Source organism: Carlito syrichta, unplaced genomic scaffold, assembly GCF_000164805.1.
Source record: "Carlito syrichta isolate Samal-C Ts95f unplaced genomic scaffold, Tarsius_syrichta-2.0.1 Scaffold304320, whole genome shotgun sequence".
NCBI lineage: Eukaryota > Metazoa > Chordata > Mammalia > Primates > Tarsiidae > Carlito > Carlito syrichta.
The window spans coordinates 117,739-189,827 of record NW_007248416.1 but is presented as its reverse complement, the minus strand read 5'-3'; the positions used below and the strand labels follow the sequence as shown (position 1 = coordinate 189,827).

Here is a 72,089-nt window from a genome sequence, read left to right as displayed (position 1 = left end):
ATAACTTTTAACTTTCTTATTTTATTTGTTCTAACTGATTTGTAGCAAATTCCTTAGAATTTTGTATATACAAGATTATTTCAGCTGACAATAGAGTTTTATTTATTAGTTTCTTATCTGGATGCCATTTTTTTTTCTTTTTCTTACTGAATTGCTCTGCTTAGAACTCCCAGTACAATACTGAATAGAAGCAACAAGAGACTTTCTTGATCATGTTTCTTACCTTATGGGGGAAAATCTAGTCTTTAACATTATTATTTTAGCTATTTTTTATTATTTCCTTCATCAGATTAAAGAATTTTATTTATATTTCTAGGTTGTTAAGTGTGTGTGTGTGTGTGTGTGTGTGTGTGTGTGTGTGTATCATGAAAAGGTGTTGGAATTGTCAAATGCTTTTATTATGTGTAATGAGATTTTTTTCCCCTTTATTTTATTGGCATGATATTTCACTTGAATTGTTATTAGAATGTTAAAACAACACTGCCTTCCTGGAATAAATTTCACTTGGTAATGATGTTTAATTTTTTTAACGTTTGCTGGATTTGGTTTGTCGTATTTTTTGAGGATTTTCACCTTTATATTCATAAGAAAATTGATCTGTAGTTTTTATTTCCTGTGATGTCTTTGTCTTTATCAAAGTCATACTGGTCTCAGAATAACTCAGGAAACATTATGTTTTTCAAAGAGTTTGAGAATTAATGTTAATTCTTCTTTTAAAAATTAAGTATATCCTACCATTATGGCAATGTGGTTGATGGCTTTATTTGGTAAAAGTTTTAAAATTATTAATTCAATCTCTTTAATTGTTATAAGTCTATTCAGATTATCTACTTACTTTTGAGAAAGGTGGTAGATTATGTTGTTCTTGGGAATTTTCCTGTCATCCGAGTTTCTAATTGTTCACATTCAGTTGTTTGCAGTATTCTTTTATAATCCTTTTTATACATATGAAGTTGGTAATGATGTTCCCTTACATCACTTATTTTAGTAACTTGAGTGTTTATTTCTTTTTGGGTAAATTTAGTTAAAGTTTGTCAGTTTTGTTGATATTTTCAAAGAAATAGTCTTTATTTTCATTAATTTTATTTATTAATTCTCTTTTCTATTTTATTTATATATATTTTAATCTATATTATTTTACTATTTCTGTTTGCTTTGGATTATTATATTTGCTTTTCTTTCAAAATGGGAGATTTGCAATAAAAATGCCAAGAAAATAATGAAAATCCCAGGGGAAAATAGTTTTTTCATCTCTTCTACTCTCTAAATAAGAGTGACTCTCAACATTTAATCCCAAAACTAGAAATTTAATCCAGAAACTGGGTTCATTCTTCATAGAGTTTTCAGTGGGAAGGGTAGAGTAAACTACAATAATATACTATTTTTCACCATAGTTTTGCTCTATTTTCAGAACTAAAATTAGAACAATTGTGGTTTTATATCAAATTAGAAAATTTTTCTGAGTTTTTGTGTCAGCAAAACACATTTTAAAAGCAAAGCCTTATTATATAAAACTCCATCCACCCCTCACATGAACCTCTTCCTTTGCAGTGTTCTGTGGAAGGCACCCCTCACCTGAGCATTCCTCAGGCTGTAGATGAGAGGATTCAGCATTGGGTTAAAAAGACTATGAAACAGAGATAGCATTTTCTCCTGCTCCTCTTGTTGATTAGACTCTGGGACCATATAAACCACCATGGCTATGCCAAAGAAGAGCTGGATCACACAGAAGTGGGAGGAGCAGGTAGAGAAGGACTTTATGAGGCCCTCTTTTGACTGGATCTTGAGGATGGCCCAGAGAATGTGCATGTAGGAGAACAGCATCAAGCAAAGGGGCCTAACTAAGACAAAAACACAGGCGGCAAAGATAACCATTTGGTTAATCCAGGTGTCAGCACAGGCCAACTTGAGGACAGACAGAATTTCACAGAAGAGGTGGATCACTACATGGGGCCCACAGAAAGGCAACCTTAGAAGGAGAATTGCATATACCAGGAACAAGGCAAATCCACATGACCAGGAAGTGACAGCCAGGATAACACACACTCTCCAGCTCATGATGACAGTATAATGTAGGGGATGGCAGATGGCCACATAACTATCACAAGACATCACCACCAAGATCAAGCACTCAGTAGCAGCAAAAGCCAAATACAAAAATATCTGTATTATGCATGGAACAAAGAAATTCTTTTCTGGTTCACTAGGTTTGCCAGCATCTTGGGAACATTGCTGGAAGAATAGGACATGTCAATGATAGCCACATGTGAGAGGAAGAAGTACATGGGGGTGTGTAATTTGTGGTCCAGACAGATGAGTCCCAAAATTATGCCATTTGCCAGTAGACTGAAGATATATAGGAGAGTGAAGATTCAGAAAAGGAGCACTTCCATCTCTGCACTGAGCTGGAATCCCACCAGGATGAATTCTGTGACCCATGATTGGTTGCTCCCCATTTCTCAATGACAGTCTGTTAAGGGCTGAAACGTAGAACGGTCTGTACTGGAGAATCAATGAAAATTGCCATTATCTATTTGAAAATGAGCTTAGAGAAGGACTGTATGCTTGTTCCTATTAGACAGCCTCAGTTTCCTAACTTCCCAAGATTTTTACCTTTCTGTTATTTTATTACTAAATAAATTTAAACTTACAGAAAAATGTCAACAATTTTGCAAATAATTCCCATATGCTTTTACTCACATTCAGCAGATGCTAACACTTTTTTTCCTTTTTTGTCCTATTCTCTTTCTCTTTATATACTTTTAAAAATTATTTGAGCCGAAAATGTAGCCATGATACCCATTTACTCCTAAATTTCTCATTCTTTGCTAAAAAAAAGTTCATTAACATGACCACAGTATAATTATTCAAATAAGTAAATTTAATATGACCTGTTTCTTTCTTCTAATATGCAATATTCTCCCTTTATACTCGCTCACTGAGGACTGAACCCCAATTATACATTATATTGTTTTCTTTAATCTTTAGTCTGCTTGCATCGATATTTTCTTAACCTTTTAGTACCTCAATATTTTGAATTCTATGCCACAGTTCTTTAGTAGAATGTCCCTCAAATTGAAAATGTACAATATTCTTCATGTTTTGAATCATATTTTTCACTTTCTGCTGGGAAAATAGTGTCCTTCTTAGTGCATTATGAGTAGATGTCGTGCTCTTCATTAAAAAAAACCCAAAAAACTAGTCACCAGTTTCTCTCAGTCACTGGTTTTGATATTCATTGATTAGTTTATCTGACTTAGTTATTAGTAATGATGATTGAAAGTGTGTTGTTCTAATTCTATCATTGCTTTAACATTTATGAGTTGATAAATTTAGTATAAAGAAATTTTCATCTATTTATCTATCTAATCATTATCATCTATCTATTCATTTGTCAGTATAGACATATAGATTTTTTTTTTACTTCAGTGGCTTATACTTCATTGTTATCATTTTATATGCTTAATTTCCCTACATTCAGGTCTCAGAGCTTGCCCCTCTGACTTTTTAACATGTTTCCATCATGTTTGAGCACTTACTGTCTCTACCTTATCCACAAAACAGCCAGTTCTCCAAAAAGGTCTAATTACTTTTAATGAAGAATTATATTTATAAAAGGATATTTGGACTTTGTGGAATTTTAAATAATTTATATTTTAGTATAATAATATTTTATTATTTTTATCATAGGATTCCATAAATTTCTGATATCCTCTTTTAAAAGTAACATCATGTAATTTGTGAAAGTATATATATCATTAATTTAAAAATTATATGAAGCAATGTTGTTTAACTAGTTCTACCATTTATCATGAACCATTTTCCATGTCAAAGTATTCTCTGTGACATACTTTGACAGCTGTCTATTAATTTATTTAAATATAAATATTATAATTTATTTAATATATTATCTCATCATTAGATTGTGTGCATCATGATGCTTCAGTAAGTAAATTATATGTTATTTTTGTTTTCTCATGAAATTTGAATACAGTAAATTCTGACACTTAGAAGTATTCAATCAACCAATTTATCTATATATGTATGTATGTTTAGGTATCTGTCCATCTCTAGTCACCTAAAACTCAAGCAAGCAAAAATCCCAGATTAAGGCTTATTACTGTAAAAAACCACCCAGTGGAAGATGTCCAGTTTAGCAATCAGAATTCTATAATGTCAAGTTCACTTTTTTCTACTCTCTAGGTTCCATGTGAAAGAACCATGTTAGCATTACTCTTCATATTTTTTATCTAGAGATTTTTCTACCTATATTATTAAGAATAAGTGATACAGATTTTTAAAATGTTGTATCTAATCTCATATTTCCTTCTCTTATTTTATGGGTAAATGACACCTGGAATGATTTGACTTTTCATTAAACAATATACATTAAACAGAAGGAAATGGCTTCATCAATACAGAAATTACAAGTCAAATAATATTTTTAAATAATCAATATCATACCACTTAAAAATGTCATATAAATATAATGTCATTTTATCACACATAGTTTATAGTAAGGTTTCCATAGAGAAGGTGGTACATTTCCAGATAGTTATGTTATATCTCTTAATAGCATGAATCTAATCTTAGTTTATACTTATGACTTCATTTTTTAATACATAAGAATGTAAGATGAATTCAGTAATAACAAATTTTGCACATTCCTTTGGGGTAAATGAGGCACAGGTAAATGTGAATACTCAGACAATAATGTGAATGCATTGAATTAGAAAAGTCATGTGGGTCTCTCAAAAATACTAGTGTCCATTACACACTCAGCATTTCCACTAACGTCATTGCATTAGCCTGCAAGGGGTCACAGTGGGGTTATAGGCTTCTTCTTTAAAGGATTTTCTTGCATGTTTACAACGAGTGTTACTATAAAGAGATAGGATACAGCCTACTTGATCTTGTCTAGACCCTATGAAAAGTCAACTTGATAGGTGGCCTATGAGGAGGATCTTTTCTATTCTAGCAAATTACAGTAGATTCATGAGGGCAGGCTCTTTAAGCGACTTTTAATGTGTAGGTTTGTCAATAATCATAGTTAAAAGAGTCAACCTCACTATGAAGATATAAACAATCCTCAAGATAAAAGAGGAAGAGGTATTAATACCAAATGTCATTTATTTGAGTGAAGATGACCCTTCACGAGATAATGAATGGCAATATCTCTTGTACTTCTTTGTGTCTCTAGTATTGTTATCGATAAAATAGACACTCATAAAGTATTTATTAATTGGATAAATGACATTTTAGTTATAGATTTAGTCATTTATGTAAATGAATATTAAGAAAATATAATATACTATATATACCTATACCTTGCAATATATATTTATTCAATGTATATCATATATACTTTTATCTATTGACCAAGACATGGCTTATACTTTCTTAAAAAGTTGCAGTTAAAATTTGATTATTTGGAAATTGAAACTAATTAAAAACAATGTTTGTAAAGTTAAATTTAAATAAGCACAATAGAATATATTGCATCTGTAAGTAACATGGCCACAATAAATGTATTATATCTGCAGTGGAATGAATGGTAACCCCAAAAAGATATGTTCCCATCCCAATTTTCATCACCTATAAATACTGCCTTATTTGGAAAGAGTGTCTTTGAAGATGTGATTAATTTAAGAATCTTGAAGTGAGATAGCCTTCAATTTTCTGGGTGAGCCCTAATTCCAGTGACAAGTGTCAGGAGATTTGAAACAAACTAGAGAAGGCACACAGAGTAAGGCGATACAAAGATGGCCAGAAACTAAGGAATGCTGACACTTGGCATAAGTTAGAAGAGGCAAGAAAGAGACATGTTCTCCCTTAGAGTTCTCAGAGGGAGCATAATCCTACTAGACTTCAGACAGCCAGGAGACTCCAGAACTGTAAAAGAATACATTTCTATTGTTTTAAGTCACCACATCTGTAGTAATTTGTTATACCAGCTGTGAAAAACAAATACAGTATCTTATACCTGCTTGGAATTGATGCTGTTAGGACTATTTAAGAGTGATACTTTTTTTGGAGAAACTACTCAATATGAAGGTAGAATAACTTTGAAGATACGAGCATCAACATGATGAACTTTTTACAAATGGTAAGTCTATCCATTTTGTGATAGAAAAAATATTTATGCAAAATATAGTGATTGCAAGCCTGATACTTATTATGATAGAGAGATAGCCTGTGATAGTTGCACAGAGAAATAATTATATGACAAACTTACCTCTTGCACTGATTCAGTAAGAAAAGGATTTATTGTAACTGTTGCTAGAATTTTGTTTTCCATTGAGAGAGGTTTTCCTGGCCATCATTATCTTTTTTAGGTTATGTACTACATAAAGCTTTTTCAATAAATTGGCTATTTCAGAACCTTATTTAGAGTTAACACCTGAGCCTCTTCTCACTAAGACAATGATACTAGCTTTGACCACCACCGTCAGGGCACATTGAAATATGATGGAAGAGAGATGCTAAGTTAGCGCAGAACTAGGACTAGCCCTGTCCACAGCATAGCGGGAAGAAGGTCCGTGGAGGAGAGGAGGGACATAGGTGCCTGTTCCAACTACTATACTTGCAATATACAGTTTTAAAAAATGTGACACGGGAGTTTTTGGAAATAAGCAGCCAAAGATATGGACAAACCTATGTATTTCTTTGCTAAGTTTGAGGAAGAAGTGGATAGTTGGGGAGGAATATTATTGTTGGATAAAAAGGGTATAATCCTATGGAATAAACTGAGAGGAACCTAGGAGGGAAATCCTATTTGTTCAGACCCTTCCATATCCCTGTATCTTCAGACATAAGGATATTCTTTTCCTCCAGGTATGGGGGGGCACCACTTGAATGAAAACAACAGGTACTACTTCACTCACTCACTTTATGATCTACTTTAGAGGAAGGACAGATCATTCTTTTATGATATGTTTCAGGAGAGAAGGGTGGGAGAATGTCAGAGAGTGACCCTCCAGCCTATGATGTCACCTGAAATGCCAAGGTGCCATACTCTGGAACAGTATGTCCTGAATTCCATCAAATGAATGAATGAATTTGCATCCCTTAGCCTGGTGTTGTTCACACAGTAGACCCTTGAAAAGCTCATGTTGGTTGATTCCTCAGCATTCATCCTTTGCCTGTTCCAATTGACAACAGCTCAAATTCCAGTTTAAACCAGTGATTCCCAAATTTTGGCATGCATTAGAATAAATCTGAATGATTTATTATACGCAGATTTCTGGGCCACACACTCTAGGGCTTCTAATTAAGTATGTCAAGATAGGGCCCAAGAATTTGTATTTGACACAAGTTCTCAAGTGATGCCACACATTGAGAATCATAGTTAAGGCAATGTCTAACCCGTTGTCAGTGATTAATTCAGAAATTCAGGAATAAGCTACTGAGTACATCATAATTGGCTATGCAATACACACTTTGATTCAGCAGAAAAGATCATCAGGAATGTCATTCCTCTGTCATAGTCATGGTTTCTGCTGTCGTATGCTCCAATTTCAACTCCCTGTATTGGAAACTACTCCCAACACAAATAAATCACTTCTACATAAGGAGATATTCGCAGCAGATATTCTCTCAGGAAAGCACTTTGACTAAAATAAACCCTACAGAGATGAGAAACATACCTCTAAAATGGTCATGGAATTCTAGTAGCCTTCATAGTATTAAATCCCAGATATGGACCTATTCACTGGACTGGCTGACATTTCTTCAAGGAATCCAGGAACATGACTTTTATTTTAGAATGAAATGAATAAAAAAACATTCTTGAGTTTCCATTGAGAATTCAAATTCCCAGGAGGATCATAAGATATCACACCATTTATGTTCTAAGGAGTTGGGGAGGGGAGAGATCTAATCTTCTCTCTGGAGGAGGGTAAAAGTTGTTTCTGATTACCCTTGGAGAAAAAAATTCTAGAGAATGGAAAGGACAGTTATTGGCATTACACTGTTTCAGTGCAAAATTTCATGTAGCTCAAGAGTCATCAATCTGAGGCAGATATCACAAATTACAATATCCAAACTTTTAAAATTATTATAGTTTTATGACTTTATACTTTGCTACAATGTCCCTGAAGAGACTGACATTTACATGGTTGAGGGATGGTTCCCATGGAAGCTGGTATGGCAACCATTAGGAGGAATAGCTCTCTCAATGCCAAGGTATATCTCTATCTGCAATAGGAGGTGATGGATACAATGAAGAAGAACTAAAATAGCCATAAGCAGTAATTATTGAGCCCTTAATATATTTCAGATAATAGGTCAAATGCTTTATATGAGCTATATATCAGGGGTACCAAAAAACGTATACACCTTTTAAGCAACAGCAAGAGATATTTGCCGTAATCAGAAGCGTCTGGATTCTGATAGTAACCACTAGAGTAACTCTTATAATTGCAAAAGTCAAATATGACTTACTTGTATTCACCTTATTGAGCATTACAATTTTAATTGGGTTTTTTCTTTCTTAAAATTTGTATACTTTTTTGGCACCCTTGATATTTTTATCTAATCAATGTCTTCATTCTGCAGGTATGAAGACTGAAGTTTGAATTTGCTATTTTTAAGTGTGGTTCAAGAATGCTAAGAATTGCTAAGAAGTGATCAAAAAGTCTGTGGGATAAAAATATTTTCACAATATTTAGAGAATTTTTACCTTTTTCTAACCCTCATTCTCATGAGTGCACATTGAGTTTTTCCAGGGTCTACCTGATACATAATATTGCAACAGAGAGAATGCAGAAGAGATATAAAATGAAGTTGTCTTCTATTAAACCAAATATTTTTAAAATTGCAAAAAATGTAAAATATAACTACTTTTAATTTTATTTTTATAGAAGATATCTTCATAAAACATGATTTATATTAACCTATAATGGATGCTTTTTAAAATTAGTTAAAAATAAATATATATTTTTAGTTTTATTTTTAAAATATCAATAAATGTGCCTATATACAAAATATCTTAGTTTTTCAGTAACTTTTAAGAGTTTAAAGGTGTCTTGAGATAAAAAAAGTTAGAGTTTCACTGCATTAAATGATCGATAACCAGTCGAACAGGAACCAGAACTAGAAAAAATGATCTTTAATGTCAAATGTGTATTTGCCTTTTATTAATGCTGTAACAAGTTAACAAAAAACTGCTAAGTCTCTTCATAGTGGAACCCAGATTAGTGTTGAATAACAAAATAGAGTTGACTGAATAACAGAAATCTTCAGAGACCATCTAGAGGATTCGATCTGCCCCACAAAGCCTTTTATCTTAACCACTGAGCAGTACTTTCATTTTTTAGATCCCATGTTTTTTCCCTCAAAAAGGCGAAGCGTCCTGTCAATGTTATCTGTATTATTGACCTCATGCTGCTCTGGATTTCCTGCCCTAAATAAGAGTCCCTGTATTCAAATCCAGAAGGAAAAAATTTCCATTTCTGTGTCTTACTTTAAATTATATTATTTAGAATGTTTAAATTTATTTTAATTCCACATTTATATGAATGTAACTGAGTTAACTGTTTCTTGTGCAGTCCACTCACATGGCCCTTGGCCTAGGCTCTTTCACAACAAAATAATCATACTTTCCTGGGCATCTATATTTAGAAGAACATTTATATAACTGATACAGCGATAGTATTGATATAAATCTGCCTAATATTTGGAAGAATCAGTATGGGGTAGGGATAGACCCAAGGAAAAAGCTAATTCATCCTATAAAGTCATGACATGTATTTTTATACTTTTACACTAATCTGATTACCTGCTTCCCTCCTTTATTTGTGCCCTGTAATTACCTTATGTGGAACAATTTAGCCTAGAAATTAGCACTAAATCAAGTTCTTTCACAGGCCAGTTCCAGTGGTATCAGAGGAAGGCTTGACTCAATCTCACAATAATTTAATCTGTTTCGATATTATCATGTGACTTATTTGCACAACATAGCTGCATATTGCCAACAATGCCAATGTTACACCATACTGCAGTGTGATCATGGTACAGTTTCATTACAGGACAAATCAGTAAGAATTATAAAATTATTTTCCATGCCTTTGTAATGATGGACAAGTATCATTACAATTAGCCTTGATTTGATTATTTCTGGGTTCCAAAACCTTTGGAGTTATAGAGAGTCATTCTAGCTTGGTTTGAAGGTTTTCTATTCAAAATAGTTTATATTTTGTGCTGTTTTATAGTAGGGCCTACCTTCGTCCTATGGTTATTCAGAACAGTGTCCATAACGCCTAATTGTACTACAGGTTATATTTTATTCAGGTCTATAGGTGTTAAGGCAGTCATAGTGCATCAATAAAAATTATCAGTGTCACTTGAGAACTTTGATAGGTTACAAAGCTGCGGCTATCATTAGAAATGAACAAATCTGGTGTTTCCAAGCCTGCTTTCCTCCTTGCATAACTGTTTACACAGCTGCTTCAATAGAGAGCAATTGATTATCTTCATGTCTTGAGTCCTGGGAAGGGGGAGAGCTACCAACAAGATAAATGGACATATTTTCTCTTAAACAGTAGGCCTAAGGTCACACATATCTCTTTAATGGCATTCTGAAGTCTGATCTGCCAAAGGGGAAGGGTGTGAGTTGCTCTAATCTTCAGGGATTCCACCACCCGCATTCCTTCCTCCTAAAACTGCCTCTACAGTGGCTTACTGTCCAAGGAGCAGTGGCTGATAGTTGTGGGACTCTCTTTACAGATAGCATCTATTATATGTTGTTTGAGATGTTTTTCAGTCTTTGCACTTTGATGGACCTGAGGCCCTGCCCAGACCCAGGACACAACAAGAAGCTGACTCCTCTGGTCTTGTGATCTCTTCCCAGAAACTGGCTCTGTGACACTCCTTTCTCCCATGATTTCATTGCTAACCAGTCAGCAGTGCCCGTTCCCTATCCCTAAGCTCACAAAATAATTTCTTAAAAACCTCTAGCTTAATATTCTTGGGAAGGAATGTTTGAGGAATTTCTCCCATCCTTCTCACTCAGCTGCTTTGCCATATTAAATGCTTTCGCTTTGTCAACGATTGCCATGAGTGGATTGGTTTTTTTAGGATGGTAGATATAAGAACCCAGTCAGGCTGTAACACTGTGTAAGGTCTTCATATCTTGATGAAGGCTCCTGTGCCACGTAAACTTTGTATTAAATAAATGTGTATACTTTTCTCTAGTTGATCTATTTTATGCCAGTTTATTTCTCAGACCTAGTCAAAAGGAAATGCTAAAAGGGAAGAGGTGAAATTCTGCTTCATTCCTTCACAGGACAGTAGCATTCTTCTTTCCAAGTGGTGTCTTGCTTTAAGAGCAGGCTCTCAGCTGGGTGGGGGGCAGTCGTATCAGGTCTTTTTGACTTGCCTATTACGGAGTGGGGCCACGACATTATAAAGCAGGACAAGTGCCCCAGTATCTTAATGGCACTATGGCCAAGGTAGAACGTCTTCCTCATGAGTGAGGTTGGGAAAAGGAATCCCTTCCCTCCCTTCCTTACTCACTCAGAACTTAGCCTCAGCAATAGATAGTGGAGAGTGGGGTTTGGGGGTCAGTAGGAGAAATGCTATTGTATTTCATAAGAATGAGAAATTCTGATGTCCTGACACTCCTAAGAGATAGAGCCCTCTGACTGGGAGCTAGGGGAAAAGGGAATCCTGGGGTCAACCTTGTGGTCTCAGCTGTAGTTTTCTTCTCAATGAGTTGAGAGATGGGAGGGAAGAAGCTGATCTTGGTTCAAATATCACAGGTTCTTCTTATTCTTATGGCATTTTAGTAGATTTTCTTGCATAAATGTTTCTTCATTTGCTGCATGCCCCTAGGACCTTCACTTCAAAGACTAAGTGGTTGTAAATTTTCACTAGTTTCATGAAGGCACATGTCTACAGAGTTCCTCATGCTGCTATGCCAGAGTGAAATTCTCCATTAGTGTGTATGTATTTTTTTTAACACAACTTATTATAAGGACATTCAAAATTATTTGCTCCTATTCATCAGTCTTTTCAACCAATTCTATACTTTACCTTCACAAAATATTGCATGTAACACTCAAGACAACGACAATTTGAAATTGTCAATAATGACATTAATTTCATTAATGATAGTAAGCCACTGTAGAGGTAGTTTTAGGAAGATGGTATGCAGGAGGTAGAATCCCTGAAGATTGGAATGGCTCACACCCTTCTCCTTTGGCAGATAGGACTTCAGAATGCCATTAAGGAGGTATGTGTGACTGTAAGCCTACTGTTTAAGAGAAAATATGTCTATTCACCTTGTAGGTAGCTCTCCCCCTTCCCAGGAGTCAAGACATGAAGATAATCAATCACTCTGTATTGAAGTGACTGTATAAACAGTCATGCAAGGAGAAAAGCAGGCTTAGAAACAACAGATTTGTTCATTTCTAATTAACAAAGTACTCAAAGTTCTCAAGTGGCACTGATAATGTTTATTGATACATGGCTAAGGAAGGACCTGAACATTTTCTGCAGCAACTTGTGATGTAAATTTTGTAACTTCTTATTCCAAACTGTTGTGGCCCAGTGGTTTTTTTCACACCCGTCCTCCATGACAAGTTTTATACATCTTCAAAACTCATGATCTTTGGTGTACCTTGGAGACCCTGGCAGTGGGCCTGCAGGCTCTACATCCACCCATCAGCAGGGTTGGCAGTGTCTCATGTACCCTTCTTTTTCAGTGATTTTGTAAAAAGCCCCATTCATGTTTTTATCTTAATTAATAACAATTTAATAATGGAAAAACATTTTTCAATCTTTTTGTCCCCAAAGAAGAAGTATATTTTAAAAATTTGCTTTGCTATTTGAAGGTATTAACTAGTTTATTAGTGGGTGTCTGAAAACCCTCTTGAGAAGCCAAAATTATAAAATTGATTTACTTTTGTTTTATTTTGCTTTTAGACATTAGGGATTCATCATTTCATGAGCTTGAAGTTTAAAGTTGGAAATTGTTCTTTCATTATATTTTCTTAAAATATATATTTTAAACAAGACCAATGGTAGCCAGTTATGTTCCAATGTTCGTGTGAAAATATGGCAAAAAGATTTCAAATCAGATGTCACAGATACATTTATCAGTGAAATAGTATCAGAAATTGTAAACAAGAATCCTGCTTTAAAACATTTTTTATCACCCACTCCTTTTTTTAGATTAGAAATATAGTTTACTTAAAATGCAAACGAGAGAGAGAGAGAGAGAGAGAGAGAGAGAGAGAGAGAGAGAGAGAGAGAGAGAGAGAGAGAGAGGAGATTCACCTCCTCAAGGTAGGAGAGGGCCCAAAGCTTAGGAAAACATGGTTCAGCCATGTGGCTGGGCCAGGGCTTAACAAAAGTATGGCCCCAACCATTTTAAAGAAAACCTTTTTCTCTTTCTCCTTTCTTATTCCTTCCTACTACTTCCTTTGTATCCTCCCTTGTGCTATGACCTTGTGAATAAATCCCTGCTTATCTGATTACTTGCTTGCTTAAGAATTCCAGAAGCTAATCTTGAAACAGATCAGGAATAGAATCCTGAATGCAGAACCCTCTAGCTTAGGGGGAGTCATGAGACAGTTAATCCATAACCTGAGTGCAGCCAAGATAACAACTAGATCCTCAAGAGGATCATCACTCAAGCCATCAGAACCCTGTGCCATCCCCCCATGTTTCCCATACTAAGTTTCCCTTAAAAAAAAGCAACTCCCACCGGGCTCGGTGGTGCAGCCTATAATCCCGCGCCTTTGGGAGGCTGAGGTGAGTGGATTGCCTGAGCCCGAGGGTTCGAGACCCACCTGGGCAGCAAGATCTCATCTCTACAATAAATCAAAAAATCAGCCGGGCGTGGTAGCGCATGCCTGTAATTCCGGCTACTCGGAAGACTGAGGCGGAAGGATCGCCGGAGCCCATCAGGTCGAGGCTGCGGTGACCGGGAGCAACAACAAAACCCTTCTAGTCAACCTGAAAACTCAAAGTGGTCTTTGTGACTTTTAGTCTGTCATCTCAGCCTGCTGACTCTTGAATAAAACCTGTTTTCCTACCAATTCTCATCTCTCAAGTTTGGGTGATGAGTGGATAGACCTGGGTCCAGCTAGAGGATGGTAAACACTGACAGAAATTCGACATGAAGGTTAGAAATTGGCAATTTGATTTTAAAATTAGCCAAGGAGTATTAAGAAAAAAAGAAGGAAACAATAACATATACTAATATACAACACTTTATATTTCAGGAATAAAAAAGAAGCCAAGATGGATTTAAATGTCCTGAGATGATTGAAAGCATCTGAATATTGAAAGCATTCTCATCTCTGAATACATAATTAAAACTATAACATTTTCAATATAAAGATATAAAGTGCTTCTGACAAAATGATTGCAAAATTTAAAAGAAAACAACTAAAAGTATCAGATCCTGGTTAATCCCCCATATATATTTTTTAGATTGGAAAATATAGTTTATTTAAAAAGTAAATTAGAGAGAGAGAGATTCATCTCCCCAGGGTAGGGGAGGGGGCCAAACTTGGTAAATCCACTATTAATAAATTAATCTGTGCTTAAACAGATTTCTCCGAGCTTGTTTTCATTGGATTGCTGTGATCTAATTCCAATATTTAGTTGCGAGTTTTTATTCTAAGGTCTGAAGTTCAGATTAGTGATGGATAGTATAAGGAGCCTGATCTGCATGTGGTGAAGCATTCATGGATATTTATAGTCCATTGGCTAACTCATGGCATATTTTAGAAGTTGTCAAAGGAGAAAAAGACTCACCTCTAGAGTGACCACAAAGTGATTACAGGGTTGTGTCCCTAAAACACATCAAATCCCATGTTTCCTGAGGCCCCACTCAGTATAGGTCTAACTTTGAATCAGCTGGAACGATACTAGCTTCTAGACCTAGTGTCTTTAGACCCCATTCGAGCAGTCACTTGTTTTATAAAGTTGTATTGGACCACAGCCATCCCCATTTGTGTGCACATTGTCTATGGCCACTTTTACCAAATTTGAGTTGTTATGACAAAGAAGATAGCTCTCAAAATCTTAAGCATTTACCTGTGGATCTTTACAGGAGTTACTAACTGTTGATCTAGAGAATGTGAACTCTGCTCTTATTAACGCAGTCTGATTTGGCTAATGTAGGCAAACTCTGCTAACATTGACCATTTCCCAATTACTAGAAAGAAATTTAATAATTCCAATGATGAATAAGCCAACACCAATTTTTGACATTTTAGTGAGTATAAAACAATATCTAATGCTGGTTTTGATTTACAATTTCTTGCTTACTAATCATGGCAAGCAGGATTTTGTATGTTTATCAATCACTTGCATTTTCTATAAAAGTACGTTTATGTGTTTTGTCAATTTCATACAGTTTGGTTGTTTGTATTTCTGATTATTGAGGTGAAGGAGTTCTTTTCATGTACCATTAACAGTTCCATGTCTGGGTACATGCAGTTTGAAAATGATCATGTGGTCTGTGGCTTGCATTTCAAGCTTTTTAATGGTGATTTTGATGAGCGGAGTGATTAATTTTAAACAAGAACAAATATTTACCAAACTTTAAAATTTTGCATCTAGTGCTATTTACGTCTTCTTTATGAATATATTCTTGTCCAAGATCATAAAGGCATTTACTTATTTTTTCCAAAGGTTTTATGACTTTAGTTCATATGCATAAGTTTATAGTATCCCATTTTAAGTTAAGATTTATTCTGGAAGAGGACCAAAAAAATGTCATCTTCCATTTTCACAGGGAGCAGAATCCTCTCCCCATGTTGCCCTTTGAGATTTCTCACTTCAGTCTCTCTTTCCTCAGCACCCTCCTCAGGGCACCCTTGACCTCTACGTTCCTCAGGCTGTAGATGAGGGGGTTCAGCATAGGGTTGAAAAGGCTATAAAACAGGGAAAGGACCTTCTGCTGCTCCTCAGGATGGCGGGACTTGGGGGCCATGTACATGATGATGGCGCTGCCAAAGAAGAGCCCCACCACACAGAGGTGGGAGGAGCAGGTGGAGAAGCCCTTTCTGCGGCCCTCCCCAGATGGGATCCTCAGGATGGCCACCAGGATGCGGGAGTAGGAGACCAGCACCAAGCACAGGGGACCCACTAAGACAAACACAGGCTGCAAAGATGACGACTTGGTTGAGCCAGGTGTCAGCACAAGCCAGTGTGAGGACAGATAGGATTTCACAGAAGAAATGGTTGATTTCATGAGGCCCACAGAAGGGTAGCCTCAGGATGAGAACTAAATGGATCAGAGCCAGGAGGAAGCTAAACACCCAGGAAACGACAGCCAGGACAATGCACACTCTCCAGCTCATGATGACAGTGTAATGTAGGGGATGGCAGATGGCCAAATACCGATCATAGGATATCATCACCAAAATCAGGCACTCCTGTGTTTGCAAAAGCCAAATACAAGAATGTCTGTATTACACATAGAACAAAGGAGATGGTCCTGTTCTGGTCTATGAGATTCATGAGCATCTTGGGGACATTACTGGAAGCATAAGACATGTCAACAATGGCTAGGTGTGAGAGGAAGAAGTACATGGGGATGTGCGGTCTAGAGTCCAGGTAGATAATCCCCAGGATGATCCCGTTTCCGAGCAGGGTGAGTGTATAGAAGAGAGAGAAAAGTCCAAAGAGGAAAATCTCCAGTGCTGGATCCACCTGGAATCCCAGTAGGGTGACTTCTGTGATCCATGTCTGGTTGCCTCCCATGCTCCTCTGGCAGAGTAAGCCAATCCTCATCTGTGACAGGAGGTCAGAGCTGTGGAGCAATCAAAGATGCAGAATATTTACTAAATTTTTCAAAGGGCATATTTAGAAATGCACTAGTTTGTATAGATTTTCTAGAATGTATTTCAGATATGTTGCCAAAACTGACTTGATCTTTTTTTCATAAAAATTAGAAAAAAGAGCCGGGCTCGATGGCTCAGCCTGTAATCCCGCGGCTTTGGGAGGCTGAGGTGAGTGGATTGCCTGAGCCCCCGTGTTCGAGACCCGCCTGGGCAGCAAGACCTCATCTCTACAATAAATCAAAAAATTAGCCAGGCGTGGTAGTGCACGCCTGTAGTTCCAGCTACTTGGAAGGCTAAGGCGGAAGGATCGCCGGAGCCCAGCAAAGGATCGCCGGAGCCCAGCAGGTCGAGGCTGTGGTGGCTGGGAGCGGCCACTGCACTCCAGTCTGGGCAAGAGTGAAACTCCAACTCAAAAAAAAAAAAAAAAGAAAAAAAAAAGCTCATCGTATTAATGGAATAATAAGAAAAAGATACAAATTCTATATGTAATAAAATATAATAACATGAGTATCTATTATAATATACCCTATGTAAGAGCATATACATGCATGCACATATGTGTTGTTTAGTATAATTCAAGTATTCTGGCCTTCCTTCCAGTGTGGGAGTCTTGATTATGAATGTCATTTGAGGAGAGATATCCAAGACAAAATGCCATACTAAGAGGTAGTTTTATCATCTAGTCTTGCTTGCCTTCTCCATACAAGATGTAAGGTGACTAGGGCCCTCTGCTCTTTCTTTCCTGGCTCACCATTCACTCACCTTCTCACATGCTTTTCTGCATACTTATTACAGATTTGAAATCGCTTCTCAATCTTTTAGTTTCTTTAAAACCTCCTAAAGTAAGACACACCCATTCAGCCACTGTCCAATACTCCCTGGAAGTTCCTTTTCTATCTCCATTACCTCTTTCAAATGATACCCATTTCCAACGCTAGTGTTTGTAGTTTAACTTTGAGAGTTTTACTTACTTCTTCATCTGTGTATGTTACTCTACATTAGGCACGAGTGAAGGAACTCTTTGACTACATGCAATGTACACATGCATATTCTAAATACAATTAAGCATGATGACATTTTTGAGGCACTTGAAAGAAATTTGAAAGGAAAATCTTTTTACATTAATAGTGGCTACGTTGAAAGATGATAGCTATATTGTAATTGTATTTTGTTTGGCTCTTTATTACAGTTTAATATAGTGACAAATCTTAGAACTCATCTTGTTTTCTAGAGTGACAGAATCTTTTGTTGTTAATATTTTCCCAGCTGTGGCAACTCAGATTGCTGTCAGATCCTCTAATGGCATTCTTCCTTATCATCTGTTATAATGCCAGCAGACTACTGCTGTTGGAATGGATTCTGAGTAGGTTACAGGGATGGGATCAGGTGGAGCACCAGTTGGTGAGCTCTTTCTAGGGAGCTCTTCCTGGAAGGCTCGAGGTGAGGCTAGCCAGCAGAGGAAGACAGAGCCATGAAAGTGAGGAATGACACTATCGCTTAGAGAAACCATGTGACCCAGTGCTGTTTATTTTCATTTTCTTCACTTTTTAAAAAAGTGTATTTTTAATTTTTAAATCAGGCTAAAGATTCTAATTTCACAGGAAAATTTTAATAACTCCATTTTAAAACTTTTAGTCAATACATGTACCCTCAAATTTATATATTAAAAAATGAGATTATATTATATAGAGTATTTTTGAAGTACAATTTTCATTTAATAAAATGAATATTTTTCATGTATCAAAACTGTATTTAATAGACATTGTTCAAAATCATCATAATATTCTATCATAATTTGTTGAATTTCTTAATGTTGGAATTTTGTGTTCCTACTTTTCTTGCTTTCAGTAGCATTCAGATTAACACTCTTACAAACTTAAGGTTTGCTTATATTCATGGTTATTAGTTTGCAACATATTCTAAAACTGAAATTGCAGATGCTAAAGATATAGACTTTTCAAAGGTTTTACATCTATTTTAGCTTACCTTTAGAATATTTGACCAATTTCAGTTCCCATGGACAGTGTGTGCGAATCATGCTTTTTTGCCACATGGTCAGTACTAAGCATTGCCAGTTACAATCTTTGCTAATTCAGTAAGAGAACAATATTACAGAGTTTAAGTTTGTATTTCATCCATCCCTTAACAAAAGATCGTTGAACTCGTGGCTTGCTCTAGCCACTTTCTTGAGCTCTGGATGAGACAGGTGAGTGGAACCTAAATGAGGGAGGTGAGTCAACCCTGAGCAGAGCCAAAGGAGGACCATTTCCTCCACGGAGTACAGTGAGGGAACAGTAAAGGACAAGTCCTGGGCAAGAAGCCCTTGGTGATTTCTGGGAAGAGAAAGATGTCCAATGTGCCTGAACCACAGTTGGCAAGAGGTTGTACATATTCTTTGTAATCTTATGTATATTTTTAAAAATTTGGAATTGACATAAAAGTTTACCAGTTGGGGTTGAAATGAAACACATTTTACTATTTTATAGTGCAGAATACTATGCAATCATTATAAAGTATAATATAATTTTTATATAATAAAATATAACTATCCACATGTAGTTAATGTATGTGTATATAATATGATCTCATTTATATTTAAAATATAAACATATTTATACACATACAAAAGTCCAGTCCCTCCTCATTCATGAAGGATGCTTCTCAAGACTACCAGTGAATGCCTGAAACTACAAATGGTACTGAACCCTATAGAGACTAAGTTTTTTCCTACAAATATTTTAATAAAATTTAATTTATAAATACAATAATAACTAATAATAAAATAAAATTATAATAATATACTGTAATAAAAAATATGTAACTGACTTCTCTTTCTCTCTCTCAAAATATCTTAGTATTTTCAGAACTTGGCTGCTGACAACTAACTAAAAGTGTGGAAAGTAAAATCGTGGATGAGGGGAAACTACTACATGTCTTTTAATGCCTATTTACACATATATAGAAAACTCTGTAAGTTAAACATGAAACTGTTTACACTAATTATCTCTACAGAGTAAGATTATGCATAGCTAACCTTTTGAATAAATTGTTTGATCCTTTGTTTTCTAATGAACTTTATGTAGTATTAAGGGGAGAACAAGATATTTCTGTTTTGGAAAAATTTGTAACATAATAGATAACTAAACTCACACATTATTCTTACTTATTTTGTGAGTAATACTCACCAAATTTTAACAGGCAACTCCCAGGTGAAAACATTTCCTTGGAGTGTCAAATGGAAGAAATAAGTCACTACGCTATGAAATATAGTTAAACCTTAAAAAGGAATAGAAAATTGAAAACTTTAATATCTTTTTTTAAAATAAAGTTGTTTTTTTTCCGGGTTATTCTGCTATAGAAAATGATCAAGATCTTTGATTAACTCAAAGTAGAAAAGAATTTTAAATCAGGTGGAAAATTATTGCGACATTCACTAAATTGTGAATGAGATCACAGGTGGCGTTGTGAGGTTGCACAGGTGAAAAAAACATGAACTTTGTCATACATAGGGGTTATATTTTAATATTTTTGAATGATCTATAATGTATCCTCTGGGAATATCAATCTAGAAATCAAGAGAATAAAAACAACAATAAAAAGAGTAACTTGAGATGCAGGATCTGGAGAGATAAGAATCTAGCTGTTATCTAGTCTAGGAATCTATTTTCTTAGAAGTCTTTCAGAATCAGCCTGCTTGTCAGTGAGAATCGTGTATTCCAGGTCTGCTCAGGATGGCTTCTTCTTTCCTGGATACTCCTCAAGTAACCTATTCCAAAGTTTGCCTCTGTGTATTATTCCTTTTCTTTATGTACCTATGCTTAAACAATGTACATATTAGTATACACATTTTATCAGAACACCAAGAAATAGCAAATTAGAGGAATATTTGCTCTCTTTACCGTGAACTTACATGACTATGTCTACATAAATTTGGTATTTCTCTTAAATGGAGGCAATCACCTTAAACTAAATTCCAAAGTCTTGGTTCTATACTTCACTGGAGCTTTCAAGAAATTGCAACTATATGTGGTCATTAAAATGTTTTGTAAAGTCACTCAAATATAACGGAATTGATTTTCTTTGAGCTGGCAGATATGCTTTTGACTTCATTTAAATTAATTTACTTTTAGATACATGCAGAGTACAGATAAAAGATATATTGAACTTCCAATTGGCAGATATTTGAAATGAGAAACTGTCCATTTTTCTGAACAATACAAGTTTGAATAACAGAATAGTATTTGACAACTTTTGGTCACACCAAATGTTGTATTAATGTGACACTGAATCAAGCAGAAAAAGAAACTTTAACCCCTGAAACTTCCAAGGACATGGATATTTTGCATATTTTTAGGTCTGCATGGCTCCCATCTGGGATGTACACATCTATGCTCTTATTGCTTCAAGATCAGTAATCTAGGGTAGTAGGTATTTGGATGCTTCAGGAGTCAGAAAAATCAGTCATTATTTTCCAAGTGAATCCAATTGTTTGGTCAGTCTAAGTTCACAACTAAACCAATCTGGACTTGTAGTTTTATATGTGACTTTTTAAAAAGTCTGAATTTCTGAAAGAAACCAGTAGCCTAGAATAAACTATTTCTAAAGGGCAAGAATAAATAAAAGGACAAATAGAATTCTTAGTGAAAATCTAATTTCATCAGGTGTGACCTACATCCAAACCATGTGTAACTCTGGATGTCAATTGTAATTGTACTTTTAACAATTTTATAGTAGAGGCCCCAAGGAGAAAAGTCTATAATTTGATGACTATCTACACACACAAATTGTTAATCAGCTCAGTTGTGAAACTAAGGAAGATTAAAAAATACAGTGTAAGATGAAAATAGCTTTTTCCTTTCCATTATTGGCATGGTTCTGTATTATTGGCAGGTTTCACAATTCAAGCTATTAGTTTTTTTCCCCCATTTTAGAAAATGCCTGGGGAAGATGCAATAAAAAGACAAATACCTGAAATGAAGATTTATTTAAGTGTCTTTTCAAAGTACACATTAAAGAACAATCTTCGGTGGGCAGACTAAGGAAAAATACTTTATGGGTACATTTTTCTGTTCTTACAGAGCAATGCAAATTTTGCAGTGACTGAAAAACCCATGATCGCTGAACAAGAATTAAAGTAGCATGAGTAAGTGTTTGTTCCAGTCTTGACTCTGAACAGTGAATATTATGAACTTGAGTCACTTATTTTAAGTCTCATTGTTTTCATTTGTAAAATGATGACAACAGATATGGAAAGGGCTTATGTGAAGAAGACGTACCACTGGTACATATTAGGAGTTTAGTAAGTGTTAGCTCTTACTAATAGTACTAATGAGGTCACAAAATTGAAATAATTTAAAACATTGGGATCTGAAATCCAACACAATCGTCATGGCATAACAAACACTTTCACATTTACCTTGTTCTTCTTTTTGGCTATGTTTGAGTTTAAATAAAAAACACACATTTTGCTTTCATTTCCTAATAGAAATGTTTCTGTGTTTTGATTTTTAAAATTAAAATTACAAAGCAATGTAAAGAAATGGAAGAATCTTATAAAGCTTCCTCACTCAGTATTGAAGAGGGAAAAAAAAAACAAACAGACTTAAACTACAGGGCAATTTTGTCATGCCAAATATGCCAATGACAGAGAAAGAGAGAGAATTAATGCTTTGCAAAGAAAAAGGGGATATAATTAAGATATTTAGCACTGATCCAAAACAAAAGTTTCTATTGATTATTGTCTCAGAATGGGAACCCTGGACCATCAAAGATGGGGTTCTGGGCGATACAGATTAGTCAAATCTTTGAACTTACTCAGAAATTACCTACCACCTCCAATGATTTACTTTGGCACTGAGCTTAATCTTAGTGAATAGCATAATTTTAAAAACAAACAAACAAACATGGAGCCCTACTGCCTGGGTACAGATCCTGGCTTTGATACATAATAACTTTATGACCTCTCTGTGCCTCTCCATGTTTCAGTTCCCTCATCTGCAAACTACTGTGGGTAATAAATCCTACCTAAGTGCTTAGCTGTGAGGATTAAGATATCCTAAGATATATTATTAGGAATTTGAGAACCATGACTGAAGAGTAATTTGTGGATACAATAATCATAAAGAAAAATGTTATGTGCTCAACAATTCCTCTGTAAAATAAGACACAAAAAGAATGTTTACCCCAACAGGCACTAGGGTAAAGGGTTTTCCCTGTGTGACAATGGCATCTGTCTCATGGACAACTGAAAAGACAACTGAGTTCAAATCAGAAGACAACGTTTCTGAGATTGTGCAGGACTGGGCAATTAGGAGAAAGGAAGGAAGATCAGTGAGCAAACAACTTAATTCTGACTTCAGTTTTTTTTTGTTTGTTTTTAAATTGGCAAGAAAAGCCACAAAGGCACGGAATCCAATTTTATTGAGTCACAGAGCCTCTGACAGTATTTGTTGCCCTTTAGCTAGATAATATTCTACTGGGATGGTTATCTGATCCTCTTGTCTGGCACAGCCATGACAAAGCCAAGAGCTGGATGCCACAGGATAGAGAGAGGGATGTAGATGGAGGAGCCAAGAGGGTCAGAGGAACTATGGCCACATCATGAGATGGGTAGTGGGCTCCAGAGCTCTGCTCAGGACCCTACCTGTAACCACAGGCTTAGTGTTGAAAGGAGACCCCACGGGGAGGACATTTCATCACAAGTACCTGGAGCTAGTGATTTCTTTCATTGTTCCCTTCTCATTTCCCATTTTCAACCCCTTCTCATGGCAAATGAACCACTTTTACTTACAGTGGCAGATAATATGTGGTCTCTTCAAATATAGCCTTGGACTTTAAAGAAACTGCAGAGAGAAGAAAGGGAGAGTATTTAGTCTGGAATTGATTCTTCTCTTTAAAGGGACTTTATTGAGAGGTGAAGCCCTGACATAGAGCTCTCCTAAACTTTGTGATAGATTTGTTTGTACAAGCCAAGGCCTTTTCTATCATGATTTAAGATGAGAAATCTGGAGTGGTTTGGACGACAACTCACTCCCCACAGACGAGAAATAATGATTCAGGGAACAGAACCCTGGGGTAACACATCTAATCACATTCTCCCTAGAGAGAATTAAACAATTTACTGCTTTTCTATCTGCAGACAAATCAATGAACGTATTTCCACAGGATATGTTATGTATATTTGCTTACGATCAGATGGGGACCAGATTTCTGTTAAAGAGGCAAGAGTTTGCACAGAAAATTTAAAAATCAAGATCATACCATAAGTTATCTTAATACTTACTTAATTCTACCAATCTTAAAATTGTTCCACTCTCCAATTTCTCCTGCTTGACTACAGAGGAGAGGCCATGACTTGATCTCTCTAACTTAAACATCCCGTCGAAGCTGATAAGGCGTTGTCTCAGAAAATTAGATCTCTCCTGGTGAATAAAGTGTTATTGCAAAATAACCACTCCAAATTTCTAACTTTATTGGCTTGGCAGTTTAGGAACATTTTTTCTTAAATGTTTTCATTGTTTCCTTCATCTTAAACATCACCAGTTTCCTTAGCCATATATTTATTTCCTCAACTTGGGTTAGAGCTTACAGATAAAATGACCATCTTTTTCTCTTTCTGTCTTTCAATTTTTTTTTTTTTTTTGAGTTGACGTCTCACTCTATTGTCCAGGCTGAAATGCAGTAAGTATCAGGATCATGGTTCACTGTAACCCTAACTTCCTGGGCTCAGGCGATCAGTTTCAGTCTCCTGCGTAGCTGGGACTATAGGCATGTTGCCATCACACTAGGGTAATTTTTTGTTTTTTTATTTTTTGTAGAGCTGAGGTCTTGCTATGTTGCCTATGTTGGTCTCGAACTCCTGGGTTCAACCTCCCCTCTCAACCTCCCAAAGTGCTGAGTTACAGGTATAAGCCACCATGACCAGCTCTTTCTTTCTCTTTCTCTTTCACTCTCTCTCCCTCTCTGTAATAATATTTGATGATTGCAAAATCCTTCCGGTTCTTACTCCTTAAGTGTTTAATCCTATCTAGCTCTCTACAGAGCCTTAGTTGTTAAACTGTGGTAGAAAGAACACTTCAAAATAAAAATAATATATTTAATCTATTTTAGAACAAGAAAAAATATTTAAGAGGAAGTAAAATGGCATTATTTCTTTTAAAAAACAATCTAAGTGGCCAATAGAACTTCACTTCATTTACTCTCTTATTCTTTCTCCAACACACATTCTATTTCATTCAAGCACTGCTCCTCAGTAGCTTCCAATCTGTCATTCTTTTTCTTTGTTTCAAGTCAATTTTTCAAAGAACAATCCCAAGCCAAATCTGTCTGCCTTCTCTGATTGACTAAAGCATTTACTATTAGCATACTTCAAGGTAGTACTAAAATAACTTTTTGCATTTAGTATTTTACTGTTCATCTTTCATACGAGGATATTACAGAAACATAAATTTGATTCACTGGCACCCAGATAAACTAAAGATAATGATTTGGTGCAATTTTGTTCAGGCATGCATAATTAACTCAATTTTATGTCCTCTGTTGAGGACAGTATAACGTATAACACTGGATATAGTGCTCTGTGCATAGGAAGAAGTGTCATGACATGCCACTCTTTTTGGCTTTTATCTTTGAGTAGACTAGATAAAAATATTTCCTGTGGAAAATTGTAGACATTTTTGTGAGCATTACTACTATTTATGCTGTTTAATATTTTATATTTTGGCAAAAATAAATATGACCAAGCACACTTGGCTCCATCAGTAGTGATGAACCTTTGTCAACAAAAGTTAATTTGAAATAGAAACGTTTGTCAATTACCATTAAATACAATACCTACATTTTTTTGCTATCTTTATGAAAGAAATATCTTCTCCACATGACTTATCTTTTATTTCTTATTTGTAAAATGCCACTTATTACATAGAATTTCAACGAGGTATTTGACAAGCATAAAACAATATAAGCAATAAAAGGATGAAGAAATTTTGACAGTTGTTTTCATCATAACATGTGTCACTGTAATTTTAAACCTTATGAAACTATTATAAGATGTGCTCCATCAGAACAAAGGAGTAAACAAAAGAGTAAAAGAAGAGGATGGCATAAGGCTAATGAACTAGGAAGTCTGACCCCAAATAAAGGCAGATGTACTTCCTAGGATGTAATCAGTCCAGATAAAAGGAAAACAAAAGTCTCCTGAGGGATGTCTGCAAGCAAAAGTTGAAATGGCTGTAGTTGAAGAGGAGAGGAGGAGAGAATTAAAAGTTATGGAAAGACTTAGCAATGGACAAAAAGAAACCAAATGGGATGGGGGAAGACAAGCAATTAACATTAGCTTTATGACTTGTAGCTACAAGCATTCTGATTTATACACACATTCTGACTGACACATACTTCCTGTTTATAAAGCCAAGTACAAGAAAATATTGGCCAAAAAATAAAGAGTTTTTTTTTCTAACTCATTTTCACCGCTGATGTGCTGTGAATGAGGGCATCAAAGTGTGTGTGTGTGTGTTTTGGGGGGAGTGGTGTGTTGCTTTTCTTCTTACGGCATCAGACTTCTCCAGCAACTGCCTTCCATAATTGGGCATTAATAGGACCACAACATGACACTGCACTATGTTCATCAGTTGGATGGTTGGTGCTGGTCACTAGTATTGTTCTTATCTATCTATCTATTTATTTATTTATTTGCCTTGAGGGCGTAAAAGAAGCAGAGAGATTTTATTTTTTAAATGTATATTTTGTGGCTTAAATTTCCTTTTCATTTTTTGAAAACTACTTTATTGAGGTATGATTGAAATGCAAAAAGCTGTACATATTTAGTGTTTATTTTGATGAGTTTGGCAATACGTATACACCCATGAAAACATCACCACCTTCAGGGTCACAGACATATTCAGCATCTTCCAAAGTTCCCTTTCTACCTCTCTTTGATAATTAATTTTTTGTGTGTGAAAAGAACACAACATATGAATTCCTTTCTTAGGCACTATGCTGTATAGTAGATTTGAGTACTTATTTATATCACATAACTGCAAATTTTATATCTCCACACTGCCAGTTCCTGGCAACCAACATTCTACTCTATGCTTTTATAATTCTCACTACTTTAAATTCCACATACAGCATTTTCCTTTCTGTGTCTGGCTAATTTAAAAAAGAATATGTTCCCCAGATTCATCCATATTGTCAGAAATAGCAGAATTTAATTCTTTTTTTCATGATCGAGTAATATTCCATTGTATATATGCCACATTTTTTTATGCTTTATTTCAATGATGAACACATAAGTTTTAATGTCTTAGCTATTGGGAATAATATTGCCATGGGCATAAGGAATGTGCATATTTTTTAGAGATAGTGATTTTATTATTTTAGATATACACACAGAAATGGAATTGATGGATCATATGGTAGTTCTATTTTTAATATTTTAAAAAACAGTCATACAGTTTTCTTCAATGTCTGTACTAATTCCCCTAACAGTATAAATGGTACCTTTTCTCCACATTGTAACCAATGCTTACTTTTTGACTTTTTAATAATAGTTATTCAAATATTCTGCATGTCTGACTAGCAGAATGGAATGAAGATAATGAAGGTGAAGATTTTAAAAATTATTTATCTAAACATAACAGTAACCAGAATAGAAAGTTAAGAAACTAAAGCTTTTACTGGGTAAGTATAGGTTGAATTATCTTCAACAAATACAATCTTTTTATGTTTAGAGGTTAAATGTGCTTCAGACAGTGCTTATTGTGTCCAACTGTGTCTCACTGTCTCACGAGAATTTTCCAATAGTGATGCTGCTACTCCTCATTTTGCATGCTATAGGCATATGCTTAGATTGTAACAAAAATTAATGTCACAAATTTAATGCATTTTTATACAGAAGTCTCTTAAATGCAACATATTCATAAAAATTAAAGAATCTATAATTTTTGTCTTTGTTTCATTGAGACATTGTTCTCAAAGCAAACTTGTCCATGGGATTGACATTATTTTTAGAATTGGTTGTTTGCAAAAGTTCATAATGCTGTCATGTGTATCTTCAAGGCTACTTAGATTTTTTTACTTTCACATGAGGCAGTTTTTTCAAATATCTAGTACTCTAAACTTGTCTTCTTAGAAGTATCAATTAAAGCATTAAAAAACCCTGAATTTGTTATTTAGTGCTGGTGTAAAAAATTACTAAAATTGTAGTAGCTTAAACAATAGAAATGTATGCTTTCACAGTTCTGGAGTGTGCTGGATGTCTGAAATCTAGCAGAATCATGCCACCTCAGAATGGATCGAAGATGATGATAAAAAAATTATTTATCTAAACACAATAGTAACCAGAATTGAAAGTCAAGCTTTTACTGGGTAACTCTAGGTTGAATTATCTTCAACAATACTATCTGAATATGTCACTTCAACAGAAGAATATGAATCTTATCACTTCAACTTCTAGTCAGTGTCAGCCTTTTTTGGTTTCTGGTGACCTCTCTCTGTTCCACCTTCACATGACTTTTTCCTCTGTGTGCTTTCTCCTGTTTGTTTTAAATGTTCTTCTGCTTTTCTTTCATAAGGACAGTATCTTTGGATTTTGGACCAACTGGGATAATCCAGGACTATTTCCTGACCCTTAAATTAATCATATCAGCAAAGACCCTTTTTCCAAATAAAGTACCATTCATAGGTACTGAGGATTAGGACGTGGACATGCAATTCTGGAGCCATTATTGAACTCATTGAATATATCAATACATTTAAGTATTGATTTTTGTTTCTAGATATAATACAATCCACATCATTATGTTTATTCAAATATCCTCTACAAACCATATTCTTAAAATATATGGATTATTCATACCATTTTTTAAATTATAAAGATGTGAGGTACAATTCAGGGTTAGGTATACAAACGTTGATTATGCAGATACCCTTGTTAATAAGGTATGCCCCTCCCTCCCCTAGCAGTTTCCCTCAACTGCCAATCCCACCCCCCCCAACAGTTTCCCATTACTGCCAATCCCTTTCTTATAGTATAATAATCGTTCAAGATCTGCTTATGAGTGAGAACTTATGGTACTCTGTTCTTTGTTTCTGTGATAGATCACTGAGTATGACCGATTCTAGATCTATTCAAGTTGCTGCGAAGTCCATATGTTTGTCCTTCATTATGGCTGCATAATATTCTATTGTGTATATATACCACATTTTTTTTTATCCAGTCCATCTTTGATGGGCAGCATGGTTGGTTCCATGCTTTTTTGATTGTGAATAGAGCTGCAACAAACATACATGTGCAGGTATCTTTTTTGTAGAACAATCTGAGTTCCTCCAAGTATATTCCCATAGGGGAATTGCTGGGTCATATGGAAGGTCAATTTCTAGTTCTTTCAGAAATTGCCACACTGTCTTCCAAAGAGTTTTCATTCCCATCAGCAGTGTAGAAGCATTCCTTTTTCTCTACATTCTCGTCAGCATCTGTTGTTTGTTTTATTAATGATGGCCATTCTTACTGGGGTTAGGTGGTATCTCAGTGTGGTTTTGATTTACATTTCTCTGATGATGAGTGAGGCTGAGGACTTTTTCATGTGTCTGTTGGCTGCCCATTTATCTTCTTTTGACAGGTGTCTATTCATGTCTTTTGTCTTTTGCCCACTTCTTAATGGGGCTGTTTGTTTTTTTCCTTTCGGTGTGTTTGTGTTCCTTGTAGTTCCTAGATGTTAGGCCTTTGTCAGATATACAGATGGCAGATATTTTTTCCCATTCTGTGGGCTGCCTCCCTGCTCTCTTGATGGTTTCTTTTGCTTTGCAGAAGCTCATTAGTTTGATGAGGTCCCACTTGTCTCTCTTATTTCTTAAGCTATGGGCATTTAGAGTTCTTAATAGGAACTGGTTGCCAGTTCCAATTTCCATAATAGTGTCTCCTGTGTTTTCTAAGATTCTTATAGTTTGAAGTTTTACATTTAGGTCTTTGATCAATTTAGAGTTGGTTTTTGTGTGTGGTGATAGGTAGGGGTCTTGTTTCAATCTTCTGCAAGTGATCAGCCAGTTTTTTCAGTACCATTTACTGAATAAGTTTCCCTCCCGCCAGTGATTTTTGTCAGAGGCTTTGTCAAAGATGAGTTGGTTGAGAAATTGAGGCTTTGTTTCTGAAATCTCTATCCTGTTGCATTGGTCTGTATGCCTGTTCTTGTACCAATACCTGACTATTTTGATTACTGTAACCTTATAGTAAAGTTTGAAGTCTGGAAGTGTGATGCCTCCTGCTTTGTTTCTTTTGCTAAGGATTGTTTTGGTTATTTGTGTTCGTTTATGTTTCCATATGAATTTCTGTATTTGTCATTTCCAGGTCTGAGAAGAAGATGTTGGTAATTTAATTGGTATTGCATTAAATCTGTAGATTGCCTTTGGTAGGATGGACATTTTAGCAATGCTGATTCTTCCTATCCATGAACATGGAATATTTTTCCATTTGTTTGTGTCTTCTTGAATTTCTTCGAGCAGTGTTTTATAGTTCTCAATATAAAGGTCTTTCACTTCTCTGGTTAGGAAGATGCTAAGGTATTTCATTTTTTGTGTGGCTATTGTGAATGGGATTATGCCTTTACGCTGGGTCTCTGCCTGCTTATTGTTGGTGTATAGGAATGCAACTGTCTTTTGCACATTGATTTTGTACCTGAGACTTTGCCAAAGTTCTTTATCAATACAAACAGGCTTTTGACAGATTATCTTGAATTTTCAAGGCATAAGATAATATCATCAGCAAAAAGGGATAACTTGACTTCCTCTTTTCCTATCTGAATACCCTGATTTCCTTCTCCTATCTAATTGCCTGAGATAGGACTTTCAACTCAATGTTGAACAAGAGGGGTGAGAGTGGGCAGTCTTTTCTTGTTCCAGTTTTCAGGGGAAATGTTTCCAGTTTCTGTTCATTTAGCAATATGTTAGCTGTGGGTTTATTGTCGATGACGCTTACTGTTTTGAGGTATGTTCCTTCTGTACCTAGGTGTTTGAGGGTTTTTATCAAGAAGGGATGCTTGATTATATCATAGACTGTATCTAATGATATAATCATGTGGTTCTTGTTTTTACATCTGTTGATGTATTTAATTATATTTATGGTCTTGCAAATGTTGAACCAGACTTGCATCCTGGGGATGAAGCCTACTTGATCATGGTGGATGATTTTTGAGATGTGTTTTCAGATCCGACTTGCTAGAATCTTGTTGAGTATTTTTACATCTTTATTCATAAGGGATATTTGATTGTAGTTCTCTTTTTTTGTTGGATCTTTACCCGCTTTGGGTATCAGTGTGATGTTAGCTTCGTAAAATGATTTGGGGAGAATTCCATCTTTCTCAATTGCCTGGAATGCTTTCAATAGGATTGGTATCAGCTCCTCCTTGTATATTTATAGATTCTGCTGGAAAACCATCTGGTCCGGGTCTTTTTTTTTTTTTTTTTGTAGGTAGTTTTCATATGATAGAGTCAATTTCCTGGGTTGTTATTGATCTATTTAGTTTCTCAATGTCTTCTTGTTTCAACCTGGGGAGGTTTTGTGGTGTCAGAAAGTGTTCCATTTCATGTAATTTATCAAGTTTGTTTCCATATAGGTGTACATAGTAACCTCTGATAATCTTTTGTATTTCTTCAGGGTCAGTTGTGATTTGATGTTTTGTATTTCTGCTTGTGTTTATTTGGGCTTTTTCTTGGTCATTCTGCTAGCAGTTCATCAATCTTGTTAACTCTTCCAAAGAACCAGCATTTTGTTTTGTTTACGTTTTCTAGGATTTTTTTATCTTCTATGTCCCATATTTGGGCTCTTATTTTGGTGATTTGGATTCTTCTGCTAAAGTTGGGATTTTGGTGGTCTTCTCTTTCCAGCTCCCTTAGGTGATTTGTTAGGCTCTCCACTTGTGATCTTTCCATTTTCTGGATATGGACTCGTAGAGATATAAATTCCCCTGTTAGAACTGGTTTCATGCTGGCATCCCAGACATTTTGGTAAGATGTTTCTTAATTTTCATTTGTTTCCAGGAATCTTTCAATTTCTGCTTTGATTTCAGTGTTAACCCAGTGGTTGTTCAGCATCATGCTGTTTCGTGTCCATGTCTTTGTGGGCTTTGGGTAAATGTTGTTGGTGTTGATATTTATGTTTATTCCACTGTGGTCTGAGAATGTGCATGGTAAGATTTCAACCTTATGGAGTTTGTTTATGCTTGATTTATGGCCAAGGATGTGATCAATCTTGGAGTATGTTCCATTGGTAATAAGTAAAGTGTATATTCTGTGCTTATTAGATGGAATAATCTGTAGGTATTTATTAAGTCCATTTGGTCAAGTTTAGGTTCTGGATCTCCATGTTGATTTTTTGCCTTGATTATCTATCTAGGGATGTTAGTGGAGTATTCAAGTCCCCTGCTGTAATAGTGTTAGAGTCATAATCTTTTTTTAGTTTACTTAGTAGTTGCTTTTTAAATGCTGGTGCTCCTGTGTTGCATGCATATATGTTTAGGATGGATATTTCTTTTTGATGGATTGAATCTTTTATCATTATGTAGTATCCTTTTATATCTTTTAAAATTTTTGATAGTTTTGTCTGATATTAAGATTGTAACTCCTGCCTTCTTTTGTGATCTATTTGTCTGGGAACTTGTTTTCCATCCTTTAACTTTGAGTCTGTGTGCATCCCTTGTAGTGAAATGAGCCTCCTGGATGCAGCAAATCACGGGGTCATGGTTTCTTATCCAGTTTGCCATTCTGTGTCTTTTCAGTGGTGCATTTAGTCCACTCACATTCAAGGTGATTATTGAAATGTGGTTGTTTATAACTGTCATGGGGTTCTTAAAAAATTTTTTTTTGTTTGCTTGTTTTCTTTTGGCTTGGGGGTTGATGTATGTATGTGTTTTCAAGTTTCTTGTTATGCTGTACTCTGTTGATTCTGTGCTCTGCTGTTCTCTTGGGAAGTGTGTGGTCATTCTTTTTTTCTTTCTTCTGTGCTTTATATCTTTTTAAATGTTTCCTGTAGAGCTGGCCTGGAGGCTGCATAATCTCTTAGGGATTGGATGTCTGGGAAGGATTTTAATTCTCCATCACTGATGAAGCTGAATTTGACTGGATAGGAAATTCTTGCTTGAAATTGTTTATCTTGAGGACTTTGAATATAGGCCTCTAGACCCCTCTTGCTTGTAGTGTTTCTGCTGATAGGTCTGCTGCTATTCTGATTGATTTTCCCCAGTAGGTAGTCTGACCTTTCTCTCTTGCTGCCTTTAGGATGTTTTCTTTTGTGCTTACTTTGTGTAGGTGAATTACTATGTGTCTAGGGGTTGGTCTTCTCATTTGATGTCTTGTGGGGGTTCTCAGTATCGTTTATGCTTGGCTGGTCACATCTCTGGTGAGTTGGGGAAAGCTTTCTTGGATTATTTTCTGGAATACCTGCTCCAAGTTATTCTTCATTTCCATTTCTTCTTATGGAATACCAATCAAGCATAGTTTCGGCCACTTGATATAATTGCACATGTCTTGAAGGCTTTGTTCTTTCATTCTGAGTCTTCTTTCTATGTTTTTTACAGACTGGGATAATTTCTTTTTCTGATATTCAAGTTCTAAGATTCTTTCTTCAGCTAGATTAAAACAGGAAATGTCAAATAAAAGAAGAAAGAAACAGAAAAAGAAAAGAAAAAAATTGGGAGCAAATGCAGGTCAAACCCTCACATACACATTCATGAGCAAAGGAAAAATATTTAAAAAATAGATGAACTAACAAACAAATAGTCAAATCTAAAAAAAAAAATTAAAAAACACAAAAACCTGCCCTGTTGTGTCAGGCTCTGCAATTGTTCCTCTAATCAAGTCTCTCTTGCAGGGACACCTTTTTCACTCTCTCCTCAGTGTCTGAAGCAGGGAAGGAGGAGGGGCAGTGGAGGTGGGTAGGCCTACAGTCTTTCCCTCCCACTCTTGTATGGTCAGGGAGATCTTCTCCAGTGGGGCAGTACAGGATTGTCTCTTCCCCAGGTAGGTACTCATGGGGGGGTGCCCCAGTCAGGCCTACCCAGAATGGAATTCTCCTATTGTGACTGATGTCCAGGCTCCACCTGGGTTTGTCCCTCTCAGTCATGCCCCAGCTGTGTGGGTTTGATATTCAGAGGATTGCTGGGGAGGAGGGGGTTTGGGTCAGCCCTAGACTCACCACTGATCTCTTTGAAGTCCTTCCTCATCCTTTTCTGGTCACACCATTTGTACCATGGCTGGATCAGGGTATGGGGTAGGATACTTTCAGGATATTCCCTCTGGGTCACCATCAAACCCTGAGTTGTTGATTCACCAGTCACAGAGATCGGGTCTGTTGCTCTCTGGTGAGTGAGTTGGAGCACATTCCTGCCCCACCTTCAAGATGGTGGGGTGTCTCTTTTGTCCTTTTCTGTGGGATTTTGCCTTTGGGCTCCCTCCACAGCCCCTGCTGCCAGTTCATTCCCAGGTGGTGAAGTGATGAGGCAAAGCCAGGAGCTGGCAGCCTCTCTCCTGCTGCAATGGTGAGGGAGAGGCTGGGGCGATGGCTTCTCCCTATTGCTTTTTCACAGAAAAACTTTTGTCTGCTAAAAAAAAAAAATAATGGCACTCAGCTTCTGTGACTGGGAAGAGCCAAAGATGAAGCAGAGAAACTACAGCACCAGCTGTTGCACCAGGGGCCTGGCCACTTGCTCATGAGTCCCCACTCAGACAGCCTTTCCCAGCATATTCTTTCCAGGTGGGGTTTGTTGTTAAAAGAAAGAAAGAAAGAAAGAAAGAAAGAAAGAAAGAAAGAAAGAAAGAAAGAAAGAGAAAATGGTGCCTGGCTTCTGTGTCCCAGGTGTTGCTAGGGTTCAAGCCCAGCAGCGTGGCACTAGCTGCTGCACCAGGAGAGCCCTGGCCACTAGCTCCCTAACCCTCCCTCTGTCAACCACTCACATGCCCACTCATTTGCCAGCACATACAAAAAATTTTCCATACACACACACATTCACATCAGGACTGGCATAGTCCGACTGGCTCGGCCTCCATCTTTCTGACCTCCCTCCCTTCCAGGCATCTTTGAATCTCTGTTTTGATTTCCATGTTGACCCAGGAGTTGTTTAGCATCATGCTGTTTTGTGTCCATGTCTTTATGGGCTTTTGGGGAGGTTTGTTGGTTTTGATATTTATTTCTATTCCACTGTGGTCTGAGAAGGCACATGGTAGGATTTTACCTTTGTGGAATTTGTTTATACTTGATTTGTGGCTGAGGATGTGGTTGATCTTAGAGTACATTCCATGTGGTGATGAGTAGAATGTATATTTCATGGTTGTTGGTTGGAGTGTTTTGTAACTATCAATTAAGTTCATTTGGCCAAGCATCAGGTTGAGGTTCTGGATCTCCTTGTTGATTTTTTTTTTTTGTCTTGATGATCTGTCTGGGGTCATGGGTGAGGTATTTAAGTCCCCAGCTATGATAATGCTTGAGTCAATATCTTTTTTAAGTTTACCTAGAAACTGCTTTATGAAAGTTGGTGCTCCTATGTTGGGTGCATATATGTTTAGGATGGATATTTCTTGTTGATGGATTGAACTTTTTATCATTATGTAGTGACCTTCCATATCTTTTTAAATTTTTGATAGCTTAAAGGGTATTTTGTCTGGTATTAAGATTGCAACTCCTGCTTTCTTTTGTGATTTGCTTGCCTGAAATGCTTCCTATCCTCTTACTTTGAGTCTGTGAGTATCCTTTCTTTTGAGATGAGTCTCTTGGAGACAATATATTGCTGCCTCATGATATTTTATGCAATTTTCCATTCTATGTCTTTTCAGTGATGCATTTAGTTCATTCACATTCAGGCTAATTATTGAAATGTGAGAGTTTATCCCTGTCACGAGGTTCTTATAGAGTTTGTTGTTTTTGTTGCTGTTTGTTTGTTTTCTTTCTTATGATTTTTTGGGTTGATTCATGTATGTTTTCAACCTTTTTCATTCTTATCAAGGGTATTATCATTTTTTTCCTTTCTTCTGTGTTTAATACTTTCTAAGTGTTTCTTGTAGAGCTGGTCTGTAGAAAGCATAAGCTCTTAGGGATTGAATGTCTGGAAAAGATTTTAATTCCCCATCACAGATGAAGCTTAGCTTAGCTGGGTAGGTAATTCGTGGTTAAATTGTTTATCTTTGAGAACTGTGAAGATTGGGTTCCAAGTTCTCCTTGCCTGAAGTATTTCTGTGGATAAGTCCTCTGTTATTCTAATTAGTCTTCTCCTGTAGGTAGTGGTAGTCTGACCTTTTTCTCTTGCTGCCTTTAGGATTTTTTCCTTTATATCTACTTTGTTTAGGCTAATTACTATGTATCTAGGAGTTGGTCTACTCATTTGTCATCTTGGAGGGGTTCTCTGAATCTCTTGTGTTTGAATGGTTGCGTCACTGATGAGATGAGGTATGTTTTCTTGGATAATTTCTTGGAATGTTTGTTCCAGGGTGGTCTCTGTCTCTTTCTGCCTCAGGAAGTCCAATTAATCTTAGGTTCAGTCTGTTGAAATAATCGCTCATCTCTTGAAGGTTTTGCTCCATCTTTTTAAGCTTTTTTCTATGTTTTTGACAGTTTGGGTTAGTTCTATATTTTGGTCCTCAAGCTCTGAGATTTTTCTTCTGCTTGGCTAATTCTGCTTTCCATGCTTATCAGTTTGCTCCTTATTTCATTCACTGAATAGAATGTATTCTCTATTGCTATCATCTCAGTTATCAACTCCTTCATTTTTTCCTCTTGTCTCTCTTTGATTCTATTTATTCTCTCTATTAATGCCTTGATATATGGGTTTGTGGTTTGAGACCAGTCATTTTGGGGTTCTTCATTGTTTGTGTTCTGAAGTCTGTATTCTTGTTGTCTGACCTCCCAGGGTTCTGTGTGAGAACCATATTCTTCTTTTGGTTTTCTTCATTTGTGTAGATTTTTTCCCTCTCCTTTTCTCCCCCCCATTCTTTAATTTTGTTGTTCAGGGATGGAGGGGTAGTTTTTGCTTCTGTTTGCTCAATCTCCTATTCTTCCTTATTGGATCCTCTGGCTTCGTTAAATTCTGAAGCTGGACTGTGGTGAGAGGCTGGACTTTTTGCAGTTTTGAGATTTAATTGAGGGGGGAGCTGTGATTCAGAATCTATCTGCAGATCCCAGTATCCACTGACAGGTGTGTGAGGCCCCTGGGACCCAGTCTCCACTGCCTTACAATCTGTCAAGGCAATGGGAGTATAGGTTTGCTCCCTGAAAGCAAAATGAGCTAAAAAAAAGGAAAAGAATAGGAAAAGGAAGAGGGGTAAGAGGTAGGTGGAGAGAGAGGAGTAAGAGGCAAAACAGACAGATGTACCAACTAGCAAATGAAAAGAGACACAAACAAGGACAGAAAAGAGTAAAAAATGAAAACATACAATCATACAAGTACACAAACTGCCAAAAACCCCCCTATTGATGTACTCTCCTTCAAAAATACTCATGCACAGATAGGAAGTCTAAAAAAAACAATAAAATAACAGTAACAAAGCAAGTATGAAAACATTATCAAAAACTGAAAGAGAGAAAAAAATTAAAACAAAAAACAAACAAAAGTGAGAAAAACAGACACAAAAAATACTAGCTCTGAGAAGGTTCCTATAAGTCCAACTTCTTTTCAGCTCTGATCTCTAGCCCCACCCCTGTGTTCTCAGCATTGGCTGATAGAGTTGCTCTCAGACTGGGTCAGATGCCCCAGGCCTACTGTGTGAGGAGGGTGGATCAGATCTGGATTCACCCAGCTTGCTGCCTGTCAAGTCTCCCACTCAGATCTGATGTGTCTGTGTCTGATCCAGCATGGAGAAAGGGCTTCTGTCTCTCGGAGTTTGATGAGATTACCTTAGGTCCCAAGTTGGAGGCTGGGCAGAGCTGGGTGGAGCAATGAAGGTCTCTGCCTAGTCCGGGACAGAGAAAACGGTCGCAGTCGGTGTTTTCTCACCAGGCGTGGGGCTTCTCTCCAGTTCTTCCAAATCTTCTCTCTCCATGGATTGGATTGGGGGTTTCAGCTGCTTTGCTGTCATAGGTGATGGTGTGAGCCAGGCACCAGGTGATGAGAATCAGCTGCATCAGGCAGACTGTTCTCAGGAGAATCCAAAGAATGGCAGATGATCCTGCATACCAGTGACTCCAATCTCAGGGCAGTGGGGGGTTTCAGTCAGCTCCAGAGAACAACCCCGGGTGCATGCAACCGAGATAACTAATAGTGAAATAAAATAATTATAATATACTGTAGTAAAAGGTATATGATGTTCTCAATATTTCTCACCCTAAAAGTACCTTATTGTTTTGTACTCATTCTTCTTCCTGTGATGAAAGTGAGAAGATAAAATGCCTGTTATAAGATAAAGTGAGGTGAATGACTTAGACATTGTGACAGTGTTAGTCCACTATTAATGCATAACACAGGTTTTTTTTCTTTTGTAATTGACTTTTGCTCACACAAAGTACCTGATTTTGGTGGAGATATCTTACTCTAGGTATGTGGTGGCCTGCACCCTCTCCAGTACACTGACATTGTGAGCTGAAGAATGTGTGCCCTATCTTGGTTGCCACTTCCTGGTCATGTTTGTTTACCCTGTCCCTGGTACATGCAATTATTCTACTTCTAAAGTTGCCCTTCTGTGGGCCCCATGTAGTGAATCACCTCTTCTGTATATTTCTGTCTATTTTCAAGTTAGCCTGTGCTGGATTAACCAAGTGATCAACTTTGCTGCTTGTGTTTTTGTCTTATTTAGGCCCCTTTGCTTGATGTGTGTTGCCTGTATGCACATCCTCTGGGGTCATCTTCAAAATCCTGTCAAAGGTGGGCCACATAAAGGCCTTCTTCACCTACTCTTGTGTGGCTGAACTCTTCTTTGGCATAGCCATGGTGGTTTATATGGTCCTAGACTCTAATCAATGAGAGGAATAAGAGAAAACACTATCTTTGTTTCACAGTCACTTTAACCCAATGCTGAATTCTCTCATCTACAGTCCGAAGAATGCTCAGGGAAAGGGTATCTTCCACAGAGCACCATAGAGGAAAAAATCCATGTGAGGAGTACAGAGACAGTCAGTTGGGTGGGGCTTTCTTTTAAAATGTGGTTTGTGGAAACAACAGATTTGAACAATGTCTCGGTGGAAGTTTGATCTAAAAATGATAATTAACTGAATTCTAGCTCTGAAAATAGGACATAATTCAATTCAAAATCATGTCCTCTAAAATTATGAACTTGGTTGGATGACGGGACAACTAAATGATCAGAATATTTCATTTTTCTTTTAAAAATATTGAAACGTCCTTTTTAAAGTCAGAAATGCAAATAGATGGAAAAACATTATTTTAAATGTAAGAAAATTATATCAATACATTCCTATGTTTTATCCACTTAGACATACGTGACTTATAACCTTATGGTAGCAGTAAATGGTATGGCAAAATTACCATCATAAGAGAGAGCTTACAAAGTGGACCTGAAATTTTAATACAGATAGTATAAGAGTTATATGCATTTGCCTTACCAATTGTGAGGCCAATGAAATAAGTAATTGAAAACTCGAAATTGCCTGATTGAATAATTTAAGAGTAAAAAGGAATAAGTTAGGGAAAGCTTTCATGTGTCCAGCAATTATGTGAAAATGTCTACAATATATAAAAGCTTTACAATTTAATAAAATGGATAAAATCCATTAGCAAATGTTTAAGTGGTTCTGGAGACAATTGTTTTGAGAATTGCTTAAACTTTACACTTATGCTTAGGTTATAACATTTACAAATAGGACAAAATTTAATCTCCTGCTGAAGCTTTTAGAATTTTTTCCACCAATACTTTTAAATGTTTGAGCCAATTTGTCTGAAGATGGTTTCGGATGACACCAAGCAGACTGAGAAAACTTTGGTATAGCCACTATAATTTCTTTTTTATGGTAACAAAAGGCCCTATGGCTTCATTAATCCAGATTGAACCAGATTGAACAACTGTCTTTATGATTCTAATAGCAATAGAATAATAAATGGACCCAGCAATTCCCCTATTAGGAATATACCCAGAGGGACTCAAATCATTCTACAAAAAAGATACCTGCACATGTATGTTTGTTGCAGCTCTATTCACAATAGCAAACACATGAAACCAACCATGCTGCCCATCGAAGCTGGACTGGATAAAAAAAATGAGGTATATATACATACTGGAATATTATACAGCCATAAGGAAGGACAAACATATGAACTTCGATGGATTTAAAGTTGATCATACTCAGTGATCTATCACAGAAACAAAGAAAGAGTACCATATGTTCTCACTCATAAATGGACCTTGAACAATTATAATACTATAAGAAAGGGATTGACAGTAGTGGGAAACTATTGGGGGTGGGGTGGGATTGACAGTTGAGGGAAATTGCTGGGGAAGAAGGGGCACACCTCATCAACAAGGTACCTGCATAATCCACATTGTATACCTAACCCTGAATTGTACCCCACATCTTTATAATAAAAAAAAGTAGTGGAAGTTCTTTGTATAGTTGCTTGCAAAGGCATTTCTTTGAATTTTCCAAAGCATTATCTTTATTTTGGACTTTAATAACTAAAATTCCCCCTTGGATGTACAAATTGTCTCAAGTCATTAAGTTATTTTAAAATTTTTATTAGATTCTCTGACAAAACTAATAAACTCCTTTTTAAAAAATAATATTTTAGGACTTCTGGCAAGATGGAGACAGATCAGCTTGGTCTGTGAGACCCTCCACGAAAGAGAAAACACATAAAGACTGTAGTTCTCTCCTGGGGGCTGCAGTTCCCATCATTGGCAGCCTGCTCTTCACACAGAGCTCAGCCATGGCCACAGCTCAAACATGACGGCTGTCTGGGTTGTTGCTGCAGCATCAAATGCTGCTGCAGCTGCAAACACCACCACCACTGCCACTGCCACCATCGTGGCCATCACCTGGCCTGTGCCTGAGGCAACTCATGACTTCAGACCATGAGGCCCTTGCAAGCAAGATCCACTGAGATCGTTGCTGATACCACTGCCACTTTTATGCCTCGCCTCTCGCCTGGAGCCAGACTCATGGAGCTCATCCTATGGGCCGTGAGGCGGCCGCCGCCACTGCCGTGCCACTCCCATCGCTAGCTCCCTCCCCTCCTGGGTGAGTAACTGCAGATAAAGATCAACTGGAGCAGTGAGATAGCACCACATGCTGGCGATTCAACGTAACAATACTGAAATGGGGAAAACAGATGCTTGATAAATAGACACAAGCCAGATCTGAGTGGTGAACTGGCAGGTAGCCCAGATCTGAACTGCCCTTCACAGTAGGCCAGGGACAACTGACCCTAACTGTGAACAAATTTACCAACCTGCAAAGACAGCTAGAAATCAGAGCTGAAAGGACATCGGACTTAAACAAAAAGTCTCAGAGTGTACTTGGTTGGTTCTGTTAGTTTACTGACTTAATTCTATTCCCTTTGTCTTGTTCTTTTTAAAAAATATTTCTCTGTAAACCCCATGTTTTATAGAGGAATAGCACACCAATAAGAAGGTTGATTAGCTTGTACGTTAGCATCATTGTATGTTTTAGTTTTATCATATGGTTGTTGGTTAACTTGTAGTCATGGTTTATTGCTTTTATCTGTTTCAGTCTTTGTGCCTCTCTTTATTTGTTGGTATGCTCATCTGTTTTCCCTATTACTCCCCCCTTTATCTACAACCCATTTTACTCCCTGCCCACTCCATTCTCTTCCCTCTGTTAACCTCATTTGGCTTTCAGGAAGTAAACCTACAACCCCACTGCATGGACAGATTGCAAGGCAGTGGGAAGTGGGTTTCAGATTATCCATACATCTGTCAGTGGATACCAGAATCTGCAGATAGATATTGAATCACACTTTCCCCCGTAAGTAAATATCAAAACTGCAAAAAGGACCACCCCTAACCTATAGTCCAACTCCAGAACTGAACAAAGCAAGAGGATATACATAAAGAAGAATAGGAGATTGAACAAACAGAAGAAAACGCAACCTCTCCACCCCTGAATAACAGAATTAAAGAAGACGGTGATGTGGAGGGAAGGAAAAAGTAGGGAGGAAAAATCTGCACAAATGAAGAAAAACCAAAAGAAGAATATAGGTCTCACACAGACCTCTGGGAGGTCAGACACTGAGAAAACAGACTTCAGAACACAAACAATGAAGAGTCCCTGGAATGACTGGTCACATGAAACAAACCCAGGCATCAAGACATTAATAGAGAGAATTTTAAAAATTGAAAAAAGACAAGAGGAAAAATAGGAAGGAGCTGATGACAGAAATAACAGCAGTAAAGAATTCTGTGATGGAAATAAATAACAAACTAATAAGCATGGAAAGCAGAATTAGCCAAGCAGAAGAAAGAATCTCAGAGCTCGAAGACCAAAACAAAGAATGAACTCAAACTGTCAAAAACATAGAAAAGAAGGTTAAAAAGACAGAACAAAACCTTCAAGTGATGAATGATTACTTCAAGAGAAAAAAACCTAAGAGTAATTGGCCTTCCTGAGGCAGAGAGAGAAACAGAGTCCACACTGGAGCAAACATTTCATGAAATCATTCAAGAAAACTTCCCTCATCTCATCAGGGATGCAAAAATTCAAACACAAGAGATTCAGAGTACCCCTGCAAGAAAACAAATGAGAAGACCAACTCCCAGACACATAATAATTCACCTGAACAAAGTAGGTATAAAAGAAAAAGTCCTAAAGCCAGCAAGAGAAAAACGTCAGACTATCTACCAGGGAAGACCAATTAGAGTAGCAGCAGATTTATCTACAGAAATCCTCCAGGTTAGGAGAGCTTGGAGCCCTATTTTCAAAGTTCTAAAAGACAAACAATTTCAACCGAGAATAACCTACCCAGCCAAGCTAAGCTTCATCAGTGAGGGAGAATTGAAATCTTTCCCAGATATCCAATCCCTAAGAACCTTTGATGTCACCGGACCACCTCTACAAGAAACACTTAAGAAAGTACTGAACACAGAGGAAAAGGAAAAAAGAACAAAAATGTTCTTCATAAGAGTACAGGCAAAAGATTAAAAACACACATGAACCAACTACAAAATCAAAGAAAGACAACAAACAAACAGGAACAACAATAACAATGACAATTCTGTAAGAACTTTATGATAGGGATCAACTCTCACATTTCAATAATTAGCCTAAATGTGAATGGACTAAATGCACCACTGAAAAGACACAGAATGGCAAAAATGGATAAAATATCACCAGGCATCAATTTATTGCCTTCAAGAGACTCACCTCAGTAGAAAGGACATTCACAGACTCAAAGTAAGAGGATGGGAAACAAATTTTCAGGTGAATAGAACACAAAAGAAAGGAGGAGTTGTGATCTTAATTTCAGACAAAATACCCTTTAAGCTACCAAAAATCAAAAAAGATATAGAAGGCCACTGCATAATGATAAAAGGTTCAATCCATCAACAAGAAATATCCATCCTAAACATAGATACACCCAATACAGGAGCGCCAACTTTCATAAAGCAACTTCTAGGTAAACTAAAAAAAGAAATTGACTCCAACACCATCATAGCTGGGGGCTTCAATACCCCACTCATAACCATACAGATTATCAGGACAAAAAATCAGCAATGAGATCCAAAACCTCAATGTGACTCTTCACCAAATGGACTTAATTGATACCAACAGAACACTCCATACAACAACCACAGAATATTCATTCTACTCATCACCGCATGGAACGTACTCTAAGATGAACCACATACTTGGCCATAAATCAAGCATAAGCAAATTTTAAAAGATTGAGATTTTGCCATGCACCTTCTTGGACCACAGTGGAATAAAAATGAACATCAACACCAACAAGTTTCCCCAAAAACCCACAAAGGCATGGATACTAAGCAGCATGATGCTAGACAACTCCTGGGTCAATGATGAAATCAAAACAGAGATTAAAAGATACCTGGAAACAAATGAAAATGAAGAAACATCTTACCAAAATCTCCAGGATGCTGTGCAAGCTGTAGTAAGAGGGGAATTAATGTCTCTACAGACACACATGAAGAAAAAGGAAGGAACACAAATTAACAGCCTAATAAGTCACCTAAGGAACCTGGAAAAGCAAGACCACCAAAATCCTAACTTTGGCAGAAGAATACAGATCACCAAAATAAAGACCCAAACCCAGGACATAGAAGACAAAAAGATAATACAAAAAAATCAATGAAACAAAAAGCTGGTTCTTTGAAAGGATAAATAAGATCGATGGTCCCCTAGCTAGACTGACCAAGAAAAAGAGAGAAAAAACCCAGATAAGCACAATCAGAAACACAAAAGATGAAGTCACATCTGACCCAGAAGAAATGCAAAAGATCATTAGAGACTACTATGTACACCTGTATGGAAACAAACTTGAGAACCTTAAGGAAATGGAGGACTTCCTGACATCACACAACCTACCTAGGTTGAAACAGAAGAAATCGAGACCCTAAACAGACCAATAACAATCAAGGGAATCAACTACGTAATAAGAAAACTACCTACAAAAAAAATCACTGGACCAAATGGCTTTCCAGCAGAATTCTATAAGACATTCAAGGAGGAGCTGATACCAATCCTACTGAAAGTATTCCGGGAATTGAGAAAGATGGAACTCTCCCCAAATCATTATATGAAGCTAACATCACATTGATAGCCAAGCCAGGTAAAGACCCAACAAAGAAGGAGAGCTACAGGCCAATACCTTTGATGAACATAGATGCTAAAATTCTCAACAAGATCCTAGCAAACCGGATTCAACAACACATCTCAAGAATCATCCATCATGACCAAGTAGGTTTCATCTCAGGTTTGCAAGTCTGGTTCAACATTCTCAAGACAAAAAATATAATTAAATACATCAACAGACATCAGAACAAAAACCACATGATTATATCATTAGATGCAGAAAAAGCTTTTGATAAAATCCAACACCCCTTCTTGATAAAAACCCTTGAACATCTAGGCATACATGGAACATACCTCAAAATAGTAAAAGCCATCTACAAGAAACCTACAGCTAGCATACTCCTAAACAGACAAAAATTGGAACCATTTCCCCTGAAAACTGGAACAAGACCAGGATATCCACTCTCTCCCCTCGTGCTCAATATAGTATTGGAAGTCCTGCCTAGAGCAAACAGAGAAGAGAAGGCAATCAGGGGTATTCAAATAGGAAAAGAGGAAGTAAAGTTATCTCTCTTTGTAGACAACATGATCATGTACTTAAAAACCCAAGAGAATCTATCAAAAGTATCCTTGCACCGATAAAGGACTTTGGCAAAGTCTCAGGGTATAAAATAAATGTGCAAAGGACAATCACATTTCTTTACAACAATAACAATCAAACAGAAATCCAAATAAAAAGCACAATCCCATTCACAATAGCCACACACACACAAAAATATCTTGGCATCTTCCTAACCAGGGACTTGAAAGAACTTTACAATGAAAACTACAAAACATTGCTCAAAGAAATCAAAGATAACACAAACAAGTGGAAAAATACCCCATGCTCATAGATTGGAAGAATCAACATGGTGAAGATGACCATCTTACATAAGGCAATCTACAGATTTAATGCAATACCCATCAAATTACCAGCAACATTCTTCTTAGAGCTAGAAAAAATAATACAGGAATTCATATGGAAACACAAACGACCAAGAATAGCCAGAAGAATCCTCAGCAAAAACAAACAAACAAACAAACAAAAAAACAAAACAGGTGGTATCACATTAACAGACTTCAAACTTTACTATAAAGCTACAATAATCAAAACAGCTTGGTATTGGTACAGGAACAGGCATATAGACTAATGAAATAGAATTGAGATTCCAGAAGTAAAACCTCAATTTCTCACCAACTCATCTTTGACAAAGCCTCCACTACTTACCACTGGGAAGAGGAGAACATATTCAGTAAATGGTGCTGGGAAAACTGGTTGACCACATGCAGAAGAATCAGACAAGACCCCTATCTATCCCCACACACAAAAATTAACTCTAAATCAGAGACCTAAATGTAAAACCTCAAACCATAAGAACCTTAGAAAATGAAGGACACACCCTGATGGAAATTGGAACTGGTATCCAATTCCTGAACAAAACCCAAAATGCACAGGCTGTAATAGTTAAGATAGACAAGTGGGACCTTATTAAACTGACAAGCTTCTGTAAAGCCAAAGAAACCATCAAAAGAGCAGGGAGACAGCCCACAGACTGGGAAAAATATTTGCCAACTCCATGCCTGACAAAGGCTTAACATCTTGGATCTACAAGGAACTCAAATGTGCTGAAAAGAAAAAAAGCAAATACCCCCATTATGAAGTGGGCAAAAGATATGAACAGGCACTTCACAAAAGAAGACATACGAGCGGCCAACAGACACAGAAATTTCAACCTCACTAATCATCAAGGAGATGCAAATTAAAGCTACTCTGAAATACCACCTAACTCCAGTCAGAATGGCCATTATCAACAACTCAAAAAATAACAGATGCTGGTGAGGATGTGGTGAAAAGGGAACACTTCTACACTGTTGGTGGGAGTGTAAACTAGTGCAACCTTTGTGGAAAGCAGTGTGGCGATTCCTAAAATCTCTAAATATCAACCTCCCATATGACCCCGCAATCCCCCTACTGGGAATATATCCTGAAGAACTCAAATCACTCTATAAAAAAGATACCTGCACACGTATGTTTATCGCAGCATTGTTCACAATAGCAACAGCCTGGAAGCAACCATGCTGTCCATCAAAAGAGGACTGGATTAAAAAAATGTGGTACATATACATGATGGAATATTACGCAGCCATAAAAAAGAACAAAATCATGAATTTTGCAGCAACCTGGATGGAACTAGAGTCTATAATACTGAGTGACCTCTCACAGAAACAAAGATCTGAGTATCACATGTTCTCATGCATATAGTGGACCTTGAACATCCAATGTAATAATATAAGAAAATGACTGACAGTAGTGGAAAACTATGGTGGGGGGAGGGAGATGGGATTAATGGTAGTAAATATCTGTCTGGGGAAAAGGAAACACCTCTTATCAACAAGGGTGCCTGAACAATGCATATTTGTATACCCTTAACTATACACCACAATTTTAAACCCTTAACTATACACCACAATTTTAAAATAAAGAGTATGTTTAAAATAAAAAAAGAATTTAAACTATGATCAACCCCAAAATCAGATCTATTAGCCAAGGTGTAAATTTTAAATCTTTAGCAAGTAATGAAAGTTTCAAAGTTATCAGTCCACCATTTTAGCAGATAAATATTTGCAACATTTTTAGCAAGGTAATACTATTATTTTTTATGATATAAGCCATAACAATTTTGAATCAGAGTTTAACAAGAGTTATGTGAGTATAACTGGGGGAGGCATATATAGAAATTGTACAACTTGTAGATGATCATGAGGTTCGCCTTTATCAGAAGAAGAATCAGGTAACTGGATTAAGTTAGGGCAGTATTTAGCAGTAAATACAAGAGGTAGACAATAAAAAGTTTCATAGGCATTAATATAGTTAGCCAATGCTTGTTATTGTTTGGGAAAATTTGTACATAAGGAACCTACAGACAGAGAGGTGAAGTTATAAAAATGTCTGCCAAGGTTTTCATTAGTTTAGCTAAGACTGCTATGAAATAAAGTGGAAACTAAAATAGAAGGTCATGAACTATCTATTATAAGGTAGACAATGGCTTGCAGTATTCCTAGTTGTGAGTGTGTACATCTATAGCACAATTTTCTTTTTCACATACTATCCAGGAGAATGGTTTAGCATAGTCAATGCTACTGTCATTCAATAGTTGCTGGAATGTGTGTTAAGAAGTGTGAACTGGCGGGGCTTGGTGACTCAGCCTGTAATCCCGCGCTTTGGGAGGCCAAGGTGGGTGAATTGCCTGAGCCTGTGGGTTTGAGACCCACTTGGGCAACTTGGAGAGACCGCATCTCTACAATAAATCAAAAACTAGCCGGACGTGGTAGCGCGTGCCTGTAGTTCCAGCTACTTGGAAGGCTGAGGTGGAAGGCTTGCCAGAGTCCAGCAGGTCGAGGTTGCAGTGGCCGGCAGCGCCCACTGCACTCCAGTCTGAATGACAGAGTGAGACTCCAACTCAAAAAAAAAACGGTGTGAACTGCCAGGTGCGGTGGCTCAAGCCTGTAATCCCAGCCCTTTGGGAGGTCGGGGCAAGAGGATTGCCTGAGTCCGGGGGTTCGAGACCAGCCTGGGTGACTTAGTGAGACCTCATCTCTACAATTAATCAAAAAATTAGCTGGTTGTGGTGGCGTGTGCATGTAGTTCCAGCTACATGGAAGGCTGAGGTGAAAGGATCACCTGAGCCCAGCAGGTTGAGGCTGCAGTGGCCATGAGCATGCCACTGCACTCCAGCATGGGCAACAAAGTGGTGAGACTCCAACTCAAAAAAAAAAAAAGAAAAGAAGTGGGAACTCCATTCAACGCCTGGATCTCAGGTATGATCTATTGAGCTCAAAAAGAAGTTGCATTAATCAAGCTATTACACAAAAAGACCCAACTACGTCTACCATTCCTCTTTTAATAAAATGAAGAAAAAAGTCCTTGTGGACACTAAGTGATCATATGGAAAACTGCAAACATAATTTAAGTGTAGAAACCATGAAAAGAGCTTTATTATTTTGAATTTAAGACCTGAAATAGGGAATGAAAGAAAAAAGATGTCACATAAAATTTGTTGTTACATTGAGATTAGAGCATATTTCTAGCTGTAAAAAGACAAGAAACGATTTTTGTCTTGTTTTAAAATAACCACCAAAACAAATTTAAGCACCAATTCATAATACAACTCTTATTTTAAAATAACAATATTTAAGTACCAGTAAGATTGAAAAATTTTGAAATACAAAAGTTTGACAAAAGCACACAAATGTATATCAAAGGTCAGTGAATTTCTGAACTGTTTTTATTTACATCATTTATGAGCATTTTATCTACTAAGCTTGATAACATGAGACACATAGATGAACCTGAAGGACATTATGCTAAGTGAAATAAGCCAGACAGAGAAAGACAAATAATATGTAATTCTGTTTATATAAGTTAGCTACAATAGTTACACTCATCACCACAGAGAGTAGAGTGGTGGTTGCCATGAACTGAGACAGGGGAAATGAAATGCAAGATGAGGAATTTCCAAAGGTCTGAGAGATAATATTGTGCCTCTAGTTAATATTATATTGTACAATTAAACAATTGTTAAGATAGTAGATCCCATGTTAAGTGAACTTATCAAAATAATAAATAAATAGATAAATAAATAAGAATCTAACCTAGGTCATTCAGGAAAGAATTCCTTTGAAATTTATTTTAATGAGAACTTCTGGAAATGTGATGCCTAAATCAAGGGAATAAATTATAGTCACTCTGAAAGCTCAAAAGATAAGATGCTCTGGGGGAAGAAATATGCTTTATTGACATATTTTAAGTCACAGCAAATTTACCTGATTATACAGCTTATAATATACAATAAAATAACATATCTCTGAATTTCTTCATGTTTATTATTACTGATTTGTAATTATTTTCATGGGCATCATGAAATGTAAACTTTCCAATCCAAGTCATCTAAATACTGTGTGCTTAAGTTGTTCAGAGTGTAGTGAAGATGAAATGATATTCAAATAAAACATAAATTTAAAATAAAGTCGTTTTGCAATAATTAAAATCAAAGTTAATAAATAAAAATAAAATATTAGTAAAACAAGCTTTGCAAAATGAAATCATAGTCCATTATGATAAAGTTGTCTTGATCTCCACAATATAAGAATTGTTTAACAATAAAACAAGTAATAAGTACAGTTTGTCATATTGACAAACTAAAAGATATATAACATATGGCTATTTCAGTGACTAAAACACATTTAAACACCAATTCATGATACAACTCTTTACAACCTAGTATAGCAGTAAGCTATAAAGATAATCTACAAAACACAAGCACACACATACACACATACTTAATGGCAAAATGCTAGTATCTTTCCTTTAATATAAAGAATAAGATAAGGGTGCATGCAATTACCAATGTTTTTTCTTATTTTCAGCTATTTACTAGAGATTCTAACCAGTGCTATAGAAAAGATAAAGAAGCCAGGCATGGTGACTCATGCCCATAATAACAGCTACATTGAAGGATCGATCTCTCCATCTTTCGAGCCCAGGAGTTGGAGAACAGTCTGGGCAACATAGCGAGACCTTATCTTCTTCTTCTTCTTTTTTGAGTTGGAGTCTCACTCTGTCGCCCAGGCTGGAGCATACAATGGCATGATCATGACCACCGTAGTCTCGACCCGCTGGTCTCAAGAGATCCTTCTGCCTCAGCCAACCAAGTAGCTGGCACTACAGGCATGTGCTACCATGTCCAGGTAATTTTTTGATTTATTGTAGAGATGAGGTCACCACGTTGCCCAGGCTGGTCTTGAACCCCTGGACTCAGGTAATCCATTCACCTTGGCCTACCAAAGTACAGCAATTACAGGCGGGAAACCCTATCTTAATTTTTTTTTTAAATAAAAAAGTAGTAAAAATAAGAAACACAAAGAAAAACATGCATGGACAGCTACACACACATTTGAGAAAGAAGAAGCAGATTGCAATTATTGCAAAGGGCATAATTGTATATGCAGATTATTTAACAGATCTTCCGATTATTATTAAAATTATAAGAAAGCTTAACAAACATTTTCTAAAAATTTACAAAATCGATACAGGGATGGACCAAGAAACAAACTGAGTAGAATAGAAATCATGTAAGTAAATATATGCCTTGGCCAGCCCTGGCTAATGAGAGGCAGTGGAGCATGGCTAAGCCCTGGGGAAAAAGGAAAGACTTTGCAGTAAATGGTCTGGGGGAGTTGAGTCTCCCTAAAGATGAGCCCGTGGGTTCGAGACAAGCCTGGGCAACTTGGCGAGACCTCATCTCTACAATAAAATAAAAAATAGCCCGGCGTGGCAGCCCGCATCTGTAGTTTCAGCTACTTGGAAGACTGAGGCAGAAGGATCACCAGAGCTCAGCAGGTTGACGCTGGGGTGGCAGTGAGCATGCATGCCACTGCACTCCAGCCTGGGTGAAGAAGTGAGACTCCAACTCAAGATAGATAGATAGATAGATAGATAGATAGATAGATAGATAGATAGATAGATAGATAAGTAAAAATACATATACACTAAATTGAAAAAATCTTTAGATTGCATTAAAATAAAATATTGACAAATTGGACTAGCTTGTAATAAATTTGTGTTGACAAGAAAACATTAGAAAATTGATTTACTTTTGTTTGGTTTTACTTTAAAATATCTGGGATTCATTATTTATAGTCTTGAAGTTTACAATTTGAAACTGTTCATTTGTTTTCAAACTACTTCAGTGTATTTCCTTTATGACATGTTTTGAGCAAGAAAGATGGTAGCCCGAAATATCCAAGAGGAAATTTGTGTACAGTTATATAAACATGGGTACCTTTATTTAAAATTGACTGAGAAGAACCAGGGAAGGGAGAAAACTATAACACATAGTTGTATACAACATTTCATATTGTATGGGGAAAAAGAAGTCAGATAGATATAAAATGTTCTGAGATTTTTGAAATAAAATAACTTGGTCTGTGAGTATCAGAGTAATCTTTAGTGTTAGAATTCTTCTGCCTTACCTGACTACATAATTCTCTTCTTTATGTAGTAAACATTTATCTGTTGTAAGAACTCCAACTCGTTGTGAGGATTAGTTAGTGGACAATTTTTTTGTGATGTTCTCCTCCATGCAAAATTATTACCAGCTACCAGATGAGGGGCAAGAATTACATTTCCTCATAATCCAGGATGAGATAAGAGTGGTTTTCTGAATATACAATTAAAACAAGGACTTTTTCCAAATAAAGATGGAAAGCACTTCTGATAAAATAGTTGCAAAATTTACAAGAAAAAAACTAAAAATCTAAGATTCTGCCAAATCTACTATTAAAAAATTAATCTGTGAAAGATGTCTCTGTGCTTTTTTTATTGGGTTGCTAATGTTATTGTCTAAATATAATAGAGTAGACATGAATATTTATAGTCCAAGTGCAATTAAGTCATAGTATAGTTTAGAAGTCATCAGAAAGAAAAGGCTCACTCTTGAATGGTTCCAAATGACCATTGGGTCTTGTCACTGAAGCACATCTAATCATATGACGCGATCCTTGAGGCCCCACTCACTGAAGGTCTCTAACTTTAGGTTAGCTTGTAGATCTAGAAAAAGTGTTGCCAAGTTACTCTCCCTGAGACCCTTTGATCAGTCACTTTTTTTGTAAATAAAGTTTTAGTGTAAAATAGTCATATACATTCACTTACATATTGTCTATGGCTGATTCTGCCAGAGGCAAGTTGTTACAAGAGAAGATGGATCTCAAAATCGTATGTATTTTCCTGTGAACTTTTACAGGAAAGAGTCTACTAACTGTTGATCTAGAAGAAGTGTATTATGCTCATTAACTCTATGGATACAAACTTTGCTAGTATTGGCTGTTTCCCAATTGCAAAATGAAACAATTAACATTTTAGATAGTCTAGTGGGTATAAAATAGTATCTAATGGTGGCTTTAGTTTATATTTTCTTGTTGACAAAGGTGGAGAGCAGCATTTCATTTGTTTATTTACCCTGTATTTCTTCTGAGAAGTGTCTTTTCCAGTGCTTTGCTCATTTTATAAAATTTAGCTTTTTTAAAAAAAATTAATTCTAAGGGGATTTTAAAGTATCTATCATCTGCAACTTTTGCTGGATACAAATAGTGTAAAATTTATTACTTGGTCTAAAGCTGCATTTCTTGTTAATGATGACTTCACGAGCAGGGTGATTAATTCTGAAGAGGTCCAATATTAATCAATATTTTAAAATTGTATACCTATTGCTTTTTGTATCTTCTCTACAAATCTACCAACTTTTATCCAAAGTTATGACAGTGCTTATCTATTTTCCTTTCAAATGTTTAACACTTCAGTTTATATATTTAGGTCAAGGATATTTCATTTGGAGGTGGAATTTATTCAAGCAGAAAACAAACAAACAAAAAAACCAAAATGCCATCTTCCATATTCACAGGAGAATCCCCTCCCCATTTTACCCTTTGAGATCTCTCACACTGGCCTCTCTTTCCTCAGCACTCTCCTCAGGGCACCCTTGACCTCTGTGTTCCTCAGGCTGTAGATGAGGGGATTCAGCATAGGGTTGAAAAGGCTATAAAACAGGGAAAGGACCTTCTGCTGCTCTTCAGGATGGCGGGACTTGGGGACCATGTACACGATGATGGCGCTGCCAAAGAAGAGCCCCACCACACAGAGGTGGGAGGAGCAGGTGGAGAAGGCTTTCTGCAGCCCTCCCCAGACAGGATCCTCAGGATGGCCACCAGGATGCGGGAGTAGGAGACCAGCACCAAGCACAGGGGACCCACTAAGACAAACACACAGGCTACAAAGGTGACGACTTGGTTGAGCCGGGTGTCAGCACAAGCCAGTGTGAGGACAGATAGGATTTCACAGAAAAAATGGTTGATTTCATGAGGCCCACAGAAGGGTAGCCTCAGGATGAGAACTAAATGGATCAGAGCCAGGAGGAAGCTAACCACCCAGGAAATGACAGCCAGGACAATGCACACACTTGAGTTCATGATGACAGTGTAATGTAGGGGATGGCAGATGGCCACATAGCGATCATAGGACATCACCACCAAAATCAGGCACTCTATGTGAGCAAAAGCCAAATACAAGAATGTTTGCACAATGCATGGAACAAAGGAGATGGTTCTGTTTGGGCTCACAAGATTCACCAGCATCTTGGGGACATTGTTGGAAGCATAGGACATGTCAACAATGGCTAGGTGTGAGAGGAAGAAGTACATGGAGATGTGCAGTCTAGAGTCCAGGTAGATAATCCCCAGGATGACCCCGTTCCCGAGCAGGGTGAGTGTATAGAAGAGAGAGAAAAGTCCAAAGAGAAATATCTCCAGTGCTGGATCCACCTGCAATCCTAGTAGGGTGACTTCTGTGATCCATGTCTGGTTGCCTCCCATGCTTCTGTGTCAGAGTAAAGCCAATCCTCATCTGTGACAGGAGGTCAGAGCTGTGGAGCAAAGATGCAGAATATTTACTGAATGTTACAAAGGGGGCATTTGGAAATGTATTACTTTAAATAACTTTTTTCTGGGATTTATTTTCAGATATGTTACAAAAACATCTGAAATATACTCATTTAGAATATATATATACATAATATATTTATTAAATAAAAATTCCTCTTGCACCTGTAGAATTATTAAAAAGATATATGCACATATTTAATACTTATTATACATAATTACATATAAGTTAACATAATAGGACCTAGTATAATATACCTTACATAAGAAAATACACAGATACTTATGTGTTGTTTTGGAGAATTCATAGGTTCTGGCCCTTTTAGGGTGGGAGTCTTGATGATTAATATAGCTAGATGAGAGATGACCCTGACAGAATGCTCCAATACAAGTTAGTTTCATTTCCTGGGTTTGATTGTCTTCTCACTCTGATATCTGAAGCAATTAGGACTCTCTGTTCTCTAGATTATTGCTTATGAATTCACTTAGCTTCATACATGCGTCCCATTCTCTCATTTCAGATTTAAAATCCCCTCTCAATACCTTCTCAATTTTGTAGTTTCTTTAAAACTCCCTAGGAACCTTCTTTTCAGCAGCTGGCTACTGCTCCATGGAAGCACCTCCTGGTACCTATTTTCCATCTTTAGTGTTTGTTATTTTAAGTGATTTATTTAATTATTTTCAACACTTGATGCTAAAGTTTAGTCATAAGTTAAATAATTCTTTTGCTACACACAATGAACATATGTAAATATTATAAATGCAATTAAACTTGACATTTCTGCAGTCTTCTAAGGTAGGAAACTAAAAGGGGAAACCAATTTACATTAACAAGGCTTACTTTAAAATTGATAGCTGTATTCTTATTGTATTTTGTTTTGCTTTTTCCTCTTTTTCACTTTTAAAACTTAATGGAGGCCGGGCTCAGTGGCTTAGCCTATGATCCCAGCACTTTGGGAGGCCAAGGCAAGTGAATTACCTGAGCCTGAGGGTTAGAGACCAACCTGGGCAATTTGGCAAGACCTTGTCTCTATAATAAATAAAAAATTAGCCAGGTGTGGTAGCACATGCCTGTAGTTCCAGCTACTTAGAAGGCTGAGGTAGAAGGATCGCCGGAGTCCAGTCGGTCAACACTGGGGTGACCGTGAGTGTGCCACTGCACTCCAGCCTGGGAGACGGAGTGAGACTCCAACTCAAAAAAAAAAAAACAAAAAAAAAAAAACAAAAAATTAATGGAGTGATAAATCTCAGAGTTAATCTTATTTCCTAGCATAAGATATTTCCACAGTTTGGGTAACACAGGTTGGTATCAAATACCCTAACTGGAAGATGGTCAATGTGAGGCAAGTACAGTAAGTTTCTCCTATGGAATAAATCAAGATAGAGTTTCCTCAGCATCCAGAGAAGAACAAGACCAGCAACCCATGCCACAACTCTTGAAAGAAGTGATAATAACCACAGAGTGCAAACAAAAGTAAAATCCATCAACCTGGGCTGTAACTAGCCAAACTCTCACCTGAACCACCACAGTTCATGAGCACTCTCTGGACACAGTGAGGAAAGAAAATAAGAGGAATTCAAGAGTTCTGTCCTCCTGCTGCAAACTTGGAAGGCCCCCTGAGAGCTGTGGGACTCTAGTCCCTCATGGGAAACTGCCTTATCCACAGCCATGCTCTGCCAAAGCCCACATGGAGTGCTGTAAGAAAAAAGAAAGCCTTGAGCAACACCAGTCACCATTTCCCAAGAACTCAACCTTGAAGGTGGCACAACTGCTTTTCTAGCCAGCCTGGGAGGTGACAGGCCTCAAGGGCAAACTCCTGGCTAGAGTGGTTGCCATAACAACATCTGAGTCCCTGCAGCTAGGTGCACTTTGACATTCACAAGGACATTCATTCCTAAGGCCAAGATAGGAAGCCAGATGGACTCATAACCATAGCAACCTCACTTCCCATGTAAACTCTTCTGTGCCTGCCCTACACAACAGCTTTCCTCCAGTGGCCTGGGACTCCCTCCTAATCCCCACTGGAGTGGCCAAGAGTGGACTCTTGTGGGGTACTCGAGCATCTTCCTCCTAACCCTCGCACTTCCTTCAAAAGCTCTAAACAGGCCGAAATTTGGGTAATCCCCAGAACCCTACCTTCTGTCTAGGTTGGCTGGACACTTCTTTGGAGCAACACACAACAAGGAGAAAGTCCATAGCCACCATCACAGCTAGTTTTCTCTCACAAGTGCTACCTCCTGGCTGGAGGTCAATATTATAGCTCACCACATCTGATATAATACTCCAATTTGAGAAAGATCTGATCCCAAACACCAGATAACACCACTTTTCTAGTCACTTGGACCACTCAAGACACCATGAGCCATTGCAGGTACCCATCACAGAACTGCCATAGCTGGAAATTGAGACGCTCACCACACCAAAGATATATATAACCAAGGGAACCCTACAGTGCCTACATCACACCCTGCCAACTTCAAATAATAAAAATCACCTACCCAAATGAGAAGAACCCAGAAAAATAATTCTAACAATATGAAAAAAACAGAGTTTTCCAACACCCCAAAAGACCACACCAACTCTTTAGCAATGAACTTTAACCAAAATGAAATTTTTTAAGTGCAAGGCATAGAATTCAAAAGGTTGATTATAAAATAAACATAGGAGAAAATTGAAAATCAGCTTAAAGAAATTTAAGAAAATAAAAGATTCAGGACATGAATGAAAAATTCTCTGAAGAGATAAGAAACTTAAAAAAAAAATGCTGAAATTCTGAAAATGGAAGAATCATTTAAGGAAGCACAAAAAGCAGTTGAATAGCAGTTAATAGCAGTTTAGAACAAGTAGAGAAAAGGATCTCAGAACTTGAAGACAAGATTTCTGAATTAGCCCAATCAGGCAACAATAAAGAAAAAAGAATCAACTGAATGGATCAAAGTCTCCAAGAAATTTGGGATTATGTAAAATGTCCCAACCTAAGAATCATAGTTGTTCCTATGGAAGAAGAGAAAGCAACAGGTTTGGAAAACCTATTTGAGGAAATAATGGAAGTAAATTTCCCTGGTGTTTCCAGAGATCTAAATATCCAGATACAAAAAGTTCAAAGAACCCTCAGAAGGTTCATTGAAGAAAGTTCTTACCCAAGCCATGTAGTCATCAGGTTATGCAAAATTAATGTGAAGGAAATAATTTAAAGACCAATGAAACAAAAGTATCATACAACTAACAAAGGTAAAACAGAATAGCAGTAGACTTCTCAGAAGAAACACTTAAGCCAGAAGGGATTGATCCCCATCTTCAATCTCCTCAAACAGAATAACAGTCAGTCAAGGATTTTTTACCCCACAAAACTAAATTTCATAATTGGAAAAGAAATGAGGTCTTTCCCAGACAAAAACACTGAGGGAATGTGTCACCACTAGACCAGATCTTTAAGAAATACTCAAGTGTTTCTAAACACTGAAACTAAAGGTCAAGATACACTAGTGGAAAAATGTTGGAAACTATAAAACTCACAGGCCTTATGGAACAACAACACAATAGAGAAAATAATAGATGAAGCAACCAGATAACAAACAGTATGATGAATGAAATTGTACTTTACATATCACTATTAACTCTGAATGTAATTGGTCTCAATGCTCCATTAAAAAGATATAGACTGGCAGAATACACAATCCAAATACCTGCTACCTTTAAGAGACCCACTTAACTCCTGAAGACTCCTATAGATGCAGGTAATAAATGTGGAAAAATATATTCCATGAAAATGAAAAGCAAAAATGAGAAGGAGTAACCATTCTCATATCAGATAAAACAGACTTTAAATTAACAACAGTAAAAAAAGATGATTATTAAATAATGATAAAGGGATCAATTTAATGAGAAGACATAATTTTAAGTACATAAGTGACTAATGCCAGGTAAAACAAATTAAAAAGCAAATTTTACTAGATCTAAAAAAAGAGGTAGACAGCAATACAATAATAGTGGGAAACTTCAACATTCCACTGAAAGAAATAGACAGATCTACAAGGCAGAAAATCAACAAAGAAACATTGGTGTTAAACTGGACTTTAGATCAAATGGAACTAACAGACATCTACAGAACATTCCATCCAAAATCATACACAATATACATTTTTCTCATCATTACATGGAACATTCTTTAAGATAGACCATATGATAGGCCATCAATCAAGATACAATAAATAAAAATATAAAAATTATATCAAACATCATATATATCAACAATGGACTAAAACTAGATTTAACTCTGAGAAGAACTTGTGAAACCAAACAAAAATATGGATATTAAAAAATCTGCTCCTGAATGATCCTTGGGTCAATGATAAAATCAAGATGGAGATTTAAAAATTCCATGAAATGAATGGCAACAGTGAAACAAATTATCAAAACCTTGGGGCATTGCCAAAGCTATGCTCAGAGGAAAATTAATAGTGCTAAAGACCTACATTAATAAGACTGAAAGATTGCACACTGACAGTGTCACACCTCAATAAACTAGAAAAACGCAAGCAAACCAAACCCAAAGCTAACAGAAGATAAGAAATAACAAAGATCACAGCAGAAGTAAATGAAATAAAAATTACCAAATACAAAAAGACCCAATGAAACAGAAAGTTGGCTCTTTGAAAAAATAAACAAAATTGATAGACCACTAGCTAGATTAATTAGCTCAATCAGAAATGAAAATGGAGACATTACAAGTGATATAATGGAAATTCAAAAGATCATCCAAGACTATTATGAACACCTCTATGCAAACAAACTAGACAATTTAGAGGAAATGGATAAATTCTTGGAAAAAGACAGCCCCAATCCTGAATCAGAAAGAAATAGAAACCCTGAACAGAGAAATAATAAGTAGCGAGACTGAAATAGTAAGTAGAAGTCTCCCAAGAACAAAAACAAACCCAAGACCTAATGGACTCACAGCTCAATTCTACCAGACCTTTAAAGAAGAACTGGTATCAATTTTACTAGAACTATTGCAAAATATTGACAAGGAGGGAATCCTCCATAACTCACTTTACAATGCCAGTATCACACTGATACCAAAGCTAGGAGGACACACACCGAAAAAGAAACATAGACATGAAAATTCTTAACCAAATATTAACAAACCGAATTCATCAGCATATTAAAAAAATAATATATCATGATGAAGTGGGTTTTATTCCAGGGATGCAAGAATGGTTCAACATATGAAAGTCAATAAATGTGATCCATTACATAAACAGAATTACAAAAAAAATCACATGATCATTTTAACAGATACAGAAAAGCATTTGACAAAATCCAGCATCCCTTCATGATAAAAACCCTCAGCAAAATGAGCATAGAGGGAATATTTCTCAAAATAATAAAAGCCATATATGACAAACCCTCAGCCAGTGTCATCCTAAATGGAGAAAAGTTGAACACATTTCTCTTAGAACTGGAACAAGGCAAAGATGCCTACCTTTACTACTCCCATTCAACATAATACTGGAAGTTCTAGCCAGAATAATCAGGCAAGAGAAAAAACAAAGAGTATCAAAAGTGAAAAAGAAGAAATCAAACTATCTCTGTGTGTTGACAATATGATCTTATACCTAGAAAATCCCAAAGACTTCCAAAAAACTCCTGGACTTTATAAATGAATTCAGTAAAGATTCAGGATACAATAGCAACATATACAAATCCGTAGCACTGCTATACACCAATAGTGACCAAGCTGAGAATCAAATCAAGAAATCAATTTCATTTACAACAGAGGCCAAAAAACTAAAATACCTAGGAATATATTTCAGGGGACACAAGCAAATGAAGAAACACACCATGCTCATGGATCAGAAGAATAAACATTGTTAAAATGACCATATTGCCCAAAGTAATCTAAAGATTCAAAATAATCTCTATCAAAACACCAATGTGATTTTTCACAGAATTAGTAAGAATAATCCTAAAATTCATATGGAACCAAAAAAGAGCCAGAATAGCCAAAGCAATTCTAAGCAAAAAGAACAAAGCTGGAGTCATCACGTTACCTGATTTCAAATTATATCACAAAGTTGTAGTAACCAAAACAGCATGAAACTATAATAAAAGCAGATACATGGACCAATTGAACAGAATAGACAATTCAGAAATGAACCCAAACACCTACAACCAACTGATATTTGATAAAGCAGACAAAAACATGCAGTGGGAAAAGATACTTTGTTCAACAAATGATGCTGGGAAAATTTGATTGCTACATACAGAAAAATGAAACCTGATCCCTATCTCTCCCTACTTATGAAAATTAACTCAATATAAATTAAAGACTTAAATGTCAGGCCTGAAATCATAAAAATCCTAGAAAAAAACCTAGAAGAAACTTTTCTTTTCGGAGTTGTCCTAGCAGAGAAATAATCACAATCACCTATTGACTAAGAGTAGAAGAGGGTCTAAATCCAGTTGAAAGTTATTGCCACATCCACCAGATTATGAATGAGGGTCACAAGCAAAACTGAGTTCTGAATCTGTATAGATCAAAGAAAGTAGTTTGTCATACACAAAAGCACATTTCATGGTCTTTTAATTTCTTATCTGTAAGTAGCTTCTGGGACTTCAGGTTCAAAACTACAAGAAAGACACAGGAAGCTGGAAAGACTAAATCTCTCTCCAAAGACCGTCTTTGGATGAAACGTTGGAGGACTTCTGGAGGTGAAGTGACTCAGAGATTAAAGGGAAAGGGCAACTGACTCAGGACCAGCCCAGGGGACAGGAAAGCCAGCCTGAGCCTCAGATAGAATGCTAGGGTTCCATCCATGGATGAGTCCGGTGGCTCTTTCTGTGGTGTGTGCGTCTCTGTGCTGCTCCTTACCCTAGAGTAGCAGGCACTCGGATGCCTCAGCAATCACAAACGTAAGTCATTGGCTTCTGTTTCAAGTGATTGGCATTGTTTGACTAATCAAAGTTTATAATTCAAACAATCTGAATGTATAGAATTTTAGTTTTCTTTCATTTTTTTTTTTTTGGTATGTCACTTTTGAAAGAAAACAGTAGCCAGAATAATTTATTTATAAAAGAAAGGAATAAATAAAGAAGCAAATATAATTCTTAGTGTTACTAATTTTATTAGATGTGAAACCATAATCGAAACCAGATTTCAAATGTACAATTTAACAATTTGGTAGTAAAGGTTCTAAGGTGACAACTCCATAATGGTAACCACAAACTAATGGTGAATCAGCTCATTTATGAAGCCAAGGAAGGTGGAAAAGTACAGTATAAGGTGAAAAGTTGTTTTTGTCCTTTTTGTCCTGAATTTCATAATTCAAAGGTCAGATTTTTTTTCCTCAGAGGAAAAAAACAAGACAAAACTCTGGATAGATACAATAACAACATAGATAACTGAAATGAAGTTTTATTTAACAGTTGAAGTCAGCTACATATTAAAAAAAGATCTTCAGTGAACAGAATGAGGACATAGCTTCATGTATCTATTTCTCTGTCCTTCCATAGCATGGCAACATTAGTAGTAACTAGAAAACAAACAAACAAAAAAATCATAATCTCTGAAGAAGGAAGCAAGCAGTGTTAACAATGCTTCTCAGATCTTCTGACCTTGATTCTGAATGGTGAACATTACAAAGTTGAGTCACTTATTCTGAACCTCACTATTTTCATCTGTAAAATGATGACAACAGATCTAAAGGGCTGATATGGATAAGTACCACTAGGGTACCTGTTAACAACTGAATAATTTAATGGCATTATGGAGACCAAAAAATTGAGAAAATAATCTAAATCATTGGAATTAGAAACACAACACAAAAGCCAGGCATAGTGGCTCATACCTGTAATTCCAGGACTTGGGGAGGTGGAGGTAAGAAGATTGCCTGAGTCCACGAGTTTGAAACAGGCCTGAGCAACTTGGTGAGACTTGGTCTCTACAATAAATCAAAAAATTAGCCGGTTGTGGTGACATATGCCTTTGGTTCAGACTACTTGGGAGACTGAGGCAGAAGGATCACCTGTTCCCAGCAGGCTGAGATTGTAGTGGCTGTGAGCATGACACTGTACTCCAGCCTGGGTGACAGAGTGATACTCCAATAAAAACAACAGCAAAAAATCATAATTATTATGATTTTGCAAACACTCTCACAGTTAACTTGCACTTCATTTTGGCAAGTTTTAAAAGTAAGTAAAAAGCACACATTTTGCTTTCATCTCCATTGTTTTTCAATTTTGATTTTTAAAATTAAACTTAAAATGAACTTAAAGAGATAGAAGAATAATTTTTAAAACTGTATTGAAAAACACAGGTTTTAAAACCCAAATTGCTATTCTGCTGTGTCAAATATGGAGAGAGGGAGAGAGAGAGAGAGAGAGAGAGAGAGAGAGAAACTTATGAAAACAAAGGGGGGGCATATTTAGTATATTTCACACTAACCCAAACTTATACTTCTGTTAAAATCTCTGTCAGAATGGGAGCCATGGAGCCAACAAAGATGGGGTTATGGTATAGCACAGATTTGTCAACTCTTTGCAATTACTTACTATCTCAATAGGTACTCAGCTTCATCCTAATGAGTAGCATAATTTCAAAAAGAAGCAACGATTCTACACTACAACCCGTGCCCAAATCCTGGTCTTGCTACATACTAAATTTGTGACCCCCTTCGTGCCCCTCTGTAATTCCATTCCCCCATTTGCAAAATCAGTTGGTCATAAACCCTACCTAATAGGTTAGCTATGAATATTAAGTGAGTCCATGCTTATATAGCACTTAATAAATGCCTGAAGATTGCTATTGAAGATTTGAGACCCATCGTTATGTCTGGATGCAATAATAACAAGGACACATGTTAAACATTCAGCAATTTCTTGGCTAAAATAAGAAATGAAACCAGTATTTTCCCCATAGGCACTGGGTTTCTCTGTAAGAGAATGGCATCTATCTCCTGAAACATGAGGAGTAGGTCTTATTTGGCCAGACAATGCCTCAAGAACCTGAAGGGCAGTTAGCAGTGGCAGAAAGGAGACAGGGAAAGCAAAGTACAAAATGACTGTGACTTAGTGTTTTCTTAGTTATTAGAAGAGGAAACTTGGCCACACAGTCCCTCAAGTTCTCTGGGGCCTTCTAGCCAGATCATACCCTACCTACACGAATGGTTATCCAATTCTGTTTTCTGGTAGAGGTGTGACAAAACCAGGAACTGGAGCATGAGAATGACTAGGGATGATGAATGGAGGAATCATGGCCACACCATGGGATAGGTTTGGACCCTAGAGATTCTCTCAGGACCCTAGTAATACACACAGGAGAAGGGCCAGAAGGAGACCACACAAAGGAGGCATTTTTGTCACAAATACCTAGAACTAGTGACGTCATTCACTCTGGTTCCCTTTTCCCACCTGCAACCTCCTTCTCAGGACCAATAAACCACTTTTGCTTACAATGGTATACCTGTGGTCTTTTCTTCAAACACACACTTTCTCAAAGAGAAGAAGGAAGAATATATAGACTGGGATTTAGTATCCTGTTGTTGGGAAGTAAACCCAGATACAGAGTTCTCCTGAACTTTATGATAGACTTGGTTATGCGAGTCAGAGTTTTTTCCGTCATCATTTGACTACAGCTTACTCCCTACAGACGTAAATAATGGTTCGGTGAACAGCACCATTTGGGATTGTGTCTCCTCATAGTCTCCCAGGGAAAATTAAGGAATTTTCTACTTTTCTAACAGCAGGTGAACCAAACCAAGCATCTCCCATGATTATTCATTTTGCTCTTTCAAGTATTCCCACAGGACTTGTTTTAGTGTGTTTGCTTGGGTTTAAATGGGAACATAATTTCTGTACATGAGAAAAGATCTTGCAAAGAAAATTTTAAAATTGAAGACATCATAAATGAAATTCTCTTAAAATTTACTTATTTTACCAATCTTAAAATTATTCCATTCTCTAATTCTCCAATTCTATAATTGCTTGATGTCTCATAGAAGTCCCATGGATCCTGTTAAGGCTTCATCTCAGAGAAATCGATTTCTCACAATGGAGAAAAAAATGTTATTGTAAAATACTCCAGCTTTCTCACAAATATTTCTGACTTGGCCATACAGGTATACCTCATCTTCCTCAAATTTCACAATTTCAGTGCGTTCCCCATCTCAAACATCTCTGAATTTCTTTGCAATATTTTTACTTCCCTGGATTAGAGACTACAGGAAAAATGAGCATGTATTTCTCTCTCTCTCTCTTTTTTTGTGATGATTGAAAAATTCTTCTTATTCTTTCTTCCTAAGTGTCTGTTCTTAATCTAGTTCTCTACAGAGTCTGAGTTCTTAAACCATAGTGGAAAGAGTACTTCAACTATAATAGTAAAACATTAAATCTATTGTGGAGAACAACAAAAGATATGTTCAAGAGGAGGCTGACCAGGGTTATTTATCTTTTCCAATAATCTGTGTGGCCAGTAAAGACTCACTCTACTTACCTCCTTATTCTCCAACACCCATCCTTTACTTTATTCAAGTACTACTCCCCACCAGTCCCCATTCTTGAAATTCCTATTTCTTGTTTCCAGTCAGTTTTAATCATGTTTCACCCACTTGACTTCACACATAACACCAAGCCTGCAAACAACTCGTGGAGATCTCTTCACTTTCTCAACTCAAATTGGTCTCCTTTCCATGATAGACCAAAACATTTATTAGAATTCTTCAAGTTTGTTTAAACAAGCTTTTACTTTGAGTATTTTTTGTTATTTATCATTCATATGAGGTTTAAAAAAAAAAATTGACTCAGTGACACCCAGATAGAGCTAGGAATCACATTCTGGTATATATCTGTTCAGCTTGGCATAGTTAGCACAATTTTATTTCTGTTGAGCACAGTATAAGGATGCTTAAGATGGCTTACTGTGGATATAAAATCATGTGTCATGATTTGTCTATTTTTGCTTCTGATCTTCTAATCTTTGAAATGCTTAGAGCAAAAGCATTTTCTTTGTAATGTCCTAGATTTCTTGTGAGTGTTGTTTATATTGATTAACATTTTATACTTGGGCAAGAGTAAATATTGCAAAGCATACATGGCTCTATCATTTAACATTTATTAAATGAGAGTGAATTTTGAAATGGAAGTTTTTGTGGACTATATTAATTACCATGCTGACAGCTGAACTTCAATATACTTTTAACATTTTGCCATCTCTGAGACAGATATTCGGCCTTCACAGGACTTAAGTCCTTCCATTTTTCTTTCTTTTTAAAATCAGCTTAAGAAAAAGTCTCAAATCAACTGGTCTTTTATTGCATCATTAAAATAATACGAATAAGTCAGGAATCATCCGGCATGTTGTTTCTGCAGCTGGACAACTCTTGGATCTAGTTCATCAGCCTGATGAACTTTTCCTTTTTCAGAGACATATGAGGGAGATACCTCCCTAAATTTTCTGATATTCTTGTCTTTATCTGTTGTGGCTTGCTGAATCAAAGCAACTAAATCTGAAACAAGCCAATATAATTTCCTTCAAGGATTCATTCATCTTCCTGGGCATGAAATACTGAACAAGCAATATCTGGCCTCATTTGAATCCTGCAGATATGTTTTTTGCCCAAGAAATTTTGAATTTCCAAGAGACCCATTCTCCTGGATAATGACACTGATGGGGAAGCGAGCATACACAGATCTCATCTTGTAACGGAAGCCCAGTGTAACACCCTTGATCATGTTCTGTACCTGACTGCCAATAGCATGAATGGTAGCCAGTTCCTTTCTATTTCTCCAGCATTTTTCAGCTCAGAACCTCTTCTTTCCAAGGAGACTGAGTTCTACATTGATGTGATTAAAGACCTTCCACAGGGTTCCCCTAGGATACTTCACGATAACTGTGTGTCCTTTCAGAGTGATAGTGACATTTTCTGGAATGTCAACAGACTGCTGAGAATAGTCTTTATTTTCACAGCAGGTGAGGCAAAAACTCTTTTTTTTAAAAAAAATATACTTACCACATAGAATTTCAATGAGTTACTGAAGAAGATAAAATTATTATTAGCAATGACAAAGAATTTGAACTGTTAAGGCTGTTTTCAACATGACTTCTGTCACTGTACATACTTTTAACCTTATAAAGCTATTGTGGGATGTGCTCCCTCAAAATGAGGGAGTAAATCGAGAAAGAAGATGGCATGGTTAATGAACTATGGAGTCCAACGAAGGATAAAGACAGAATTGCTAGGACACAACCAGTTTAGATAGAAGGAAAATCAAAGTGTCTTAAGTGATATTTGCAAGAAAAACTTGGAATGGATATTATGTTAAGCAGCCGAGAGGGTAGGAAGACTTAGCAATTGGCGCAAAGAATACAGATGGGGATGAGGGAAGCCAATTAATGTTACTTTTATTCCTTGAAAATACATACTTCTTTCCTACAAAGTCAGGAGGGAGAAAATATTGGCTAAATAGTTTTCTAATTCGTTGCCACTGTTGATATGCTGTGGATTCATGGTCTTCAAGCTTTCTTATACAGCTGCAGATTTCTCAGTCAATTTCCTCCTCATGATTTGGCTTATTAATGAGACTACAATATCCCATTGTGCTTTGCTCAGTAGTTGGAGAGTCAGTGCTGGCCACCAGTATCTTCCTTAATCAAATGTTGATTACACACCAGTAATGTATCAGACACAGTTTAGGTGATAGGCACGTGGGGCACAACTGATCAAGAGAGGCAAGATCTGCATCCCCTTGCTCATATGCTGGTGGTAATGGGAGAGCGGTACTTTCTTAAAAGTCTCAGCACCTCTTTACCATACTGTCTCCCCATTCACTTCTGGGGGAAATGCTCTTTTGGAATGTAAGAATAACATAAGCTCAGTATGTACAAAATAAAGCAATTTTGAAAATTTCAGTGAAAAAAACCTCTAAAAATTATTTCAGGTCACAGCACCCAGTAATAATCATTATGATTGGTAACATAATATTCCAGAGATTTCATCATTAACATATTCAAACACAATAGGACTAATAGGACAGACACATAAATAATTTAACAAAAATAGATTTCCACAATATTTTAATAAAGTTTTCTTTGTTTTTGCTTTTTGTGTAAAAAGAACATTTGCCCAATATGAAAACAAGTTAGGCAATACAGAAAAATATAATCATATCGCTTGCATATTTGTTTAGTTTAATTTCAGATATGTCTGTGAGCTTAGAAAAATATGTCTAGAAGGATAAACTGATAATTTTAGATATTCTTATTAAAATGTTTTATACTACTCATGCTATTTTGAGGTATATATATATTTTTAATGTAGCAGAAGGAAGGGTATCTACTATGTAACTAAAATAATTATTCCAATTCGGACTCCTTTTTTAAAAATCGTATGAGATTAGGTTTTTAAAGGAATCACTTTGATTTAAGGATACTTTCTTATTACACTTAGCCATTATAGTTTTAAATGTTTTGCCTTATCTTGAGAGGATATCATTTGGGTCCCTAAAATTAAAGGGTGAAAAATTTGCACATTTAAGTGTTCTACTTCTTTTCAAGATTAGGCAGGCTTGCTTCAGAACTTAAACAATTTAGCAGGTAAGCCATTCATTTGCTCCATAGCCATTGCCCACTTCCTATCTGATCCTATTCTGATTTTCTAAAGGAATTAGGCAGTAAATCAGAGATAGTGGCCCTCACTCTGGGCTACAGGAGATTAAACCATGATTGATACAAGCCAAACATTCAATCACATCATTTTTTGTCAGTAAATGGCTTAGGAACTTCCATTGACTCAATCTTGGCCAAAGAAATATGAGAAAAAAAAAATATTTTGACTGGGATTGTATTAAATCTATGAATCAATTTGAGGAGATTGAATCTTAGTAATATTATGATTTTTCAATACAAGAAGCTGATCTATGCACATTGTATATCTGCCTATTTAGTTACCACAGTCTTTCAATACATATTTATAATTATCTCTTTAGAGTTTTGGCACAGCATTTGTTAAAATTATTCCTAAAAACTAGAAAATTAAATCCTGTGTGTATGATAGCATTTTTTAAAATTTTATTTTAGTAGTTTGTTATTGCTTTTAGAAATATTGATTTTAAATCAAGTTATTTTGTCAAATATTTTAAAATTTTGATAATATATAAGAAGATTCATTTAAATTATCCACATACACAATTATGTTATTCAAATATAATTGCAATTTGTTTCTTCCTTCTCAAATGTATGTGTGTGTGTGTGTACATGAGTGGATTTTTTTTTTTTTTTGTCTAATTGTACTGGTTAGAATCTTTAGTAAAATGTGAAATTTTTAAAAATGGCTTTGGTTTGCTTTTTGTTTTATTTTTTATCTTAGAGAAAAGATGCTAACACTTCAACATTAACTATGATGTCTGTTTTGCTTTGTGGTTTGTTTGTAGTGGGGTTTTTTTGGTATATTCTCTTTAAAAAGGCTTACGTTATATTACATTGTAAACAGTTTTATTCTGAATTAATGTTTAATTTTATCAAGTACTTTCTTGGATCTACTGAGATAGTATGTAATGTTTTCTTTAATTTTTAATGTGGCAAATAATTTTTATTGTTTAAATGTTAAACATTTTTGCATTTGGGGTACATAAGCATCTTTTTAGTCATAATACACTTTTGTTTTATTTTGTCACACTCTTTTACTAGTATTTTCTTTAAGATATTTGCATTTACATTCACGAGTAAGATTAGGCTGTGATTTTCCATTTCATAATGTTTATCTCAGTTTGGTAGCTAGGCTTAACTAGTAACAGCAATTAACTTCTCAATTCATAAGAAGTCCCAGGGTAAAGAGAACTGAATTTGGTAAATTAAAGGGTTCAAAAGAAAATTCAAGGACCTAGGATCATGAGAACAAAACTCCCACCCTCAGGATATGCCAAACCTCACTTCACATTGGTCTGTTTCCAAAGAACTCTCCTCAGGGCCCCTTTCACCTCTGTGTTCCTCAGGCTGTAGATCAGGGGATTCAGCATAGGGTTGAAAAGGTTGTAAAACAATGATAGAATCTTCCTCTGTTCTTGGGAATGACTGGATTTCGGGGCCATGTATATAACGATGGTACTACCGAAGAAGAGCCCCACCACACAGAGGTGAGAGGAGCAGGTGGAGAAGGCCTTTCTGCAACCCTTCCCTGACTGGATCCTCAGGATGGCAACCAGGATGAACCAGTAGGAGATCAGCACCAAGTACAGGGAACCCACTAAGACAAACATAGAACCTGCAAAGAGGACAACTTGGTTGACCCTAGTGTCAGCATAGGTCAATTTGAATACTGACATGATTTGACAAAAAAGTGATTGATCTTTTGTGGCCCACAAAAGGGCAGTCTCAAAATGAGAGTAACATGGACCAGAGCCAAGAGAAAGCTAAAGATTCAACAAGCTGAGGCCAGGACAGTGCACACTCTTCAGCTCATGATGAGGGTGTATTGCAAGGAGTAACAGATTGCTACATATAGATCATAGGACATCACCACCAAAATCATACACTCTGCTACAGTGAAAGCCAAATACAAAATAGTCTGAAGTATGTATGGGGCAAAAGAAATGATTTTTTTGTGCACAAGATTTGCTAGCATCTTAGGGACAGTGCTCGAAGCATAGGATATGTCCACGATGGCCAGGTGTGACAGGAAGAAGTACATGGGGGTGTGCAGTCTAGAATCCAAGAAGATGAACCTCAGGATAATCCCATTTCCCATCAGAGTGAAACTGTAGAATAGCAAGAAAAACCCAAAGAAAAACAACTCCAGGGCTGGGTCCACCTGGAATCCCTGTAGAATGACTTCTGTGATTTGTGTCTGATTGCTCTCCATGTTCTTGTAACAGATACTGTGATTCACTTAAGACAGAAATTTCACAGCTGTGGGGAGAAAAGAAAAAACAATTTTATAGAGAGTGAATTTATGCCAGAGACACAAATCAGTAATTCCTGGGTCTATCCAGTCCAAAGTTCTCTGACGTTGACTTACAAATTTGACTTTTAGAGATATTTTTAAACTGTGGTTATTGACCTATATTAAAAGTTAGGAGATTGCACATAAAAATTGGGATGTCTTTTGAAAACAATAGATTTGTCATTTCATGTTTTTCACTACAAGTAACAATTAGCTAAAGCTAATGAGGAGATAAATGAAGGCAGGTTCTCTTTTCTTTACTGTTTCCATCACTTTATTTTCTCCCAGAAGTTGAGCTTCATAACATTTAACAATTTTATCATTGCACCTACACTACTGTTTATACATTTAGTTAAGAAGAACATGAAGATTTATCCTCAAGAAGCATTTCTAATTTCTCATTTACTTCAAACACAAAGATATGAGAGATAAAATATAAAATAGAAATCTCACAGATTTTAAAATGGGACAGCTCCCTTATACACTGAAATAAATAGATACATAACATAATATGCTCCAAGTATGAAAGCAAAGAGTTATACCTGGGACTCAGATTATATGGGGTCAAGACAAGTTATTGGGAAATGGGTACCATTGTGATTACTTGAAGCTAAGGGTTTGGATTGGGCTCATGAAAGAAGGTTTAAAACAGCTGTTGGATTACTGGATAAGGTGACTTTCAAGAAGTTAACATGCTTACTGTTTCTATAACTTGATCAACAGAGGCTGAGAAACTACTATAAGATCTGCTTTTGTATAAGGGGCCCATGGAGCCAGGTGAAGAATAATAAAAACTGAAAACCACAAAATGAGGAGAAAGGAAACTAATAAAAACAAAAACTTTTCCACTCAAAATTTGCCTTAAAAACATAAAATTCATGCTAAAAAGGAGAAACAAAGAAAACTGGAACGTTTTTGGTGAAATTTTAACTCCATTCAAGATGCAATTAAACGTATAGCACAACCTTCCAAAGAATGTAAGAAACATTAGAATTTTCTAATAGATTATTAAAGACATAATATTTTCTAAAATGCTACATAAAAGGAAAAAACCAAAATAACCATGAAAACACAATTAGTGTATAAAAATAGATCAATTACAGAACCTTGTAACAAGAAAATTAGCACACAATTTTTAAAAAATTAAAAAATAATAGTTTCCAGACTTAACATTAAAAGAAGTAAGTTGCATATTGAAAGATCTCCTGAAGAAATTCTCTCAGATTTTAAATCTGATAAGCAAAGAGGTTTTAAAATACAGTTTACAGACATGAATAATTGATTGAGAGTTTAAACTTAGATATGATAAAGTTTCCTGAGCCAAAGAATGGAGAAAAATAAGAAGAAACAATATCTGAAGAGATTTTACCAAATGGATCCAAAGTGGAGAGTAACCTGTTTTTAAATGCTAAAACATCCGTTTAATTTAATGAGTTTACTAAAAGTAAATGCTCATCTAAGAAATTTGAATTTTTTTATAACTGAAGATGACATGAATCTTTAGATCAAAAACATACTTTGGGAATAGAATAAGATAAATGAAAAATAAATTTTCAATAAATTTAAATACTAACCATTTTTTCTTGGACAATTTTTTTCCATGCTCTGTATTTTATTGTGTCTCAACCTTCTGAAACCCCTATTAAATGATTATTGTAGTCAATCAAACTATCTTCTGTTTCTCACCTGTCCTTTCAGAATTTTTTTCTCTTTTTCTCTTCTCACCATATTCTTGACATTTTTCATAACAATACTCTAATTGTGCATTTATTGCATGACTAGCATGAGTTTAAAATTTATCTCATCTGATTAATTTTTTAAACTCTCTTGGGTGAATGACAGCAAACTAAGACAGTATTGGATATGCAAATAATAAGGATGCAGAGGATATACTGATCCTCAACATACTATTAAAGTATATTCCTCAAAAAGAATAAAAGTGAACCCAGAGGTAAATAAATATATAAAAGCAATATTAGCACTATGCAAGAAAGAATCTCCCAAAACCCAGAATTTATTTTTTAAAAATTGAGTATTTATTCTTACATATTTAAGCTTGAGTCACCTACAGAATATGAATGAGTCACCTACAGAATCATTTGATGCAATACACCTATTGAGATGCTTTT

General features: G+C 36.4%; 3 protein-coding genes and 3 pseudogenes across 3 annotated transcripts; 1 reads left to right on the top strand and 5 right to left on the bottom strand.

Moving 5' to 3' along the window:
* Positions 1 to 1,527: 1,527 nt before the first annotated feature.
* Positions 1,528 to 2,456, bottom strand: LOC103262057 (olfactory receptor 2A2-like). Its single transcript, XM_008059663.2, is given in 2 exon segments — positions 1,528 to 2,189; positions 2,192 to 2,456. Coding segments are annotated over 2 exon segments (927 nt in total).
* A 13,334-nt stretch (positions 2,457 to 15,790) lies between these two features.
* LOC103262053 (olfactory receptor 2A14-like) lies at positions 15,791 to 16,722 on the bottom strand. Its single transcript, XM_008059662.2, is given in 3 exon segments — positions 15,791 to 16,118; positions 16,120 to 16,394; positions 16,396 to 16,722. Coding segments are annotated over 3 exon segments (930 nt in total).
* A 21,543-nt stretch (positions 16,723 to 38,265) lies between these two features.
* On the top strand, positions 38,266 to 38,872 carry LOC103262052 (annotated as a pseudogene).
* Positions 38,873 to 53,026: 14,154 nt separating this feature from the next.
* LOC103262051 (olfactory receptor 2A14-like) lies at positions 53,027 to 53,958 on the bottom strand. The gene is given in 2 exon segments (XM_008059661.1): positions 53,027 to 53,262; positions 53,265 to 53,958. Coding segments are annotated over 2 exon segments (930 nt in total).
* Positions 53,959 to 65,368: 11,410 nt separating this feature from the next.
* Positions 65,369 to 66,585, bottom strand: LOC103262056 (annotated as a pseudogene).
* Positions 66,586 to 68,947: 2,362 nt separating this feature from the next.
* On the bottom strand, positions 68,948 to 69,879 carry LOC103262055 (annotated as a pseudogene).
* Positions 69,880 to 72,089: the final 2,210 nt, after the last annotated feature.